Source organism: Dreissena polymorpha, chromosome 3 (genome assembly GCF_020536995.1).
Source record: "Dreissena polymorpha isolate Duluth1 chromosome 3, UMN_Dpol_1.0, whole genome shotgun sequence".
NCBI lineage: Eukaryota > Metazoa > Mollusca > Bivalvia > Myida > Dreissenidae > Dreissena > Dreissena polymorpha.
In genome coordinates this window covers 26,375,763-26,447,851 of record NC_068357.1, presented here as the reverse complement: position 1 = coordinate 26,447,851, position 72,089 = coordinate 26,375,763, and the positions used below count along the sequence as shown (strand labels likewise).

Below are 72,089 nucleotides of genomic sequence, written 5' to 3'. Positions count from 1 at the left end.
TCGTTAATCGTGACTCAACCACTGTATCATTTTGCATGTATTTGAACAGTGAATAAGGAAGTTAAAAATTCGATGTAATTAAAAATGAAAATATCATATGACACCAAATTATTCATTTTTTCCAGATTGTTTAACAATAATTCATATATTCAAGTATGCATATTGTGTTAATCTGCATTTGCATTGTTGTAAAGATCATTGGTAGCCTTAATATCAGAGATGTTTAAATGTCGTAAAATATCGTTTCCCTTAAAAGATCGGCTGTATGGAAAAAAATAACTATAGTGAAACTTCAGAAGAAAACACAATAATTAAATATTGTATACATTAATTCGCTAATTTTTAATATACTTATTAAAATTTTGGTCTTCAAACCGTTCTACCTTTTTGATCGTAAGTGCTATTTAAAGTAAAGTTGCGTCATTAACTTCATTCATTCGTTCGGGCTACAAGACGTTATCAAGCGATCCAATCACCGGAAATAATTTGATTCGTGTGCATTTTGCTGTTAATAATAGGGATTGTTATTGCTGCTTGAACGAACATTATAAGATAAATACCTTTTAATTATTCAAATCATTGATGGCGAATAGATTTCTCTCCCACTTATGTCGCTAGGGTTTCAATATTGAAAACAAGATGTTTAATGATAATTCAGTCGTAAAATTTATCGTACATCTGTATTTTATTACGCGTTTATAAAAATGGATTAGAAGGAAGAAACGAAATACGTAGTCGAAGCGTGAGGGATGTTAACATTAGTGAAATAATGTCCTCTGATGCAGCTAGATGCACAGGTTAATCTCGCAACACATTGTTGTAAATACTGTTTTGTTCCTTGCATGAAATAGAGGCCGCCTTGTTTAATTACACTGCGTTGTCGCATATATACAAACACTAACATTTGTTTCTTTAATAAAAACGTCGATGTATGTAGACAAATTAACAACTATAACGCTATTATCAATACACTTAAAAGTGCAAGTTTACTTTACAGTACTGCTTTCAAACAAACAAAAGGTCTTTGGTGAAATGCGTTGAAATGTCTTTGATAAACGTATGAAAATCCAGAAGAAAAACAATAACAATGAAAATACCGTGCTTGTAAGAACCTGGCATAAGAATAAGCAAGAGTTGGAACAGAGACTTCTTTTGGATTGGAGTTACACTCATTGTCTACAGCAGTTATGTAGCAAATGCCATTTGTATTCCTTGTTATGAGTTCAAGAATAATCGGGCGAAAAAGCATAAGCAAAATTGTTTTTATTATTAATACACGCCAACGATTAAACATACTGTACATTTCAATTAGTGTTCAGCAATTTAATGCTGTTAAAGTCAATGTTATATATATTGTATAAAAAATATTTATTAACTTTGGTGACATATGTACGTTTATAATCGGTCGCCTCTGGCACGTATTTAAAGATAACTGCGCTGTGCGAGTTTGAAAATCTAAATGTAAGATTTCTTTCGTCGGACATACTTTGTTAAGCTTAAGTTAACGCTATACGATGAATAGGTGAATACAGCGTGACTATTAGATCATGAATTTTGATGGTGAACACCTATACAAATTCAGATGGATGTCCGTAAGGTGTTCATTAAAAGTACTTTGTAAATGTATATTGTTAATTACCGTGGAATTATTTACTGTTGAATAACTGTTGTCAAACAAACCCAACACATAGTAGGGTTATGCTTATGTAACAAATAGTTTATATTTTTAAATGCAATTCGTTGTTTTAGTACAGGAGTAGAGCCGAGTAATTGAATGGCATGGAGTTACATGGTGAAAAGGAGAATCGTAATAACGACTGTTATCTAAACAAACGCGTTGTGTGCGAGTTAAACAGAGGAATTATGTTGAGAATTTTGTTTCTAAGATATTTAGCAGATGTTTATGCGCTAGGAACAAATTCCAACACTGGGTATGTTGGTAGAATACTTTTTGTTGAAAAACAGATGCATGTAGTAAAAGGCGAGTTGAAATAAACTGCACAAGTGTTGCCGTTGTGCTTTATCGTATATAGGATACTCTAGTGATTAGTTTCGTGCGTATGTGTGTGTATTTGTAGGCAAGGCAAATAATAATACTTGATTTATTCATCATTAAATGGTTTAATGCATGTTTGTTACAAGAATTTGCTTTTATTGCAAATACATATTTATTTACCGTTGTAAAGTAATTTGAATTTCAAAATGGAACGTTCATACAGATATTTCAAGCATTCATGAAAATGATTTTATGGGAAATGTGTTTTGCTTCTTAATAGAAAAATATCAAAGCAAGTAGAAATGTGTTTTTCACCTCATTAGTAAAGGTATTAATCGTATTAATCGTATGGTTTGTGTCTTAGGTTTATCTAAACTTCAATTATCTAAACATTTCGTGTAGCATTATTAATTTTGTTTTGTTAATATTTAATTCAAAATTATAGTACTTATAACTTTAACAAAATCCCATTTAAGTTTAATTTTTTCATAATCACTGGTTTAAACCCAAATACTTTTCAATGACCTTTCCAATGCGAAGATCTTAGCTTTACTACTCTTCGGATGTTAAATGTTGTATTGTACCTGTTGTATTGTAATGTATAGGCAATTGGTTGATAATTTGCCTTAAATAAAACACTAATTGACAACTACTTCTCTACTAATGATGTTTCTATGTTATAATTATTCCTATATATGTATTATCTTATATCATAAAATCGCAATTACTTTTAAGTTTACACATCCTCCATTACATATGAGTGTCTAGTTCACTCATTTCCTCCGCACAATAGGGATTACAAGGCGAGTGAGTGGGACACCGAACGTTCCGAAACCATGGAAATGTAACAGCGTTTTTTAAGCTGTAAATAATAAAGCTCAAAAGGGGACCATCGCAAGTATATAAGTGCGCAATAAGTGACAATGAGTCGAAGAGCAAGTTTATTTGCTAAGCAGAACCCAAAAGGCAAGAAGGCCAAGGGTGAACGGTTTTCTGACGAACTCGTTTTTCTGGACAATATCAAAGAGAATGACGTCAAAGCCCTGGGCCTCATGTTACGACGAGCAAGTCTACAGGTGGACATAAATTGAATAAACGACGCAGGTATGTGATTGATATTCATTGTGATTTTATCTCTTTCTAAGGCGTTTAATGAATAAAAACAAAACAAAGTTATATGCGAACCGTGCTTGCAACTTTGAAAATTAACTAGATGTTCTCATTTAATTGTTAACTTTGAATAGTCATGTAGCGGCTGATTATGCACCTGAAAAATAGAAATGTAAAATACATGTTACCATGCTGCACTTGATTTTTTTCAGTTTCAAAATTCGGCTAAATGTTCTGCATTAATTAACTGAAAGCAATTTAATATACTGTGCCAATGCACTTGCCATTTGAAAGACAAACATAGGGGCAGATCTTCGCAATATATGATCGCATTATTTATCACGCAAATATGCAAATACCGCTTTTATTGTACCAATTTAAAAAAATGAACACACATTTTATTTACTTTGCATTTGATCAAGTCCATGCAAATGACTTCTTAAATAAAGTTTTCACTTTTAAGTTATTAGTCATGCAAGAATATAAAAACTGATTATCATTTAAAAGCAAGTTAAATGCGTGGATTGTTGATGCAGATATTGACAAATGTAATATATTCACGGCTTTTAATCGTATTGTAATCTGAAAAAATGTAGTAAAGCACATCATTTCGAGATATTTATATTCATTTTTAAACGTGTCGGGTTACTATTTCTTCGTTACTTACACAATTGTTTTTTAATAACTAGTACGTCAATTCATTTCAATTATATCAGTGGTTGAAAAACACAACTGGCAAACTACAAACAGCAAACAGTTTAAACCTTAAAAGAAATTGAGTTATTGTGAAACGGTGATATAAACCTCGTTCTAGTCAAATAGGTAACGAACAATTAGTGATTATATCATGAATTGTAATCGTTACTTCAAATAAATATCAATCTGTCTATCAAGACTAAACTATGAACCGTTTACTGAACAACGAAAACGTATTACCTACAAGGTTCTAATTTATAAGTTAACAATCGTTGTTAGTATTAGGCTAATAACTCTTCCTACATTGAATGTATAATGGAATTTATTAATTTTTCTTGCTGACTGTGGTCGCAAGGAAACAGGGGCCTGATGATATTGTATCGACATTATAATGCAGTCTATATGCTTTGCTAGATAAATTTCATAACATTTAACTTTTTGAAATAATGCACTTAAATTCTCTATAGGTATTTCCATTATGCACGAGGCGGTACCTAACGGAAACGAGACAGCAGCAATCTGTTGTTGCAATAGATTTCGGGTATATAATTATACTCCCAAATAGGCTGAGATTATGATAAGTGTTCTAAACGTTTGAACAGAGTTTTATACTGCTCTATAGGTCTGACCCCTCTTCATCAGGCGGTCCTGGACGGGAACGAGGCTGCAGTGAAACTCCTGGTTACCCATGGAGCGGATATCAACAAACAGGACGACGATTCGTGGACGCCGCTACACGCTGCGTGCGCAGAGGGGCATGCAGATATTATTCAGTGAGTTTAGATATTAACGAAGTTTTATTTGCTAGTGATGTATGGCGTGTGTCAACGAGTCTATATGCTTACGTTGTTAAATTCCTCAAAATGTTCTGCAACGATTACATTCGATTTTGTATTAAGTTATTCATTATGCCCAAAGCAACGTAAATTCATATTTTACATTTCAATTGCATAGTATTTTATTTGTCCACGTCTTGTCTTATACTTTGCTATTAGAATTGTTCAGAGAGCCAATTGAGCTCCAACTACCTTATTGTCCTGTCCATATACCTCAACATCTTAGAGAACAATTTATAAGCCGAATACACGAAAAGCTTATCAGATGACATGCATATGTTTTAATTTGAAAAGTGCAAACGTGTAATGTAAATGGAGAAATTGTTTGGATGGGATGGTATAAGAACATTTACACAACTATTCAAGTTCGAAGATTATGGGTGGAAACAGTACTGTCAAGTAATATACTTACGAATATTGCAAGAGTATTTCATTTCAAACAAACATATGAGCACCAGCTTTGTACGCATTTTTCAGGTTTCTCTTAGAGAATGGTGCAGACAAAAGCATACTAACAGATGAAGGGGAACGACCTCTTGATCTCGTGGATCCGTCCGATATGGAAACTATAAGTGCAATGCTGAATAACATTCATCCATAAAGCAACAGCCAATCAGAAGATGAGTTAGAGAAGGACGTCACTGTGTCCATAACTTGATCAGTAAGCATACTCAAATGAAGTTCCATTAAGTGTTGCAGATTTCCGAAAACGCCGAAATATCATTGCGTTGGACAATAAGTGACAATAAGTAAATAGATACCAATAAACTAAATAACGTTAACAATTTAAGGTAAAAATGTTGTTCGTAGTTTATCAAATAGAGTTCGGAATCAGGTTATAGATTCATTGTAAATATCATTGAAATTTGATATAAATCGTTTCATTATATTGTTTCATTTATAACAAATGTAAGACAAGCAGTAAACACTATTTAAATATTTCAATAAAAATGTTTTGACACACGGATGTTTCAAACGACTTCATTGCAAAAACATTGTTTGTTTTGAGAATGCATATCATTTTTAATGTAATAATTTTTACAACATGGTCTATCATCTCTTATCAGAAAATACGGTTTAGTTAAAAAAATATAAATCAAGTTTTGAATATGGCAATAAATACATGCTATACATTTTGTATTTTCGTTTCTGTTTATGTGTGATTAAGTGCAAACAAACAAGTGAACGGTTACATGCCAACGAATCAACCGAAAATAGCTGTCACGTATTAACCAGAGACGTCACCTGCGATATTCACAATAAGAACAAATTGATGCAATATACTTATTGAATACTAAAGAGATTTATTATGATGTGTGTGTTTTTTTATTTAGTTATATAGTACATTTTTAGTTGCCAACATCATGTTTAATAACGCTCCGATCAATTGTTTAGGGTTCCACGGAACCTGAGATTACGGCGTTCAATAAATATTGTCCTTACATGCAATGTATATTAATACAACCCAATACATGAAGGTACCTGTGGCTTTGATGTGAACATGTTGTAATTTGGGTGAAGAAACCAATATTATAAATCGTTATCCGCGAGTCATAATTATAATGTCTTTGTGAAAAAATAATTGGCACAGTATAATCGACCTGGGTTGTACGGTTTGCTTTTCGTAGTAACAGCTACTCTTGCAAGTTTGATGTACAGTGTTTCAGTATCGCCAACGGTTTATACAAAAACAGAGAATACATTAATGAGTAATACTAGTTAACAAATACGTAATTATGTTTGCACTTTAATGACTATGAAGCAAATGCTATTATTACAGTATTGAACCTTCTAAATAGTTCTTCATATGGTTTTTATATGAATAACTAAACAGCGGTGCGCACAATTATTTGCAGACAAATGTGTCCACACAGTTTGTTAATAATAAAATATTTATTAGGCGTAAAATTCAGATAGAATCTCTAAAGCAGACAAGTATGTGACGTTTAACATGTCAGTTCGTCGATGATGTAAAGAAAACTGACTTAACGAGTAAATATGTGCTAAACGGATAGCAATCTCTTTAAATGCATATATATTGAATAAGTGTACATCAGAAACATATCAAACATTTGCGAAATCATATTTGCATATTAACATATTTTGGCTAATATACCTATTGAACAACGTTACGCCCTATAAACGCGGTTACAAACACATTTAAACTACGAGGGAAAATGTTCAAATAAACAAGATGAGTTGATAATATACCATTAAGTAAGAGTTTATGTACTTTTGTATTTTCACTTGAACGGATTCGTACAGCTCCAGTTTATAATTATGTAACCGGTTATATTTAACAATTTTCAAGAAAATGTTCATCGACTTTTAAAATTGTAGCTCTCACTGATAAAAAAGTAACTGTACACCATACATTATTATGTGCAAATCATTCTTACACGCAAACAGTATAATTATATCCCGCGGAGAACGGAATATAACTTAAAAAGCAACAAGCAGATTCTAGTGCGATAGTTAATATGTAAAACATGTGCGTAAAACGTATCTCGAAAGAACTTAAGAGAATAATGTTTGAAAGATAATAAACAGACGCCGCTGTACTGTGATCGACTTCGCTAAAAAATTGGGCCTGCTGCCAAACACATGAACCGGGAAAAACTGCAATATTATTGCTTCGGCTCCATGAAATAAACAAGATCAGTGCTTCCGCGACGGTGTGCTTACGTGCATAGGTTGGTCTATTGATTTATTGCAAAGACGTTCGTATTTTGGGGATATTATTCAAATAGTGTTTTTGAAGTTCCACGTAAACTATTTAAGCTCAAATACAAAGGAATTATTATAAAGCTGCTATTTCCGATTCATGACAAATATGCATGCATATTGTATGTTTATTTTCCGCATTGATAAACTAATTCTATATTCTGATATCCTTTACTAACTGAGCGTCAATAAATCTAAAATCTGCATTTATTTCAAAGTTCATGTTGGCGACATTTATCAGTTCAGATTCCAAGTTTCGTGTATGTGTACAGAACTATGTGAATGTAAGCCAGAAAGTGAAACCATGCACATTTGATGTACTTTCTCCCCTCAGAAAACATCTTTCATGTTACCCTCATTGCGTTTCGATAAGGGTCTTTAGACTTCAGCCTATAGTGTAAGTCTGTATATTACTTTATACAGCTACACGCAGACTTATCTGGCTGTAATCTTAATTGGGTATCAAAGTCCATTCCCCCTTTGTGCTTAAATGGACTTGTTCGCTGACTTTCGTATTTATTTACATATTTTTTTCTCATTATTTGCAATAACAAGCCATAGTCTTAATATAATAGTGTATTTCGGAAGGGTGTGTTACATTCCTTTTGATGTCACTTGAAATGACATGCACGTACCGGTAGTTTTCTAATTGCTAATTAAAACACTAATTGCTTGGTGTATATCACATCATGACTGAGCAAACACTGCGTGAGGCATTTTGTCTATAGACGCCAATCGAACAGTGTATATTTTCAAAACGGATACGATTGTTTGGATTATTTTTAAAGGTTTTTTTTTTAAAGTGCGGAAACAGTTATTACTTCTATTTAAGCATTTATTTAAGCAACACAGCGCTATATAAACTGTATAGGGCGGAAAATAAAATAGAGTCGCTGTTCAGATAAAAAGGTATTAGGATAAGAAGCAATGTTCACACACTGTATAGATTACTTTGTTAGGTTATATCAAGTGGCTTTTACAGGTTTCTCGATAAATATCGTGTTTATTGTTGAGGCATGAGTTTTAAACGTTTTTTTACAGACGCATGTGAACGTAGATTATTGTATAAAGCCTTCAATAACAACTGGATTTTAAAACTTAAATAACATTGTGTTTTTAAAATAGAACATATTTATGTTGTAAAATCTAAATTGCATATCAACTGGAATAAAAATCAAGAGCCTCTATTAGATATTTCAGGTTGGCAAATGCTTTTGAATCTGGTTCTTTGTTCGGTTGAGTAACATATTTCGGATAACTTGTATTAATTTATCGCATCATATACGAGATCGGTCCCAACGTCTGGTAGATGGTCACTACATAAAGCATGCAAAGTTTGATAATGCCTGTTAATCCAATTATATAATAAGCTTGAATTTTCCGTGAACTAAAACTCACAAAAAACTGTTCATACACAAATATTTGGTTATCTTAATTTAAGTCTGTTTGAACAGTCGCCCATCTGTAGTATATATACCAAGCATTTGATATCCTTGTTTAACATGATCATCCTAGAACGAAAGCGTTTTGTTGGTAAACGTTACTTTTCACCCGGACGAATCTCCTGCTCATTGGGCCTATACAACTCGCTATCAAATTTACGTGGAAGATTTTGCTAATCTCTGGGAATATTAAATACCCGTTCTGCAAAGGTGGCATTCTTACCAATATATCCGCATCTCGTAAACGTCTGAGCGAAATTGAAACACTATATTGCGTGAATAAAAGGAGGTGATTCTTTTGATGCGTGTGGATTTACGACTTTAAATATTTGCGTTTCACTCTTCGTTAAACTGTGGTAAGACTAATTTTGTTAACATGAAATACTGATGTGCAATTATCTTTTTTCCAAAGCATGGTGCAAATAAACTTTGCGACCGGTTTAAAAGACATATGAAAATATTCTCTTTTCTACTAATAGAGAACAGCGCTCTGTGAACTATTCTATAAACTAATTGCATAAGTTGGTTTAAACATATTTATTCAATAATGTGTTTTACAACATAATGTTCACGCATCTAAAGGGTTCCTTTCCTCAATGGTATATTTACAAAACATAGTGGCGGTATTTGCATTCTAAACACAAAACATTTGAATAATCATTCGAGTTTAAACAAGTTTATATGTATGATTGGAACCAAGATTGCTAATATATGTTGAGACAATGTTTAAGAAAAAGCATATTGCTGGTGTGATTATGATCGAAGAAATTGATTGTGAAAACAAATGTTAAAAATTAGAGAACTGATAGTTATCCCACTCTGAACCTTCCTGAGCCTTCGATGAAAATATGGACTGCATCAAATATTGCATAGTTATCTCTGATTGAAAGATTATCACCTCCGTACAGTAATGTGCGGAGTGATATATCCGTGTATTGTTCTATAGTTCTTACTAAAGTTAATATTATAGCTGCATAAAATGGACAGACCGGTAAAAAGTGAGTAGTGTCCTCTATGTTTCCGCATTGACAAAGTGGCGATGGAACCAGATTTCTATCAAATAAATGTTTATTAAGAGAACTACAATTAGTTCTTAGACGTGTGTGCAGCACTTGCTGTCTTCGCTTACCATAATAGAACAACGGATTACTACGAGATTTGTTAAGATCGATGGCCTTTTTAAAATCAGATATGTTATTAACAAGTTTTGCTTCGTCTGGAAGTGAATTCCAAGCAGCAATTGTTGAGGGCAAGAAGGAATGTTGGTACAGAGCCCTAGTCCAAGCACCATCTTAGTGGGATGAATTACGCAATGATCTTGAAGATCGCTCGCCAACTGATTGTGGGGACAGTGAGGACAAATATTCTGGACTAAGACCTTTGACCATTTTAAAGAAAAGAATGAGTTTGTGCTTGGACCTTCTTGTGCCAAGAGTTTCCCAGCCAATTTCGTTAGAAAGTAAATTTAAGGACACAAGTCGGGTACAGCCGGAAACAATGCGGGCAGCTTCAGTTTGAATTTTATCTAAATCATTTTTTTCATACATTGTACAATTATCACATACAACATCTGCATATTCTAGAATAGGTCGAATAAACGTGAAGTAAGTTATTTCAAGTGATCTTCGGTCAAGGCAAAAAACGAAGTTTTTTTAGAAGGTTGACACGTGACCAGGCCTTTAATTTAATACATTCAATGTGTTGATGCCAGCTTCCATCATTTGACAGAATAATGCCTAAATGTGTGTGACTATTCACTTCGGGAATCGGAGTATCGTACATATTGATAGGAGTATGATAGGGTTTGTCCCTCTTACGCGATATAACAAGTGATTCTGACTTCAATGGATTGAATTTTACCAACCATGTATCGGCCCATTTTGCAATTTTGTCTATATCGCGCTTTAAAACAGCGGCTGCAGAATAAGGATTGTCAACAACGACAAATAAACTAGTGTTGTCTGCAAATAAGTTTATATGAGCTTGAATGTCATTTACAATGTCATTTATATATACAAGAAATAATAGGGGACCAAGAATGGAGCCTTGTGGAACTCCAGCCTTGATTTCGGCTAGGGAAGATGAGGCCCCGGGAACCACTACCCTTTGACGCCTTTTATACAGATAGTTAGAAAACCAGTTCAAAAGTTTATCTTTGATACCGGCGCGTTTCAGTTTTAATATTTTGTCGAATGCTTTGCTTATATCGAAAAAAACCACCCTTACTTCCAATCCATCATCGAGTGCTTTACAAAACGTGTTGTAAAGGTATGTAAGCTGGTTGACAGTAGAGTCACCTGGCATAAATCCGGATTGAAATCTTGTGAAAAAATTAGTATCACGCAAAAAGTTGAATACATGTTTAAAGATAATCCGTTCTAGTACTTTTTCCATGGTATTCAGAAGTGAAATTGGGCGATAATTCGAGGGAATGGAAACGTCCCCTTTTTTGAATATTGCACAAACGTTTGACGTTTTCCAATCATATGGTACTGTTGACGACGACAAAGACATATTAAAGAGTTTACAAAGTGGTTGACTTAGTTCATGAGATGCCTCTACAAGTAATTTGTTATTAATACCATCAGGGCCACAGGCTTTACCCAAAGGCAGATTCATAAGAACGTCCTTAACTTCGCAAGCGGTTATTACTATAGACGAAATTGTCTGTTGATTTCCAATCGTTGCCAATTCCGGTAAAACGTGACCGACTCATCTAAAGATGTCTGTTGAGCGAAAAAAAATTTAGTACTTCAGCTTTTTGAAGTTCATCAAAGACCATTTCGCCAGCGATGTTGACAAGTGGGGGTAAAGTTTTACTAACGTTGACTATTAGGAAAGATTTCAGGACTTTCCACCAATCACGCGAGGAGTTATTGTTGGATTTTGGTTTGAATGCAAGAGAGTCGTAATAATTTGATTTGGCGAGGCGGACAAGAGAGACTACATCATTACGAAGTACACGAAACCTAGTCCAATTAGATGTGGAATTCGTTGTTTTAGCTTTCCTATAAGCACGTTTTCGTTTTCGTATTTTTAGTTTTATTTCCGATGAGAGCCATGGCGGTTCGGCTGGGCGAACAGTGACCTCTTTGCTTGGTATACAATCAGCTGCAGTGGCAAGTACAATGTTAGTAAGATTTTTAGTAAATGTATCGATATTGTCACTATATACGTTATTCCATTCAATATTTGATAAATCGCTTCGAAAAGAGTCGTAATCCCCTGAGTCGTACTTCCAAATTTTACGTTTATAACATAGCTATGATGGTCTTTTAAATTTAAGAATAACAAATACGGGACAGTGATATCTTATAGTTTGATCAAGGAATGGTTCACCAACACCAGAGAAGATGACAGACTCTTTGTTTTAAACAAATATGAGATCAATAATAGATGACGAAGTTTCAGTAAAGTGGGTGGGATCCTGTATACATTGGTCGAGTGCAAACTGTTGCGAGATAGAGTCAATTTTACGTTAAGCCTGATCATGTTGGGTGTCTAAATTAAAGTCGCCCAAAACTATAATATCGTTAATGCCGGTATCTATTGCCAGCCCGATTGAGTCTTCAATTTTACAGAAATAATTGTTATCTGAGTTGGGTGGTCTATAAAAAGTTCCGATTAAAATTCGTTTATTAGAATGAGGTCGAGCCTCCAACCAAATTGCCTCAAGATTAGTTATCTCTAGATCTGGTCTTCGAGTAAAATTAATACCATCTTTGACATATACAGCAACTCCGCCGTGTGCATTTTGAGTTCGGTCGCGGCGGACAGGTAGGCAAAAACCTGGTATAAATAACTGGTCGTTATTAATGGAATTTGAAAGCCACGTTTAGGAGAAAGTGATGATATAAAATGGTGTTAATTCTGCAGCTAGCAAATCCAACTTATGAAGAAGACTTTGCACATTATAGTGAACTAGCGACAAATTGTGAGAAGACTTTAGAAAATTGGACATATCTAATGATGAGTAACTGTGGGATTCAAGTGATGATGAGGAAACACTAGCTGATGGCCCGGGTTTTGGGTGGATATCACCGGATATAATCAGTAGAAGACAGTGTAGCCATAGGCAAAGAGTAGACACAAAAACTGCTGTATTCAATCGAAAAAATAACACGATATTTTGCATTACTTTGTGACTGGTCGGACTGATACGTACATGGGTCTGTATTGTCAGATGGCACTCAGACATGGAATCAATATTAACAGCCAAAGATTTTACAAACACGGGAATATTAAAGATAGCGACGAGATAAAATAATGTGATTGCTAGCGGCAAAAAGTAGTTGATGCGCAAGTTGGACATGACAGCTATTCTTGTCTGACCTTTGCTCATGATATACGAAGCAGGAGCAAAATGAACATGTAAACAGCTGTGATGCCAAAGTTGCATAAGTTAATCTACAAAGTACTATTTCTTTGCTTTATATCAAAACGTTATCACATTGATTGAATGCCCCCTTTTATAAGTACTTAACAAGTAACACACTAATTGTCAGTCAAACATTTTTATTTTATAATTTATTTTGTTCGTTTTTTTTCACTTTGCGTATACATAGTACAAGTTATTATTATTACGTAGTTTGTGTTAGCTATGTTCCTATCTATAGAATTAGATGTTGTGACATTTTAATTCAGTCATCATGTTAGATATTTTTTCATTCTTTTTTTTCAAAACAGTTAAACGACCGGAAGGCCTTGAGTATAGGTGTCAGCGGTTAGACATTATTAAGTCCTTGGCAATTATAAGAGAGTTTAATTTAGTCAATTAGTCTGACTTAATATTAGGTTAAGAGGTTTAAGCTTTTTCGAACCGCTTCACAAATCCTCTGCTTTAATGTCTCCGTCATAATTACTGTTATTGTATTATACTATGTTTAAACGTAATGATCTGTTAAAAGTAAATATTTTATTTTATTGCAATATAATAAATTTACAAAAAGTAGGTAAGCTAAATTGCAATTTTCATTCGATCTAAATCGAACCATCCGGTCCGCAGTTAGTCTATCGCTTGATCCCAAACTTTGGGTAATCGTCTTAATTGTTATTTTGTTCACCTATTGTACTTCAAATACCCACTCATTACGTCTCAGCGTCAATGGGGAATTCAGAGTTTTTAAAAGGTTGTGCCATTGAAATCAAAATTGTATAATGACACTTGATCAAAGCGCTTCGAAAATCGTGTAATTATTGAAGCCTTATCAAACAAACCACTAATAATGCGATTATCGATGTTATCTGAGCCACCCTGATTTGGAGCATAAACGTGAATTTAACTTTACGAGCAGTCAAAACAGAGGATATTGAAAAATAATGCGCATTCATCTTCGTCAAAGTGGATTTCTCGCTGTTCATTTTCTACCTACAAGTACTAATAATGACAACTCTCCGATCATTTAGTTCACACACAAATTAATCCGTACCATATTATGTGTAATGTGTCATGCGTTCGATTACATTCTACCATACAGCCTTTTCAGAGTAAGTCTATCTCGCGATAAATGTTCATAAAAAAACAAATCCCCTTTTCAAAAATTACATTTACATTGCTTCTCGGTCGATACTTGTGAGAGAATTGGCAATCGAATCGTTCGATTCCTTGATAATGACAAGAGAGTCTGTTATACTTTTGTCTCTCATATATTCTTACTTCTCTATGGAAAGGAAGTTGATAAATATAAACTTCCATCATACATCAATATTTCGCTTATACACTTTCCGACGTCTAAATCAAATATTATTGCAGCTATAAACATTCCCATCGTCTTATCAGTTTGAGCTGTCTGTTTGACTTTATCTCTCGCTCTGGACTGACTGGCTGGTCAGTTTAGTGTTGCTCATTTACCAGTCCGTGTTTGGATTGAATTCAGAGTAAAATATTGGGCAAATGACATATGGATTCTAGTGTGATAGGCAACTATACTCTATATGGATTGCATATTTGACACGGTTGTCTTGAACTCAACGTACAACTGTTTTAATAACTGAATGTTGTAAATGATATTTAATTGATTTTTTAGATTTGTAATAACTGAATGTTGTGAAAAAAATATTTTAATATTTAGGTTTATTGTTTTGTTAAATGAATTGGATAATTAAGCGATCATCATTTGCAATAAATCAAAGATTGGTGCAGGGCAACTATTGCTTCTGAAAATGTTTTGGGGTATCATATTTCTTGTATTATTTTTCAATTTATATGTGTTACTCGCGGTGCTATTAATCTAAATTCAATGTCGAATCGTGTCGCATAAATATATATTATTTTGTGAGGAAACAATTTAATACAATTAAATTTTCAGAAAAAAAAACACGCATTAATCGTCACATTGCACAGATAAACATGAAGTTTTCATTTATCACCGTTTTATCAACAATAGTAACCAAATAAAAGCTTCAAAATGTTATAAAAAAACAACAGTTATACATTAACTCCTATGCGAGGCAATTATGTCTGCTTTCAATCAGTTGTATTAAACTTAATTTCGCTCCGCTAGCTTATTTCCAAATTTGATTTAATGTTAATGAACAAGTAATTGTGTATTTGTGTATGTATTCAATTTTTGTTTCAGACAAATACGTAAGTAATCGTAACACGCTTAATAGAAAAAAGAAGTAATGTGATTTTATGCTATGGATATACATACTTAGAAAAGAAACCCTAGCATAACTATTTAACGACTGTTGTTTTTTCGATTTACCTGAACAACATTTGCACGCATACAAACCTAACAGCGAGTTTCAATTGTGTTAAACCAGTATATGTGTGCATCAACTAAATAACGACATAAGAGTACACGTATACGGGAATACCAAGTGAATAAATTCCTAACTTGGTATGAAACAACAATCTTAATATTGAGTTAGACATTTTTAAACTCTTTAACCACAAAAAAGACGACATTCATATATTTAAATCCATTCATCAAGATTTTTTTCAACACCGAATACCACATTTGACTTATAGTCTGAATAATTGTAATGTTCATCTATTATGCTTCAACACCCTGTCCGTGCGCTTCAATTTAACAATAGAATTAAGGGTTCAAACAGGTAATGTAATGGAAAATATTAACATTCAACGCGCGTGAAAGGAATGTTTTAAGATCGTGAAGCGATAATTATATCATTATCGAACTGAACTTTGCACGAAATCAAATAAAACGGGGTTTTTCAATTATTTAGGTGAACATGATTTGTAAATTTCAAAGTTAGTTTTATGATCTGCGCAATGAGCTTAGATCGATTGTTTGAAATTATTTTGATTGTTTTTCATCTCCACTCCCGGAATGCGACAACTGGTAAAACAGTTTATGCTTCTGGTATTCCAACACATGAGAAAATGCAATACATATTATGGGCGTATTGATACTTGGAATAGAATTCCATACACTTTGACTGTAAATGAAATTTAAACTTTTGTTTTTGAAGTAATTTATATAGCAACAACCGATAATACGAACTAAATGTCTTATCAACACCAATATACATTTTGTATGTTATTTAACACTTTAAAGGTGTCATTGGATCAATTGTATCAGCATTAATAATGTGTGCAAAAGTTCCGTGTGTGGAGGATAGCTACACATCGGTCTGAATAGTTTAGCTAAATTTGACATTATAAATCAACATGTTTACTTTATTTATGCTATACAAACGCCGAATACTAGCGTAAACAGTTAACATATCGATTGAAAAACAACAAATGAATTGTCTTAATAATTTTGTTAACTTAAATCTATTACGTGTATTTTCATTTCGCATTTTAAACTTTACAAATAATGCATACGGATATTGGTTGACAGGTGTGAATTAACGGTCTCGTTTTCACAGTATAGAGTTCAACTGAGCTTAGAAACTAAGGTAGCGAGACCATTTAATTGGTTTGATTAAAGATCGGAAAGCCGATATCGTACCCAGTGGTTCAGTAGAGTAGGCTCTCTTATCTAGGAATTGTGGATAAGAAGCAGATTGAACAAATAATCATATTGGAGGATATCTGCATTAATACCGATATAAGTTTAACCCCGATTGGCTATACATCAAATAACCACAGAATTGGTTATCTTTTAAAGTTCAGAAGTGGAAAACAAAAACTTTAAACTGATAAAACCTTTAAAGTATGTTTGAAGGAAACACTGAGATGCATTTCAATTAAATGCGTAGGATCACGGCAATTGCATGTTTACTAGCACTGATTTCGAGAGCATAATTAAAATGAAATCAAGCGATAAAGTATGTTTAATTAAAACTAAGACCTTTTGTTTTAAATTATGTAAGTATAGATCAAAATAGTTTGAATGCGGGGACTAAGATGAAATTTTCTGTTGTTGTTTTTTAATGTACATAGGTCGTTTCGGGGGACGCATAAAAGATATACGCGTTTTACTGTATGTGTATGTAAAAAGCTTAAACACTACAGTCTGCATTCCTTTCAATTGACGTTAGTTTGACGCAAGGCAAAATGTTAACTAGTAAAGCAACCGGAATAAAGTAATTACATCATACAATTAACGTTTAAGCGCAGTCAATACACGGAAAAAGGCTATACTAGTAACGTAATATTTACGAGTACACAAAATTTTTGTAATAAATTGAATGAAGTTTCTTAAAGATTTTGTAAAGTATTGTTTTGAATCGCAATGAATACATACGATTTGCTTCTTGGTATTGCTATATATATATATATATTAAATTTCATAATGTCCTACTCTGCAACGAAGAGTCTGGATTTCAATTATCGTAACACTAATTGATAATTAATCGGCATGGACGTATTGAAATGGAATGCTCAATGGGCAAGGATTTATTAGTTGTAATAATGTTTATGTCAGGATAGCAATATCAATAGTATTTTACATACAATTCAATTAGCCTGTAAAAAGCATATGAACAAAAAATGAACGGTTGAGTAATAACTTTCATTTTTGTTAAAGAATTCTTTGTTCTCTGCATAACGCAGCTGTAATTACATAGCTGATAATTTACCATGCATGAGTGAAAATCCAAGGCGCCGTACTAGCGTGAGCAATCATCTGAATGAAAGCCACGTGCGTCGTTCCTAAAACAATGGATTGTGTAGAAAACTTTGTGTATTTGTTAACATCTGCCGAATGAAAATGCTTTGAAATAATTTTATTGATATTAAGATATCAATATTAAACAAGATTCAACTTAATAACTCGATCTTTCCTCATTGAACAACAGGCGCATTTTATGTTAGTTAGCACTTAGTAATACGTGTCTATATATGTGTGATATATCGACAGTTGTTCAGAGAAACTTACCAAGTTTATATTTTATAAATAGTGTGCATTTTAAATTTCCAGATAAGATATTGGATATTTGTCTAAATAAAACAAAATAAAATTTAAAATTTAACGAAACACTTACCTATTTATTTATAATGTTTTATCAAATAAATATTCGGTAAGTACAGTTTACATAAAAAGTAATCTCTTTTCGGATTAACAATTCCGTTACAACACAATATGTCTGATAATATATAGTTATGATATTTAAAGTCGGTTTATACGTAAGTGTTATTTATTTGCAAGACCTGAACAATTATGAAACTGTTATACCATTACATAGTTCTGATATATACCAACAGCGTGCATGAAGGATTATGAGAGACATAGCCCAAGGCTAAACAAGTGGCGAAGTAATTATTAGTTATATAAATAAGGAAGCCGTTCGAAAAATAATGTGACAATGAGCCGAAGAGCAAGCTTGTATGCCAAACAAAACCCGGAAGCAAAAAAAGCCAAAGGTGTGCGGTTTTCGGACGAACTTGTGTTTCTGGACAATATCAAAGAGAATGACGTCAAAGCCTTGGGTCTCATGCTACGACGAGCAAGTCTACAGGTGGACATTAGTGGAATTAATGACTCAGGTATGTGTTGAATGTGTGCCTGATTTCTTTGCAGGTGTTGTTTACTCTTCCAAAAAAACGCAGACTCAGCTAGACCATGTTTTTTTGAAATACAGACGACATGTGTTGCTGACTGCAATTAACACATTTTATTTTTAATTCGTGTAAAATATTGTAACAAAAATGATTTATCGCTCACCGCTAAAGTGGGCAAATAATGTTTAGGTACATTATCTTTCAGTAATCATTTAATTATATCTTGATGTAATTTTAGTTTGTGTTCTCTATTTTATACGAGGTTTTGGGTAACACGATTATGTTATTCACTTATTTCAAAGTAAGAGTTTAAACATAGTGAAATCATCGAGTTTGAACTTTAAAAAAAAATCATTATATAACTCGATGGTTGTGTCATCCACCAGCAATCTCCTTTATTCAACGGATGACATGAAATAATCACATGCGCGATATTGTTGCAGTTTTTTAAAATCATACATTTGCTACTTTATTAGTGATTCTTTTACTATTTTGCATCTAAAATGTTTGTATAGCAATAATGATTAATTTCACTTTTTGAGGTAATATTCATTAATACTGGTATCAATTTTTTACTACATAAAACATGTGCATGTATCTAAGGTGATAGTTCTTCAGGTAGATTACAATATATTATGTAAACTCAGGTACACCTACAACACTCATTATCAGATCAGTTCTGGATAATTGCTTATCGATGGGGGATAGTTATTTATCAATGGGTATCTGACACTTCGGTATTGAATGATCAGGTCCATGATTAAGTACAATTTCAGGTACTCTTAAAGTTTAAGAATTGTTACAGAACCGAGGATTCAGGTTAACCGAGGATTCAACCTAGGATTCAGGTTTACCGAGGATTCAGGTTAACCGAGGATTCAGGTTACCTGAGAGTTCGGGTAGCGGGTTAATTATATAAACCTGAAGTTATATGGAAAAGGAAGAGGTTTTTGTTGTTTGTGGAGCTTTTAGAATGTATCTAAACTTAACATATTTCTGACGTGGTGTATATATTTTAAATGTCTAATGTTTGTCTTCTGTGGGAAATGCTGAAATAAAATGTGTGTATATTATGTAAATAAACTGTAGTGGTAGAAACAAATTACTTATTTAATTTCTACTAGCTCGGCTAGTGTACAAGTTACATGGAAATTTGTCCAAATGGACTGGTGGCAGCATCCGTAAATGAGAACACAGGTTCTTGACTAAATTGAAATTTAGTTAAGATAATTTGTGCAAGGTTTAACTTTGATTGCTACCGTCGAAGATTAAATTTTGCGACAATATGACAGTACTATTTACATACTCAGTTAATTATATTGATTTTTAGCTCGGCTGTTTTCGGAGAGGTATTGTCATAGCCAGCTCGTCGTCCGCCCTCCGCCGTGGCGCTAAAACCTTAACATTGGCTCTAAAATCAAAGTGCCTACAACATTGAAACTTCATATGTAAATTCAACTTGATGTGTTCGACACGCCACACCCATTTTTGGGTCACTAGGTCAAAGGTCAAGGTCACTGTGACCTCTAATATAAAACTTCTGACAAGCTTTCATTGATTCAAATCTGCATCCACAGCCGAGCGTTGGCACCTGCTATTCGGTGCTCTTGTTTTTTGTTTTATCATTTGAACATATTTTGAATGAATGTCCCTAGATTTGGATATTTACTTTTTGCTACAAGCCTATGCAAAACGTGACTTACTAGTAAATACGTAAGATTATTGAAGAAATTCGTTAATCGACTAATACGAAAAGTGGATAAATGTTGTATAAGTTGTCAACAACGACATAGAATACTGATTATAAGATTTATCTCCTTATGATGGAACATGATGTGCACTGATTTTGTATTAAATAATTACAATAGTGCGTTTGTTCTGAGTGGATGCAGTATGTCTTATCCATGAACTGTAGTAAATTAACTTCTTATAATGATGATAAGAAATATCTCTTAATGAAGAAACTGGATGTATACTTTGTTTATATTTAGACAATTCAAAACTTTACTTAAGCTGTCGATATTTTGAATTGTCAGAAATATTCACTATTCGACAATAAATATATGTAACTGACCTTGTATAGCCAGCCATCATATTCGAAAATACCACATATTAAGTATAAGAAAGTCAGTAACACCTCTAAATAAAAAAAATCAAACTCACTAGAATGTAACCATACTTTAAAATAGTTGATAATATATAATACACTGTGGTCTAACGAATTGATGGTCGCATGTTCCCTAAAGCGTTTCTTATTCTTCTGAACAGAATGAAGTCGTAAGCACAGATTGTGTATTCGTAGAAGCAATCTTCTGTTGAAAACGGGTGACGCAACTTCAATTATATAAATAATAAAGTTTAGAACATATTACGTCATGCTTAACGTTTTAACATGAAATGTTATACTGTCCTTTAGGTCTGACCCCTCTACACCAGGCGGTCCTTGACGGGAACGAGGCTGCAGTGAGGCTCCTGGTGACCCACGGAGCTGACATCAACAAACAAGACGAGGATTCGTGGACGCCGCTACACGCTGCCTGTGCAGAGGGACATGCGCTTATTGTTCAGTGAGTTCATGTGAATGAGGCAGCGGCAGCAGAAACCATTTCTTAATATCTCTTAAATTAAAATACTAATACGTAATTGTACGTTTGTGGTAATCTAAGGCAGAGTTCAATTGTGTCCATCTGATGTCGTTTACAAACATATCCAATATGTTGCAAGATAAACAAAATAATAATAATAACCATTTGATTGTTTCTTTAATAGATTTCTCTTGGAGAACGGTGCAGACAAAAGTATATTGGCAGATGACGGGGAGCGACCTTTAGATCTCGTAGATCCTTCCGACATGGAAACAGTACGTGTAATGCTTAGTAACATTCAACCAGATAACAACAACCAATCAGATGACGATTTGGAAAATGACGTCACAGTGCCAGTAACTGGTTAAACATGGATAAACAATTGCCGTCCCGAAACAAAACTGTGGTGAAGTTAACGCTAATAATTGAGTTAAATCAAGTTGACATTAAGCGAAGGAGTAAAGACGGTTTCACTATGTTGATACATTGTCCATCATCTATCATTCGATAAACGGGTATGCATCTGTTCATTGCTAATATCAAAGGTATTATTTTGACATTGATATTGATAATATAACGCTATTTCTTAGTCTCATTCCATAGACATGTCAGTCTATTATAGTTGGTAAAAAGATAAGTAAATCCGAACATATGAAAAAAAACGTTACAGGTTTGTGTTTTTAAATATAGCTCGGCAAATTAATTCGGCACTGACCTCAATGCAAGAGTTTATTAAAATACATATAAAATAAATATAGTGTCTTTACTGGAAGTGATTTGAATCGACCGCAACTTGCCTACCTGTTATTTTCTCAATAACCACGTGCAAAAGGTGTACGAACAAAACCGAATGCAATTATTGTAAACACGCCAAGCACATTACTTATGCTTATGTCATTCATGACTGGTAGGTTAATGTTGTAGAGCTATATTGATAATATACATTTAGTATCGTGTCTTTCTTTAACGACCAACTTTGTAAAAAAAGTCGTAGTTATCACAGTTGAAAGTAAACACACACGGTTCATTTGCGGCAAATTCCTTCCTGTTTATTATTAAAAGTGTTTTATTGCAAAAAAATGAACGGTTGGTATTATTTTTTAAACAAGCAGGTAATTTGCAAAACACGGTTTATGTTCAATACTTAATTTTAATCATGTTATATTCATTGATATATTGTATTTGTTGTTCAATGTACTGTATAGGCACTCGTTAAATGACTAGAGGTTGATAACGTTGTGTAATGTATTGAATATGCAGATGATACATCTTTAAATGGTCCAATCAATCAAATAGTGTTATCTTCATTTCAAATTACAAACAGCAAGTTAATGTTGATAGCGACAGGTTTACTCGTATTTGTTGTAGAAGCATTATTGGTGTCAAAGCGACGTATACAACAATTCTTGACGTAATGATTGGGATTTTCCATCAAAATAAATGTTTTGTATATATATATATATAATTTGTCTATTGTAGAGCAGAAAACGTATTGTAATTAACTGAAACTCGTCTTTCCTTGATTTCCTGTTATAACTCCCTATGAACTTGTATTATTATTATTGAACACAAACGTTTAATCTGTTTTGAGAAAAAAGAAATAGGAATATATATTTTCGCCTAAATATTAAAAGGACAATTTTGAAATAAAGTAACCTCACAAGGTCAGCTTTGTCAATCGCTTTTTCAAAAACCGTAAATTGATTTACTTCAAAATTTAACGGGATAGTCCTTGAATTGCCTGTTTCAGCAGGTGTTCAAAAAACGAGTTCCGCTCCGATGCATATGTACGTTAATACAGTTAAGAAAACTTCATCAATATCTGAAAACCTTAAATAGATTCTTCTACTTCTATAATTGGATAGTGATATCTTTTAGTATTCCTTTACAGATGCTAACTGACCACGCCAATAAGGCGTTTTGGTTTAAATAAAATATACACATGACTTAATCTACTGATTAAAAACATGCTAGGTCGGATAGATTTCTTCTTTACTCTATAACTTTAAGCAAAATACGGTTAAACATGTGTTCAGTGTTAACACTCAGAGTTTGGTTTATATCAAATTAAGACTTAACATCTTTGAATTGAATATGTCAAATGACATGATTTTTTCAGAACATATTTGCTTATTACATATAATATGTTGAATCGATAAGTTAACTTCAAAATTCAGTAAATGAAATTGAGTCGCCGTTCGGATAAAAAGATATTAGAATGAGGAGCAAAAAGCACACACTAGAGAGAAAGCTTTCATTGAGATTCTCGTAGGTGGCTGTTGAAGATTGTATGCAGTGTTAATTGTTTGTGGCGCAAGTCTAAAATGTTCGATTGCAACGCGTGCGTACAGTGTTTATAAGAATACCTTTCAAATACATAATTAGTAAAGGTCATGCTATACGTGATTTATAAACTAAAATGGAGTACAGGAGAAGTATAGCTAAATAGTGTCAATCGGAACACATTAATAAAATGCAATGGAATATGGATATGAAGTTAAACACACTATTCTGGACCACAATTTGAGAGTGAAAGTCAGTTTCTCGTCAACACTGTATTTAAATTTGTGCAAAACGTATCGGTTTATGAATGATTATCTAGTTCAGTGTTTAGTTAAATAGTTTTGCTGAGCATGCATATATTGGATATATTAGCCTTGCTCTAATTTATTTATCAAATACTGCATACCTCCATTCCTTTAAAGGGGCCTTTTCACAGATTTTGGCATTTTTTAAACTTATTCATTACATGCTTTATATTGATAAATGTAAACATTGGATCATAAAAGCTCCAGAAAAAAATCAAGAAAAAAAATAAAAAAAAGGAAAAGAACATTGCCCGGAGCAGGTTTCGAACCAGTGACCCCTGGAGTCCTGCCAGAGTCCTGAAGTAAAAACGCTTTAGCCTACTGAGCTATTCCGCCGAATACACATTGATGATGTATTGTATACCTTATATAAGCAACCTTCGTAGTTTTACAAAATTTAACGACAAAAACAGAACTCTCCAAATTATTCGATCGTTTCGCGTTGCAACGCTTTATAATTTTTAGGTTTTAAAATCGTCAAAAGATGCATATAATGGCTATATTAGAGCATGGTTAATGTTCAGTATTACTGTTTCCTCACAAATATCATAACTAAAACGAAAACTTACGAATCTGAAACAACTTTTTTCAATTTTGTCAATTTACCAAAGCGTGAAAAGATCCCTTTAAACAGTACCGGTATAAATTATAACGAGCAAAACATCCACAACTAAGAACATAACATTAATAAAACAAACATAGAATGCATGTATGTATATATTAACAACACATGGTCACAACAAACTGTCTTGAAATGTGATTTGCAAAGTATTGGTGTTTATTTGATCTAGCTAAAGGGCACAATAAGTAAATACGACCCCGTATATACCGTGAGAATATACGGCGTTTTGAAGGAAACTTTTTAGAAGCCCAATATTCGACGTCGCATGCAAAATATTAAGTACCAAAATCTTGTTATTTCATATGATATTTTTAAAGTTTTCATTTTAAGATGTATAATTTATTGGTTGACCTACATATGCAGCGTTCCAGACCGATTTGCGTCTGTCCGGTTAGCACAGCTGTAAACAAATATTTTGCTGTTAAAAAAACACCAAGTCCATATTGTTGTCCTAAAATGTTTCGTCACTGAAATGACGTCACACGAGTACGTCATAAATTGCGTAATTAAGTGATGAAAATAAAATACGGAAAGCTGGTTCGGTAATATATTTTTTTTAAATATTGACGACTAAGAAAATTGATGGGATAAATCGATTACTTGGTCGGTTCCGAATAAATCGAAGTTTATTTTGCTCGGCCAGAAAATCTGAACCACTCAACATATTAATGGTTGTTCATCGCTAAAATTAAATACAATTATTGAATATTAAAATTGTTCATGGTTTATATAAATTGTTTATATTTGAATAGTTTGTTCGGTATAGTATATAAATATTACATGTCTGACAGGGTGACAGTAAATATGTCAACTTTCGGAAAAATACTGTCAACCTTGGCTTCGCCTCGGTTGACAGTATTCCTCAAGTTGACAAATTTACTGTCACCCTGTCAGACATGTAATATTTATATACTATGACAACTGCCCGCCTAAAAGTATTCCTAGATGACAATAATTATTGTGTACATGTATTTTATAAACGAGTTTTTATACTCAGAATTTGAAGAGTAATTATTTTGATAGATACATTTTGTGTGCTGTTGGTTTTGGCAAATCAGAGCATACACTTAATTGATTGACGAAATCAATGGATTTTATCGCAATACGTCTTTGATTACAATGAAATCAGGTAGTGAACTTGTCAGTTAACGCAAATTAAAAATAACATGTATTGTGAATCCCTAGATAGGTCTGAATGTAAGGCTCTTACTAACAAAATTTTAGTGGCACAACGCCTCGATCCAAACTGAAATTTTGACAGATTTACATGAACAGTGTTTCTATTTTATGTAGCATTTAGATTGAACTTGATCAATCTATAATCAAATGCTTACCTAAACAAGACCTGTATGCAAGTAACCAACATTAAATCAGGTCGCCTACTCGGTGCATGTCATCCGACGATAACATTCTAGTCAAGGACTCGAAGTCCAAAAACCTTAGTAAACCACATTGGCGATCTTAAGTCATACAGATCCGACGGCTCGCAACGCTGAGCTTCCGTTTATTTGAATTCTAAAAACAAATAGCAATGTATAGACGACCTTATGTTCTTAACGGTCATCATGGTATTTTCACTAAAAAACAATTTAATATGCTATCACAGCACGTCCTTAATATGAGCATTGGTGTTATCATGTTTAAGTTTGTCCGAAAGTTTTCTTTTATAAAAAAAGTTGTATCCAACTGTTGCCACGCACTGAGGCAGTGCTGTGATGCATATAAAATTAATGTGATATAATTATCTGTCCTATTGGATCTTATCTTATCACAATGACGAGATTTAACCAATTTATAAAACGGGCTTATAAGATTGAGCTTTAATTTTACACTATCTATGTCAGTATTCAAGTGATTTGTATATACTTGTGTTTACCATGTGAATATCGTGGCCGTGTTGAGCAGTTTTACTCAAATGCATCTATAATTAATGATATGTACATTAAGCCATTAAGGATTGTCTGAATGCATTTTTACTACATGTATTTATACTTTTTTACTTGTAGGACCAACATGTTCTGTACCTGAGATGATAAATACGTTTTTGTGTTCGATAGATAACTTTATGGTATTTACAAAATGATGCCACCGTATTTTTGCAGATTTGTTTATGATACAGAACAACGAAAATGTGCTGTTTATCAAAAGCACTTAAACGTATATAACCGGGACAGAAAATAAGGCATATATTATTGGAATAACGATGCACGTGATTTGAAGAAGAAACAATGTTAACGCATCAGTTACATGTCAGTTTAAAAAATGTCAATTGAAAGGATTTATTCGAAAGTAGTTTATATAGTGGTATTTACAATGTATGTATACCCGTTTAACAAATGACATGTGATGAGCTAATAATCATTACTACTTTTCAAATGACAACACTTGGCACCATTTAATGAAAAAGTGTTGTCGTTGATAGCTGCATTTCCTCTAATCACATTGTACACTGCATTACTAACTCAAACGTCGCTATTCAGTAGTTGGTTCTGTGACGTCAGTATCTAGCTCGTCTTCTGATTGGTTGTTGCTATCTGGTTGAATGTTGCTAAACATTACACGTATTGTGTTCATGTCGGACGGGTCCACGAGATCTAAAGGTCTCTCCCCTTCTGCTGTTAGTATGCTTTTGTCTGCACCGTTTTCTATAAGAAATCTGAAACAAAACGACAATAAAAATCTTTGATGCATGTAAGTGCTGCAAATAATTACTTAAGAACCGATTGTATTTAACACGTAATCTTCGGAACAGACTTAATATCCAACTTAAATTACCATAAGAAAAATCTCTAAATGAATATTTAAAAAAAAGAAGTAGAGTATAATAAATGCTGTAATCAAATCGTTCAGTTTGTTCAAAAAGGTACCATATGATTATTTAAATGTCATATGGAACCTTTTTGCACACAGGGGATTAAATTATGCAAGTTTTCATTCGTTTGGTTAGTATATTGTTTTCTTTATTTTGTCGTCCACGAATATGATCAAATTGAATATCCAATCCAATAAATCAATTAAGACAAATTAAACCGAAAATCGTTCAGTTTGTTCAAAAAGGTACCATATGATTATTTAAATGTCATATGGAACCTTTTTGCACACAGGGGATTAAATTATGCAAGTTTTCATTCGTTTGGTTAGTATATTGTTTTCTTTATTTTTTCGTCCACGAATATGATCGAATTGAATATCCAATCCAATAAATCAATTAAGACAAATTAAACCGAAAATGGAATGATTGCAGGAAGTTATTCATTTTAACTTTATATTTAAAAGATATGTACATGCTTTGTGGATTTTTTTCATTATGTAGCAGAGAAACCCATGTAAACATAAACTCACTGAACAATATCGGCATGCCCCTCTGCGCACGCAGCGTGTAGAGGCGTCCACGAATCCTCGTCCTGTTTGTTAACGTCAGCTCCATGGGTCACCAGGAGTCTCACTGCAGCCTCGTTCCCGTCAAGAACCGCCTGATGAAGAGGGGTAAGACCTATAGGAAATTGGTGCATTGTTATAAACACAATATTAGAAATCGTATATTGAGTTCATTTTTTCACTTTCATCGCTGTCAATAGATAATTTTGCAGTATCGTGTTTATAAGAATGCGACCCGATTCAGCTAAACATAAATTGCAAAGCAACACACGTACAATGTGCAAATCGCATTGCGTTATGAACAATCAGTTAGACCAAGTGATAAATAATGAGAGAAGTTTCATACATACATAACTGTTTAAACTGCTTTGCAGAGCCAATTATGAGAAGTGTCCAATGTTGCTTCTTAAGTTCGGTGAATGTATACGTACATTGTTCGAATTAAGTATTACAATAACTCGTATATAAATTTGAATCAAACAATCATGATGTTTCGAATTACCGATAACATTTCATAGCCAACGAAATAAAACGTGTTACTGTCTCATCGTAATTAGATTTAAAAACTTGCTATTGTTATGCTTTTGAGCTTAGCTATGTTCAACCATTAAAGATATTTTTTAGGTTAACGCTTTATTGGTGGTTTATGTTACGGAGACATAGGATTATGCAGTGAGCTTGTGCATCCAATGATGCAACGGCTGATCATGAGATGATATGCTTTGTTAGATTAGAACAATTATGTTATTGTTGCATATTCTTGCAAACACAACAAGTTTAAAGGCCACAGGTCGCAAAATAATGAACCTGTTAAATGGAAAAAAAACTATAATGCAAAATTGTATGCTTGGTTCGTTTATCTGAATAGGTTTGTAATGTTCTCTTCGTATCAATGCCTCTTGGTGTAAAGGCAAACCATCACTATAATTTATTATAAGAACATTAAGAATTATTCTTTACCACATACCTGCGTCATTAATTCCACTAATGTCCACCTGAAGACTAGCTCGTCGCAACATGTGACTAAGAGCTGTGACGTCATTCTCTTTGATATTGTCCAGAAACACTAGTTCGTCAGAGAACCGCACACCTTTGGCCTTCTTTCCTTCCGGATTCTGTTTGGCATACAAGCTTGCTCGTCGACTCATTGTCAATTATTGTGCCCTCATATATTTGCAATATAAATTCTCAAGTACACATGCTTACTGATTCAAAGGAGATGTCACAAAGTCATGATGTCGGAACCTTCAATGCTGTCTTTCACTCGCTGTGCACTATGCAAAAAAAATATTTGCAATCAGTTCTCATCTGTAAATAATTGGGGATTATAAGATAAGTGCACGTTGAAAATACGGTTCTAAAATATCATGGAATGTGATAATGAAATAACACGAACCGTTCTTCAAGTACTATATACGCACAATGCGATAATACTAATGTCGAACGTAAGGTGAAGACAAACACGAGGGACAAAAGCCCTTAGAAGTCCATCTGAGACTTTAACTGCTCTACATTTCTATGATCTTACTAAAGCAATATATAATTAATTAATTATATTGAAATCTAATCCAAACTTCTGACAATTCTTTTCTGAACGGAACGACCCTATTTTCACACTAGGCCAAGATATCATTCAACAAATAAAAATATATATGGATATTTCACCCGCAGGTGGCTGTTTTTTCAAATTCGTATCAGAGATGATACATATGTTCTGAACAAGTTTCATGTTAATGTTAATAAGGCAAATAATTAATGTAACGTATATGGTGTGTTCAATATTTCGCTATTGCCATATTAGAAAACAATGTCCCATCCTCTGTCAGTCATAAATATTGCGCGAACAAGTGAGAAGAGTTTTACAAGGTTTCAATACAGACAGGAAAACTAAATCGCCCATTCGCGACCATGTTTTGGACGAAACCGAACACCTGGGATACACGGACGAGATATCTTAACACAAACGTTTGTTATAATTGAACAAAATGTGTCTTCTGTAGTGTGTAAAAGTTTTCTATATAGCAGTACAAAAATACTGCGTCCACTGGCGGCACATTTTCAACGAACCAGATCCATTTTTTCACGTGTATGATATTTTATTACCACAAATGTTTTGGGCAAGCCATAAAACATACTGCGTCAACTGGCGGCACATTTTCAACGGACCAGATCCATTTTTTCACGTGTATGATATTTTATTACCACAAATGTTTTGGGCAAGTTTAATCATGCTTTGGCAAGGCAAAAATATTACTTCTATAGTTTTCAAAGAGTTTGCTTTACGTTGGATTACTGACCTAGTGTTTGACCCCACATGACCTTATGTTTAAAACGTATGTTTAGATAGTATTGGGGCACATGTTCTGAATAGTAGGACGATTCGGTAATATCTCAGGATGTTCACATGGTAAATGTCGACGACGATGACGGAATAAGGTCACCAAAATAAGTTGATCTAAAACAAATGAATGAATGGTCAGTAAAAATAGTTTCAAAAATAATGCAATGGTGGGGAATGCATGCTAATTAATGAACCATATAATATTGTTATTACAAATGTTTGTTTCCATATGAGATAACATATCTTATTGCTATTATGCATTTATACGTTTCGTGCATCGACCATTGTCTTATTATTACTGAAATAAACTTAAACATGTAGTCTACTAGGATGCAATTGATTTTATGAATACTATCAAAATCCGCGACTTCTTTGTATACGAATCATCTAGCTATCTAAGCTATGTTAATGTGGCCTTTTCAAGTTTTGGTAAATTGACAAAATAAAAAAAAATGTTTCAGATTCGCAAATTTTCGTTGTATTTATATTTATGAGGAAACAGTAATACTGAACATTTACCATGCTCTAAAATATCCATTGTATGCATCTTTTGACGATTTAAAAACTTAAAAATTATAAAGCGTTGCAAAGCGAAACGATTGAATACTTTGAAGAATTCTGTTGTTGTCGTTATATTTTGTGACACAACGAGGATTGCCTATATAAAGTATAAAATCCATTGTTCATTGTATGAGCACGGTTTGCCGAGTGATCTAAGCGTTAGACATTTACTCAAGGGGTCAGTGTTTCGAGCCCAGTTGAGGTTACTTTTTTTCTTTCTTTAATTTTATTTTTGTTTTTACTGGAGCTATTGAGATGCAATATTTACATTTATCAATATAAATAATTTAATGACAAACTTCAATACATGCCAAAATCTGTGATAAGGTCCCTTTGACAAGCATAACATACATGTTATGTAAAACATATCATCTATTATTATCCAGCATACATTCAAATATACGCACTCGTCAATAAAATAGTCAGTAATTCATCCAATATCCAAGCTTACACGTGTGTACGTTATTCGAATTCGCCTTATCAGAATTGAGGCCGTTATACAACAAAAGATATTCAAGCAATATACCCAATTTTCCTCCAGCCTGCACCCAATTGTATAAACGCTTGTTAAAGTTACCGCTCGCTCGGTAACTTTCAAACCTTGGTAGGTTTGCGGTTATTCAGGTTTAGTAACCATCAAGGTAACTCGATTGTATAAACACGATATACCGCAAAGTAACCTAACCGCGCATAGTGGAATTTAACCACCGGTTACTTTAACCAAAACATTCCCACAATGCATTTTCTAATGACGTTATTTTCGCGCGAAGTGTCACGCTTCGATTTCGTTAACAAACAAAATAAACAGCGACATGTAGTTTGATTTTATCAAATTCATTTAAAAATGAATTCACAATAAAATAAAGTGTACATTTTAACTATGAGTTCATCAAAATGACCAGGCACAAATTGATAATGATGTCGAGATTTGCATCATTTAGCGGAATCCGTGGTGCTTCCAAACTGCAAGAGAGTGCTTGCAAAGACGTCTATTCTTCTAGATGTTTTAAGTGATGTAACATATACATGGTCGTCGTAACATGCTAGCCTATTCTTCTAATTTGGCTTATAGTCCGTTTTCATGACTGCGTTATAAAATAATATCTTTAGCCAAATAACGATTTTTACATATTCAAAGCACAAAGCTGAGTTTATCATTAACTTAAAATTACTTCAGAAAAGCACACTGTCTGTTGTCCAATATTGCATATTGCAGTTGAGAAAAGTGCGAGTCTTTTTGAAAATTGGTTATAAACGCGATTTATTTCACATGTAAATGTACTGTATAATGACATATTTGAATTGTCAATTTATCACATTTTCCTTATTTCGTTCAACGTGCTTTGCTTATAATCCGTGCATATACTTTGACATTTTAGAATGTGCAACAAGCCATACAAATATCGCACAATTAATAAATATTCTGCAATATTTGCTTTCCGATTTAATTCACGATAGGCATAGAGATGAAGTATAAGATGGTAAAAATAGCACCACACTGGAATGTCCCATTTTGTACACGGGTATAATGCACTCGTTTATCTGTTGTGTAATGGGATGTTTTCCATTCTTTGTTTATTAATATATTAAATTATTTTTTTCTTATACAATAAGGGAATTTACCATAGACAAATAAAACATTGTTCTACTTTAAACATATCTTTGTATGCAGAAATCTGCAAATGTAATTGAGTTCACGTGTGACGAAGAAGAAAGTTTATCGAGTTCATAAATTCATTTGAATATAGTGATAGGATGGCATAAGGGTCTTTATTTAACTCTGCTAAAATAATTATTAAAGACCCTAAATGCAAAATCGTCAATTATTGAGTTAAATGGATTATTTATGGATTTTAAAGGGTTATTAAAGGGAAGATACTAGTTCGAACGTGTTTTTGGTTTTTGTTTGTACTTTTTTCGTTCCCTGTCAGGGCTCAACATTAACCTCAAAACCAACTTGCCCTGCCGGGCAAGTACTTAAAAATCTACTTGCCCTGAACGTAAAGCCACTTGACCAAAGATGAAGTATCAAATTAACTGTAAACCTCATATTTTGTAATAAAGATCAAAATGATACACCACAAAACCTTTTTTTATTTTTGCACATTTAACAAAATGATTACAGCAATTCAAGTCTAATTAGTCTTAATGTTGATTTGTCCCAAAATTCGATCATTAATGAAATAATTAGTCATTCAGATTCTCTTCCACATCTTCGTCATCAAACACAGGTCTACGTTGCCTCTGTCCTCCGGTGTACCAGAAGTTAACTGCTCTGGGCCAGTTATACTCCCCTATAGTACTGCTAGTCCGGAGATGGAGATCGCCATCAAGCAGTTGAGCATATCCGGCTGAAGAGATGCTCTCCAGTCAGACTTGATTCTGGCCATGGCTGAGAATCCTCTCTCACAAATAGCACTGGAAGTAGGGACAACCAGAATAATTTCTACAAGCATAAGAATATTCTTAAACCTGATTTTTAAGTTTTGATCAGTTAACAGTTGTTTGAACATCACATCAGTAGAACGTGTTCTATTTCTGAACATGTGGGCTTTCAGAGCTGGCCATTCTGTACTTGTTATATGCTCCAACTGACAACCCATACGTTTCAAGTCAACCTTGAAATGTTCACACAATGTTTTGACCTGGTCTTCCCCATATGTAGCAAGGTCCACTCAGTGTCAGGAAGGTTAACCATGAAGAAAACTTGCATTGCTTTTAGTACAGGAGAGGTGTCTAGGTCATTCATACTACTGGAGATATGATCAATGAGAATGTCCACAAGACCGTTTTTTTTGCATTAAGTTGTTCATCAGATGATGTAGATGGTGTTAGCTGAATACCCTGGAAGGTAAGCTGGTCACTGGTTGCATCAATGAATCCCTGTAGATTTTTACCTAGTCTAAGTTCCAATGCCACCAGGCAGAGGCAAGCTGTCTCCAACGCATCTAAAGCATCTGGTATACAAAATGTGTAACAAATACAAGATTGGTTTAAGGCTTCAACAGAATTGCCAGCGATCTGCTAAGGTGGGGCATCCAGCGTGTACCCTCCAAGTTGGCAGGTCTTAACATTTTCACATCCATGGCTTCTTCCAAGCTTTTTAGTTCCCGTAAGGCTTTAGCAGAATAGTGGTAGTGTTTGTGGAGATGAAGAAGAACTGATTTTATGTCTTCAAGAACTGATCCATCTTTTTGTCTAAGAGCATCCAACGCAGCTAACTCCAATCTATGATTCACACAGTGCATTGAAATGAGCTGGGGCTTATCTCTCTTAAGAAGAGCCGTAACACTGTGACTTTTACCCAGATTGACACTGGCGCCATCACACCCAGTAGCTATCAGTTTCTCCTTCCTTCCATCAATATTGGGCATGGCCTCTTCGATAGTCCCCAGTATACCTTCCGCATGTGCATGCTCCACCGCCTTCATGCTAACGTATAGACACATAGGAACCCCTTCTATTACCTATGACGAAAAGAAAAAAATGTTAAAGGATCAATCATGAAATCACCTGAAAGGTATTATTTGCCATTAATGAATAAATTGCAGTGGAAAAACAGTCATGCAGATTAACCATCAATCTTCAAGATTCCGTAACAATCTAAACGTTATAAGTATATGACATTAATTTTTTTATTCAAAATCAAAACTGAGTCTGATGTAAAAAAAAACAATATTCTAAGTTATTTGTAGTAAGTTGGTGAAGACTTTCTACAAAGACTAGTAAGAGGGAAGTTTAAGAAACGTTTTATTAAACCTTAATTTAATAGAATAAAATAATAGAACAAAAAATAATACATTCGTTTATAAAGGTTTTCTATCAGCTTACCACTCTTGCATACACCAGTTCATGTTCGCAAACTGACACATCTGTGGCGCCATCGAACATGATAGCTAACACCCTCGACTGCTTTAGAAGATCATCGGTGACACTCTGAAGATCTTTGTAGATGAAGGTCATGAACCTGAAAAATAAAAATAAATAACATATTTAACATTTACAAATTCAACTTGCTGGAATAGCATGTAACAATCATGTTGTTTGAAATGTCAACTTAGTCCATTGCCATATGCAGGTCAGATATTTATGCAGAATTAATAGCTTGCATATGTGCATTTTAGGACCTATCAGTATACTCTGTACATGACCATGGGGTGTTAAAACAAGATTAAGTTAACTTACAAATATTTAAAAGAACAATAATTTAATTGTAACGTTTATTGTTCATTTACTTTCACTTGACTTAAATGCATGGTGGATGATGGGAGTGCAATACTGCTGGGGCAGATGGAGGTTCACTTTTTTATATTTGTACACTATAAAATGAAATATGTTTGCAGGCTTTGTTTCATTTAATTACGTATTATGTATCACAAAAATACCTTCTGCATGCCATGTCTGTCTTGTAACTCAATACCAGCTCAACACCATTGATTTTCTGTAAATCAAGCACGGATGGATACAGGGTGAAGGGCAGTTCGTTGTTGGCTATCCAATATGCTGAATTGAAACAGACAGTAAGTTTTTGTAAATCGTCTTTGTTCAATTTTCTGATGCTTAAACCCATGGCATCAACTACATTTGAGCACCCCGGAATGTCAATGAGAGTTTGCGAATTCGCCGAACTGTCAATGTCTCCGGTGTACGAGCAGACGATAGTTTGCTTATTTTCTTTCATGAGCAAAATCGTTTCCTTTTTATAAGCAAGCTCATGAGATGAACTTTTTTCATGCGTTTTTATAGACTCAAGGCGAAAAGTAGTGCACCCAGAAATGAATGATGAGCTCTTGTCATCACTGTACTGTTCACAGGGTTTGCAAAACATTGCCTCTAACGTTTCATCGTATCTCAACCATTCAAATTCACTTTTTTATTTTGGTAAAAAGTTGCGTTTTCGCTTCGCTTCGTACTGTTTGGCACTTTCGGATGATTTTTCTTTGCAAGTTTCATTTGATTTGGCAGACTTAGAATTACTGGTAAAGCCGAAGGTAAATAAACTCGACATTTCTCATACAACACGTGAACCGTAAAAAATGTCAATTGACGTAAAGCAAAAGAATGTTGAAAATGTATGTCGCAAAATATGAAATATATAAAGTATGTATATATATATATTATATATATATATATATATATATATATATATATATATATATATATATATAATCAATATATATATACCGAAGCTACTTGTTCTTGTGTTTATAGTTATATAATTTTAGTACTTTTCTTTTTGACTGAAAACACCAACGATGTTATTGGTAACTGAATAATAATGAAAAACATAATCTCATTTGAAAGCCGATGTTTGGAATCCCAACTTACCCAAGCCATTTACGGCGTTTCTAAAAATAAGTTTGGAAATTCAAGCGCAGCATGCGTAGTTAGTTCGGACTTCCGCAAACAATAATCGCCGAGGTAAATTGGTGCATTATGCAAATCGTTCATGATTATTTGTACTACACTGTAACTCCAATATAACGCGGATGACGGGGTCCAAGCCACGCAACAGCGTTATAAACGGACAGCGTTATAAGTTTTGAGCTTATTTAATTAAGAGGGCTATAAAAACATGTAAAGTATAGCCTATAATATAGGTCCTGTGTTATGTCATGCTGTGTTGTCATCCGCAAATACATGCATATAAACCGAATCGAACGATAACAGTATACATACCGCTTTTTTAATGTGTACATTTATCCGATAATCCAATATAATTACAACATCACTTACGAAAAAATAATGTTAAACATTTATGACAAGAAATATGTTTACGAATTTTGTAAACAAATTCATATGCCTACGCCATTTTTCAGAAAAATTAGTACAGTGCATTATGGGACACAGCTTTCATTGGACGAGCGAATTTAAAATTAGATTGAATGCAATACGATACATATACAAAAAAACATTTTATTGCGTCATATGCAGCATGTGAAAAACGTGCTTTCCGTGGACTTTCAGATAACGGGCACAAATTTAAGTGCATCTCACACACAGATATTTTTATTTATCAAGCATGTGTAGCATATAATAAACGATAACACACTTACACAGCCATAGTTTATACAATGAAATACCATACACGATAAATACAAAACATAAACAGGTAATCGTTTTAAATAACTTTAATTTGATAATTATTCCGCTTGCACTTGCCGTATTGAAATTAGCGCACTGAACCGCTCTGATAGGGAATACATGTAATAAACACAGACTCGCGAGTTTTCACACCTTTTTTGACATTACACAACAGATTAACACCAATTAACTGTCGAGTGTCGTTCAACCTCTAATCGATTAAAATCAGTTAAAATCAGTTAAGCGGACGGATCAATCAAGCTGTGATCGACGGCTTCTTTGAATTTTCTGAAAATACATGAAGTTGCATAACATGGATTTGAATCAGAAATGGAAGGTTGGAGAAAAAACGGGATCCAAGGACCCCCCGCGTTATATTGGACACAGCGTTATAACGGACCGCACTATATTGGAGTTACAGTGTATTTAACCACTGAAACACACGTTTTTCTTTGTTCTTTCTTTGCACTTGCCCGATCGGACAACTAGATTATAAAATAACTTGCCAGGACCCAACTTTTACTTGCCAGGGGCAATCGGACAACCGTTAATGTTGAGCCCTGCCTGTTCTCGGAGAAATGATTTTAACATGGGCGCCATTGCGTATTGCCCTGTAAATTAAGTCAAATAAAGTGTCAGTGGCTGCAATTGTCTGAGTTTAAATGTTAACTGTTGACTGTAAAGTAACGAAGACGTGCATGGAGGCTGACATTTTATTATTCTATCCACCGGAAGTCATAAAACGTAACACGCAGGTAAAAATAAACTAAGTATATGACATCTCCCTTTTTCTGAAAGTTTACACAACAGTCAATGAGTTGAGTTGAATGGCTTTGTTTACACTTACAAGTGAACTTAATAACTAAATTAAACAAGAACCCATGAAAGTAAATTTTTTAACTTTTGTCAGGCTCATATCCAATATAGTCTTCTAAGTATTTTCCAGTCCTATGAACATTCACAAATAAATCTTAACATGCCTCATATATTTTTATAATGAACACAACTTCGAACAATACATGTTAAATGAGTAATACATATCAAACTAACTTTAGTCACTAACCCACATCATAGTCTCTTACACTACAAAAGTTCATAAACATCTTGAAAGGCTCTTATAAGTCATGTAGAATACAGGCTATCTAATATTTTCACTTTAAAATTAAGGCCACTCCAAATTGATTTGTTGGTCTACCGGTTTTTTTGAAAAAAAATTGAAGAGGCGAGCGAAAAAAAAAAACTTTTTTTTTTGAAAACAGGACAATTTTCGAGCGAGCGAAGAGCGAAGAAGAAAAAAAATCACATTTTGATAGAAAAATACTGCATTAACAAGAGGTTTAAACAGCTATAGTTTACATTCAAATCAATTCTTATACAAAGTAAAGAATCTTTGTACAAACCTGCAATAATATATTTACGAGTTACATACTTTTCAAATAAAAATGCACTAAAATTAGGTTTCAGCACTTTAACTTTAAAATGTAGAACACAAGTCTAAAGCTAGTGTTTTCATTTTAGGAATAGCATTACTTGTAAGTTTTAATTAAACATCTTCTAATGCAATTAGTAAAATAATGTTTATATTTTTATATTGAATAACTCTTCCATGAAGATTCTGCGCTGTTATATGAACTTGCAACCGTTAAAGGTTCCGATATGATTTCAGGTCGGAACGATACTACAACAAATTGACGTTAAATGATATGAGGTCGATGTATATCGACCTCATATTTATAGGAGTAAGTTGCATATGACCTTTGACCACGAAATATAACCATATCATAGAAGGACACATGTCTTCCTATTGCTGCTTATATTTGTTCGAGGTTTGCAATAGTGACAGCTGTGAAAAGGTATACCATGTTGCAAGCAGTGAAAAGGTATACTATGTTCCAATAGCACTTGAAGAGGGACAATCATCAAAATGATAATGACAGACAGTCGGACAAAGGCCATGCATATAAGTTAATAAACCAGTGTCGATACCTTATTTTAAAAGGGGCATATCGATGGCTAGTACGGTATTATATTTTTCTGAAATAAATTATACACATTACAAAAAAACTGTTTTTATGTTTCTTAAATTAACCGACCTAGCTCTAAGCTGTAAAGCGTGTTCCGACAACCATGTATTTTTATACTTCTAAACATTGTCCCTGTGACTTTTTTAGAACCAGCCTTTAATGATTGTATGTTTATTTTTCGTTCACTTAAAATTGTGTTATAGGAAAAATACGACTACACATATTGAGATACCGTCCATATGCCCATTTAATGAAGAAAATGCATACAACACTTACGTCATTTTTCCCTATGTTGTTAAATTGAGCATGCTTCAAAGGTATCTGCTGATAGTTGCATGTTCGAACGTGAACAAACACATTCAAATAAGTCACAGAACGAAACAGATATGTTTATATTTATAAGGGTTCGCTACAGCAACTTTTCACCGCAATTTGTTAAAACGGTCACGCAGGAAGCCATTTTTCTGGTCGTCTCGATCGAATTTTCGAGCGACTACAGTTCTCGATTAAAAAGGTTACGAAACACTATATTCGGCATTCATATTCAGCGTCAAAATCGTTTCTGCGAGATTGCTTTTTTTCTTTTTTTCACAAATTAAAAAAAACACATGCGCTATGGTTACAGAACGACACAAAAATGAGTGCGAGCGGTAAATTTTTTTTATTTTTTTTCCATTTTGAAAAAATAGGTGCGGCAAATCCGACGACCATCACATCAATTTGGAGTGGCATAAGCAACAAATTTAATTAATGATCATGAGATATAATAACAAATGATACACATATATTACAAACCAATGTCTAATAATATCTTATGTGAAATTAATCTTACGAATTGTTCAGTATTGATCTTCATGGCTGATAAATTCACTTTTAAACACACGTAAACTGTTATCTAAATGATACTGATATTGAAACTTCACAATTTTTCACAAGATATTTAGAACAACATTTCTTTTCTGATTTCACACATACACTTAGTGGATTACACACATATTCATTATATTTGCTTGGCATTTGCACATTTCTTCCAGATTTTGTGGTTTTCGTACCATTCAGATCTGCATTTTCACTATCACATACAACTTCTGGCACAAAATCATCTGCTGAAATTTCTACATTAGCACTTTGTTTTGATCTGTTTTCACTGTTTTCCTGTTCCTTTGAATCTTGATGAGTCACAGAGCTGCATGGGTCTTGTGGATCATCTTGAAACTCTGCAGATGTTGGTCTCAGGTGTCGTCTGTTCCTGCGTAGGATTCTACCCTCCTTTGTTTCCACTACATACAATCGCGGCGCATTATGTCTTCTTACCACTGTTCCTGGAATTATTTTCCCATCATGTCTGATTGTAACAGTCTGTCCTTGTAGAAGTGGTTTCAATGTAGTACCACTATTTTGGTTGTAGTAATGCTCCTGATTTGCTTGACGCTGCTTGTACCTCTGGAGTACTTTCTTTGGACTGGTGTATTTCGGTGTCAGGAGTTATGTTCTCGTAGGCAGCGAAGATTTCAAACGTCGTCCGATATGTAATTGGGCTGGTGATAGGTTTATCCCTTCCAAGGGTGTGTTTCGGTAGTCGAGTAACGCTTTTGATGGGTCGTCACTTTTCTGAATCAACTTTTTGGCCGTCTGTACATATCTTTCAGTTTGACCATTCGCCTGACTATAGTGAGGACTAGTGGTTGTATGTTTGAAATTAGCCTCTTCTGCAAATCTTTGAAATTCACGGCTACTAAACTGTGGACCATTGTCACTCACTATCTCATCCACAAACCCGTATCTGGCAAACTGTTTTCTTAAGTATGCAATCACATTTCCTGAGCTTAGATTGTCCAATTTCTCTACTTCATGCCACTTAGAATAATAATCGACTGTTAGTAGGTAGTGATGCCCTTTCAGCTCAAACAAGTCAACTCCCATCTTGGCTGATGGTCTATCTGGAATGTTATTGTGCTCTTTGTTTCCTAGTTTTGTGTTGTTTAAAGCACATATTGCACATTTCCGTACCGTTTGCTCAATTTGTGTCATCATGCCTGGCCAGTACATAAATTCTCTGTCTCTAGCTTTACATTTGACAATGCCCAAGTGTGTTACATGTACTTGTGTCAACATCATTTTCCTCTGTCCATGAGGAATTATCACCTTGTATCCTTTATATAATACACCATCTACACATGTGATTTCATCTTTCATTGCCCAGTACTTTTTAATAGTCTCAGGTACTTGTGCTTTTTTCTTTGGCCAACCGTTTTGTACCATCTCCCTTAGTAAGCACATTTCTTCATCTTTTGCAGTTTCTTCTTGCAAATCTTTGTACTTCTTCTCTGACATTGGTAAATGAGCATTCAATTGTACTTCATGTACTGAGAGATCTGGAACTATATTTTCATCCGTTTCTCTCAAATACAATGTTGACAGTGCGTCTGATATCAACATCGATTTCCCTGGTTTATGCTTCACATCAAAGTCATATTTCTGTAGCGCAAGAGTAATCTCTGTACTCGCGGTGGCGCTTCTGTAATTGACTTCTTAAATATGCTCTCTAAAGGTTTGTGATCAGACTCCACAACAAAGTGTCTACCATATAACTGGTCTTGGAACTTTTGACAACCGAGTACAATGGCTAAATTCTCTTTTTCTATTTGCGCATGGTTTTTTTGTGTGCTGGTTAACGCTCTAGATGCATATGCTATCGGTTTGTTGTTCTGCAGGAGTACTGCTCCCAGGCCACATGAACTTCCATCTTCCTTCAACACTATGTCTTCATCCTTATTGTAGAATGCCAATACTGGTGCATCTGATGCCAACATTTTCAACTTTTCAAAACTTTCATTTTGTTCTTTCTCCCAATGCCAATTAGTATCTTTGTGTAACACATGTCGCAATGGTGCACTTACTTCAGACATGTTTGGCAGAAATTTCTGAAGATATGTGACAAAGCCTAAGAAAGTCTGCAGTTTTTTAAAATTCACTGGTGGTTTCATATCACGCACAGTACGAACTTTCTCTGGGTCTGGTTTCAGACCATCTTTTGTGATCTTGTGACCAACGAATTCTACCTCGTCCTTTCTGAAGTTACATGTCTTCTTACTAAGTTTCAGGTTCTATTCTTGTGCTCTGTCCATCACTGCTTTTAGTCTTTCATCATGTTCTTTTTCAGTTTTTCCCCATACCAATAAGTCATCTACAATCACTTGTACACCTTCCAGTCCTTCCATCATTTCTGTCATTGTTCTTTGATAGATTTCAGGTATTGACTTTATCCCAAACGGAGCTTGTATGAATCTGTATCTCCCAAAGGGTGTATTGAAGGTTGTCAATTTTGAACTTTCATAGTCCAATTTCAGCTGCCAGAATCCAGACGTTGCATCTATGGTGCTGAATACTTTCGCTTCAGGCATTTCAGCAACTACTTCCTCTATTGTTTTCATGGGAGAGTGCTCTCTTTGTATTGCTTTATTCAAGTCTTTTGGATCAATGCAAATTCTGACTGACTTATCTGGTTTTACTACTGTTACCATGCTATTCACCCATGGTGTAGGTTGTTTTTGCCTAACTATCACTCCTAGCTTTTCCACTCTTTCAAGTTCTGCTTTGACCTTATCTTTCAGCATGACAGGTACCCTTCTTGATGCATATACACCTGGTACTGCATCTTTATTTACCTTTATCTGAACTTCCCTGGGTAGGCATCCCAATCCTTCAAACAAATCGCTAAATTCATCTTCAATCTGGTAGATACGTTTTAGCAAGCCTACTTTTTCTGCCGTATCACCACTTATGATTGATTCCGATTTCGTGTCAACTACATAGAATTCAAGAGAATGAATTTCATCCTTCCACTGGTGGTCAAGTGTTATAAGTCATTCCGGCACAACTCTGTGTCCTAAAAATGATCTCAAAGCTACCACTGCCTTTCTTAGTGGGCCGTTCAAATTCAGTTTTTTGAAATCAGTTTTTGATAACACGTTACATTTCGCTCCAGTGTCCAGTTGGAAGTTCAAGCTTACTCCATAAATAAGTAGATTTTCATTAAAAGTCTCATTTGTCTTTCTTGCCTTTCTTCCTGTAGATTTCAGCATACCTACAAATAAGGCATCATAGTCATACTCTTCTCCTTCTAATTCATGTACTTTTTTGTCAGGTCGAGTTTTACAAACTCTAGCAAAGTGATCTTTCTTGCCACATTTCTTGCACGTTTTACCAACAGCTGGGCAGTTCTGACTGTTTAAGTGTTTATAACCACATCTGCCACATGTTTATGACTGGTACACTAGGGGGTTTGTGTTGATTTATGTACTTGTGTGGTTGTCGACTAGGCCAGTTGAATGTTTGCGACTGCTGAGTTTTAGGTTTGTGCGGTTTCAATTAGTGGACATTTGGATCTTCTCCACTGTTCATGGATTTCGACTGTTTTTGTGATATTTCATACGACCTGGAAATGTCAATTGCCTTTTCTAGTGTTAAGTCAGAACCTTCTTGAATCAGTTTTTCTCTTATCTTTTGACTCTTGATTCCGAATACCACACGGTCACGAATAAGGAAATCTTTCTGTTCTCTATAATTGCATTCCTTAGCCAAAACTTTCAAGTCAGTAATATATTCATCTACTGACTCAGAGTCAATTTATATTCTACAGTGAAATTTGTAGCGGTTATAGACTGATTTAGTCTTGGGTCTAACATCTTCGAACCTCTTTTAAAGTTCAGCAGGCTTTTTTTCTATCATCATCGAACAGGTCTGACCATGTTCCTAAACCTCTCTACCTCTCAGTCCAACTCAAATCATTAGATATGCCGACTTTTCCTCATCACATTTCTCTTTTAAGGGGCCTTTAAACATGAATTCAACATGAGTATAAAAGTCTTTCCATGCCGTTACGAGATCCGGACTTTGCCAATTCATCGTCGGTGCATTACCGTGTAAACCTTCCATATTGGGCTCTTACCGACTTTAATCAATAGGCCAGGGACTAGTTTTTTATTTGGCTTTTACTATTTTGCGTATTTCTTAACGTGTAGACAGGATTCGTCAAATTCTGACACCATGTAAAGTAACGAAGACGTGCATGGAGGCTGACATATTATTATTCTATCAACCGGAAGTCATAAAACGTAACACGCAATTTCAATAAACTAAGTATATGACATTGACAGTAATCACAGAGTCTTAAGCATGTAACGTTGATAAGTTCTTGCTTTTATTAAACATACCGAACATAGTTTTTAAAACGGTCTCCCTTCTCAAAGCCAAGAAACCAACAACAAACCATGATCTTTTGTCGTTTTTGTTTGGTAAAACTATGTCGAAAACGTTCCGTTTGTGTTTTTGCTAAACAAGCACACACACCAAATGGCGACAGTACTATGATAACGAATGAACAGCAACTCTAGTGGTATTGATAGTGTGTCTATAAACAATGCGTTGGTTAGTTTTGATTGTTACATTTTGGAAAACCTTACACAAGTCCTTTGTTATAATATCGACGATGCGAGTAATGTTATGCTAATATATGTATACGTGAGAGTATACGCATAATAAATAAGTCATATATTTACATCAATAAAAGTTAAATTGTGAACGTACACTGGTAACATTTTACTCAATATACATTATATAGCAGTAGTGTTCATTCGATTTAACATCGACCCATTAAGTGCGACGTGTTGTTTTTCTTAAGTGATGCAACATTTGTGATTAAGTCTGCAGGTTCGTTAGTTTCGTTTATCGTGACTCAACCACCGTATCATTTTGCATGTATTAGAACAGTGAATAAGGAGTTTAAAAAGTCCATGTAATTAAAAATGAAAATATCATATGACACCAAATTATTCATTTTTTCCAGATTGTTTAACAATAATTCATATATTCAAGTATGCAAATTGTGTAAATCTGCATTTGCATTGTTGTAAAGATCATTGGTAGCCTTCGATATAAGAGATGTTTTAATGTCGTAAAATATCGTTTCTCTAAAAAGATCGGCTATATGGAAAAAAGTAAATATAGTGAAACTTCAGAAGAAAACACAATAATGAAATATTGTATACATTAATTCGCTAATTTTTAATATACTTACTAAAGTTTTTGTCTTGAGTTGTTATAAGAAATAACCCCAAACCGTTTTACCTTTTTGATCGTAAGTGCTATTTAAAGTAAAGTTGCGTCATTAACTTCATTCATTCGTTCGGGCTACAAGACGTTATCAAGCGAACCAATCACCGGAAATAATTTAATACGTGTGCATTTTGCTGTTAATAATAGGGATTGTTTTTGCTGCTTGAACGAACATTATAAGATAAATACCTTTTAATTATTCAAATCATTGATGGCAAATAGATTTCTCTCCCACTTATGTCGCTAGGGTTTCAATATTGAAAACAAGATGTTTAATGATAATCCAGTCGTAAAATGTATCGTACATCTGTATTTTATAACGCGTTTATAAAAGTGGATAAGAAGGAGGAAACAAACTACGTTGTCGAAGCGTGAGGGATGTTTACATTAGTGAAATATTGTCCTCTGATGCAGCTAGATGCACAGGTTTATCTCGCAACACATTGTTGTAAATACTGTTTTGTTCCTTGTATGAAATGGAGGCCGCCTTGTTTAATTACACTGCGTAGTCGCGTATATACAAACACTAAAATGTGTTTCTTTAATAAAAACATCGATGTATGTAGACAAATTAACAACTATGACGCTATTATCAATACACTTAAAAGTGCAAGTTTACTTTACAGTACTGCTTTCAAACAAACAAAAGGTCTTTGGTGAAATGCGTTGGAATGTCTTTGATTAACGTATGAAAATCCAAAAGAAAAACAATAACAATGAAAATACCGTGCTTGTAAGAACCTGGCATAAGAATAAGCAATATAATCCAATCTTTTGGATTGGAGTTACATTCATTGTCTACAGCAGTTATGAAGCAAATGCCATTTGTATTCCTTGTTATGAATTCAAGAATAATCGGGCGAAAAAGCATAAGCAAAATTGTTTTTATTATTAATACACGCCAACGATTAAACATACTGTACGTTTCAATTAGTGTTAAGCAATTTAATGCTGTTAAAGTTAATGTTAGTCTTTGTTTATATATATATATATATATATATATATATATATATATATATATATATATATATATATATATATATATATATATATATATATATATATATATATACATATATTGTATAAAAAATATTTATTAACTTTGTCGACATATGTACGTTTATAATCGGTCGCCTCTGGCACGTTTTTAAAGATAACTGCGCTGTGTGAGTTTGACAATCTAAATGTAAATTTCTTTCGTCTGACATACTTTGTAAAGCATAAGTTAACGCTAAACGATGAATAGGTGAATACAGCGTGACTATTAGATCATGAATTTTGACGGTGAACAGCTATACAAATTAAGATAGATGTCCGTAAGGTGTTCATTAAAAGTACTTTGTAAATGTATATTGTTAATGACCGTGGAATTTTTTATGTTGTCAAACAAACCCAACACATAGTAGGGTTATGTTTATGCAACAAATAGTTTATATTTTAAATGCAATTCGTTATTTCAGTACAGGAGTAGAGCCGAGTAATTGAATGGCATGGAGTTAAATAAAATGGTGAAAAGGAGAATCGTAATAACGACTGTTATCATCTAAACAAACGCGTTGTGTGCGAGTTAAACAGAGGAATTATGTTGGGAATTTTGTTTCTAAGATATTTAGCAGATGTTTATGCGCTAGGAACAAATTCCAACACTGGGTCTGTTGGTAGAATACTTTCTGTTGAAAAACAGATGCATGTAGTAAAAGGCGAGTTGAAATAAACTGCACAAGTGTTGCCGTTGTGCTTTATCGTATATCGGATACCCTAGTGATTAGTTTCGTGCGTATGTGTGTGTATTTGTTGGCAAGGCAAATAAAAATACTTGCTTTATTCTCCATTAAATGGTTTAATGCATGTTTGTTACAAGATCTTGCTTTTATTGCAAATACAAATTTATTTACCGTTGTAAAGTAATTTGCATTTCAAAATGGAACGCTCATACAGATATTTCAAGCATTCATGAAAATGATTTTGTAGGAAATGTGTTTTGCTTCTTAATAGAAAAATATCAAAGCAAGTAGAAATGTGTTATTTCACATCATGAAAGGTATTAAGCGTATGGTTTGTGTCTTAGGTTTATTTAAACTTCAATTATCTAAACATTTCGTGCAGCATTATTAATTTTGTTTTGTTAATATTTAATTCAAAACTATAGTACTTATAACTTTTACAAAATCCCATTTAAGTTTTATTTTTTCATAATCACTGGTTTAAACCCAAATACTTTTCAATAACCTTTCCAATGCGAAGATCTTAGCTTTACTACTGTTCTGATGTTAAATGTTGTATTGTACATATTGTATTGTAATGTTTAGGCAATTGGTTGATCATTTGCCTAACAAAAAACACTAATTGACAACTTCTCCCTTACTTAAGATGTTTCTATGTTATAATTATTCCTATATATGTATTATCTTATATCATAAAATCACAATTACTTTTAAGTTTACACATCCTTCATTACATATGAGTGTCTAGTTCACTCATTTCCTCCGCACAAAAAGGATTACAAAGGCGAGTGATTGGGTCACCGAACGTTCCGAAACAATGGAAATGTACCAGCGTTTTTTTAGGTGTAAATAATAAAGCTCAAAAGGGGACCATCGCAAGTATATAAGTGCGCAATAAGTGACAATGAGTCGAAGAGCAAGTTTATTTGCTAAGCAGAACCCGGAAGGCAAGAAGGCCAAGGGTGTACGGTTTTCTGACGAACTCGTTTTTTCTGGACACTATCAAAGAGAATGACGTCAAAGCCCTGGGCCTCATGTTACGACGAGCAAGTCTACAGGTGGACATTAATGGAATAAACGACGCAGGTATGTGATTAATATTCATTGTGTTTTATCTCTTTCTATAGCGTTTAATGAATCAAAACAAAACAAAGTTTTATGCGAATCGTGCTTGCAACTTTGAAAATTAGCTAGATGTTCTCATTTAATTGTTCACTTGAAATTGTCATGTAGCGGCTGATTATGCACCTGAAAAATAGAAATGTAAAATACGTGTTACCATGCTGCACTTTATTTTTTTCAGTTTCAAAATTCGGCTAAATTTTCTGCATAAATTAACTGAAAGCAATTTAATATATTGTGCCAATGCAATTGCCATTTGAAAGACAAAAATAGGGGCAGATCTTCACAATATATGATCGCATTATTTATCACGCAAATATGCAAAAACCGCTTTTATTGTACCAATTTAACCAAATGAACACAATTTTTATTTACTTTGCATTCGATCAAGTCCATGCAAATGACTTCATAAATAAAGTTGTCACTTTTAAGTTATTAGTCATGCAAGAGTATAAAAACTGATTATCATTTAAAAGCAAGTTAAATGCGTGGATTGTTGATGCCGATATTATATTCACGGCTTTTAATCGTATTGTAATCTAATAAAATGTAGTTAAACACATCATTTCCAGATATTTATATTCATTTTTAAAAGAGTTGGTTTACTATTTCTTCGTTACTTACACACTTATTTTTTAATAACTAGTACGTCAATTCATTTTAATTATATCAGTGGTTGAAAAACACAACTGGCACACTACAAACAGCAAACAGTCTAAACCTAAAAAGAAATTGAGTTATTGTGAAACGGTGATATAAACATCGTTCTAGTCAAATAGGTAACGAACAATTAGTGATTATATCATGAATTGTAACAATTGCTTCATATCAAATATCAATCTGTCTATCAAGACTTAACTATGAACCGTTTACTGAACAACGAAAACGTATTACCTACAAGGTTCTAATTTATAATTTAACAATCGTTGTTAGTATTAGGCGATTAACTCTTCCTACATTGAATTTATAATGGAATTCATTAAATTTTCTTCCTGACTGTGGTCGCAAAGAAAGCATGGGCCTGATGATATTGTATCGACATAATGCAGTCTATATTTGTAGCAATGTAAGAGAATTTAAATGCTATATAGATTTCATAACACTTTACTTGTTAAACATGTATATAATAATGCACTTAAATTCTCTATAGGTATTTCCATTATGCACGAGGCGGTACCTAACGGAAACGAGACAGCAGCAATTTGTTGTTGCAACAGATTTCGGGTATATAATTATACTCCCAAATAGGCTGAGCACATGATGAGTGTAACGTTTGAACAGCGTTTTATACTGTCCTATAGGTCTGACCCCTCTTCATCATGCGGTCCTGGACGGGAACGAGGCTGCAGTGAAACTCCTGGTGACCCATGGAGCGGATATCAACAAACAGGACGACGATTCATGGACGCCGCTACACGCTGCGTGCGCAGAGGGGCATGCAGATATTATTCAGTGAGTTTAGATATTAACGAAGTTTTATTTGCTAGTGAGGTATGGCGTGTGTCAACGAGTCTATATGCTTACGTTGTTAAATTCCTCAAAATGTTCTGCAACGATTACATTCGATTTTGTATTAAGTTATGCCCAAAGGAACGTAAGTTCATATTTTACATTTCAATTGCATAGTATTTTATTTTTCCACGTCTTGTCTTACACTTTGCTATTAGAATTGTTCAGAGTGCCAATTGAGCTCAAACTACCTTATTGTCCTATCCATATACCTCAACATCTTAGAGAACAATTTATAAGTTTATAAGCCGAATACATGAAAAGCTTATCAGATGACATGCATATGTTTTAAATTAAAACGAAATTGTTTGGTTGGGATGGTATAAGAACATTTACACAATTATTCAAGTTCGAAGATTATGGGTGGAAACTGTACTGCCAAGTAATATACTTACGAATATTGCAAGAGTATTTCATTTCAAACATACGAACACCAGCTATGTACGCATTTTTCAGGTTTCTCTTAGAGAATGGTGCAGACAAAAGCATACTAACAGATGAAGGGGAACGACCTCTTGATCTCGTGGATCCGTCCGATATGGAAACTATAAGTGTAATGCTGAGTAACATTCATCCAGATAGCAACAGCCAATCAGAAGATGAGTTAGAGAAGGACGTCACTGTGTCTATAACTTGATCAATATGCATACTCAAATGAAGTTCCATTAAGTGTTGCAGATTCTCGAAAACGCCGAAATATCATTGCGTTGGACAATAAGTGACAATAAGTTAATAGATACCAATAAACTGAATAACGTTAACAATTAAAGGTAAAAATGTTGTTCGTAGTTCATCAAATAGAGTTCGGAATCAGGGTATAGATTCATTGTAAATACCATTGAAATTTGATATCAATCGTTTCATTATATTGTTCCATTTATAATAAATGTAAGACAAGCAGTAAACACTCTTTAAATATTTCAATAAAAATGTTTTGACACACGGATGTTTCAAACTACTTCATTACAAAAACATTGTGTGTTTTGAGGATGCATATCATTTTTTATGTAATAATTTTTACAACATCGTCTATCATCTCTTATCAGAAAATACGGTTTAGTTTTAAAAAAAATAAATCAAGTTTTGAATAGGGCAATAAATACATGCTATACATTTTGTATTTTCGTTCCTGTTTATGTGTGATTAAGTGTTTTAGCAATCAAACACGTGAACGGTTACATGCCAACGATTCAACCGAAAATACTCTATATTGTAATTTGCTGTCACTTATTTATCAGAGACGTCACCTGCGATATGCACAATAAGAATAAATTGATGTAATATAATTATTGAATACTAAAGAGATGTATGTTTGTTTTTTTATTTAGTTATATAGTACATTTTTAGTTGCCAACATCATGTTTAATAACGCTCCGATCAATTGCTTAGGGTTTCACGGAACCTGAGATTACGGCGTTCAATAAATATTGTCCTCACATGCAATTTATATTAATACAACCCAATACATGAAGGTACCTGTGGCTTTGATGTGAACATGTTGTAATTTGCTTGAAGAAACCAATATTGGTTTTAAGTTATAAACCGTTATCCGCGGGTTATAATTATAATGTCTTTGTGAAAAAAAATTGGCACAGTATAATCGACCTGGGTTGTACGGTTTGCTTTCCGTAGTAACAACTACACTTGCAAGTTTGATGTACAGTGTTTCAGTATCGCCTACGGTTTATACAAAAACAGAGAATATATTAATGAGTAATACTAGTTAACAAATACGTAATTATGTTTTCACTTATCAAACATTTGCGAAATCATATTTGCATATTAACATATTTTGGCTAATATTCCTTTTGAACAACGTTACGCCCTATAACCGCGGGTTACAAACACATTTAAACTACGAGGGAAAATGTTCATATAAACAAGATGAGTTGATAATATACCATTACGTAAGAGGTAATGTATTATTGTATTTTCACTTGAACGGATTCGAAGAGCTCCAGTTTATATGTAACCGGTTATATTTAACTATTTTCAAGAAAATGTTCATCGACTTTATAAAATTGTAGTTTTAACTGATAAAAAAGCAACTGTACACAATACATTATTATGTGCAAATCATTCTTACACGCAAACAGTATAATTATATCCCGCGGAGAACGGAATATAACTTAAAATGCAACAAGCAGATTCTTGTGCGATAGTTAATATGTAAAACATGTGCGTAATACGTATCTCGAAAGAACTTAAGAGAATAATGTTTGAAAGATAATAAACAGACGCCGCTGTACTGTGATCGACTTCGCTTAAAAAATTGGGCCTGCTGCCAAACACATGGACCGGGAAAAACTGCAATAGTATTGCTTCGGCTACATGAAATAAACAAGATCAGTGCTTCCGCGACGGTGTGCGTACGTGCATAGGTTGGTCTATTGATTTATTGCAAAGGCGTTCGTATTTTGGGGATATTATTCAAATAGTGTTTTTGAAGGTCCACGTAAACTATTTAAGCTCAAATACAAAGGAATTATTATACGTTTTATCAAGCTGGTATTTCCGATTCATCACACATATGCATGCATATTGTATGTTCATTTTCCGCATTGATAAATTAATTCTATATTCTGATATCCTTTACTAACTGAGCGGCAATATATCTAAAATTGGCAGTTATTTCAAAAATCATGTTGGCGACATTTACCAGTTCATATTCCAATTTTCGTGTATGTAAAGGTAAGCCAGAATGTTAAACCCTGTACAATTGATGTACTTTCTCTCCTCATAAAACGCCTTTCATGTTACCCTCATTGCGTTTCGAGTAGGGTATGTAGACTTCAGCGTATAGTGTAAGTCTGTATATTACTTAATACAGCTACACGCAGACTTATCTGGATGCAATCTTTATTGGTTATCAAAGCCCATTCAACATTAGTGCTTTAAGAGGCTTTTTCGCTGAATTACGGATTTATATATATATTTTTTATCTCATTATTTACAACAACAAATCATAGTCTAAATATAAATATAATTTATAGTCTGATGTTGTGCAGTCTAAACTAAGTACAATAGCAAGACAGAGGATTATGTTTTAAATTTAGCTTTCGTCGGGATACAAACGCGGGAACTATGTTAGCAAAAGCCAGTGCGCTACCATTCAGTAACGCATGCCTTAATTATTAATTAGAAACGGAAAAGTAGTAATACACGTATTGTCGAATTTGTCAATGTAAAGCATTCGAATGATGAATATCTTTTAATGAACTAATAATTGTTAAACATATGTTTTGTCGGGAATGTTATTTCGCTTGTTTAAACATTATGAAAACATGCTTTCTTAAATCTATGACTATAATAATGAAAATCGTATTTTAACGAATTGTGAACTAGTCCCTTATAAGCTTTAGGTGCATTTTAACATCAGTTTTAAAAGTATCTATGCATGACTGTTACAACTACAGCCATAATATACAAACGTGGTAATGTCACAAGTGAATAAATAATGTATTGAACGTATGTATGGCAACTGGATTTATTATTAGACGACAACTCGGCTATTGATGCAAAAAACGCTCCTTTACTGTAATTACTGTCTGACGGTCAATAGATAAAGTTGCGCGTATTATTGCACAGCTGCCTTATTCATATGTTTTGTTATAGTGTATTTCGGCATGTTGTGTTACATTCCTTTTGATGTCACTTGAAATAACACGTACCGGTAGTGTAGTTCGCTAATGCTAATTAACACTAAAACACTAATTGCTTGGTGTATATCACATCATGACTGAGCAAACACTGCGTGAGGCATTTTGTCTATAGGCGCTAATTGATAAGTGTATATTGTTCCAAACGGATACGATTTTTCACATTTTTTTATATTTTCAAATTTTTTAATGGCGGAAACAGTTATAACTTTTATTTAAGAATTTATTTAAGGAACAAAACGCTTTATAAACTGTATAATGCGGAAGATGAAATGGAGTCGCTGTTCAAATGAAAAGGTATTAGGATAAGAAGCAATTTTCACACACTTGAGAGATTACTTTATTAGGTTTATCTCAAGTGGCTTTTACAGGTTTCCCGATAAATATAAAGTGTTTATTGGTTGAGGCGTGAGTTTTAAACGTTCTTTTACAGACGCATGTGAACGTACATTATTGTATAAAGCCTTCAATAACAACTGGATTATTAAACTTCAATAACAGTGTGTTTATAAAAAAGAACATATTTATATTGTAAAATATAAGTTGCATATGAACTGGAATAAAAATCAACAGCCTCTATTCGATATTTCAGGTAGGTAAATGCTTTTGAATCTGGTTCTTTGTTCGGTTGAGTAACATAATTCGGATAACTTTTATTAATTGATCGCATCTTACACGAGATCGGTCCCAACGTCTGGTAGATGGTCACTACATAAAGCATGCAAAGTTTGATATTTGCCCGTTAAACCAATTATATAATAAGCTTTAATTTCCCTTGAATCAAAACTCACAAAACTGTTGATACACAAATATGGTGTTATCTTTTTTAAGTCAGTTTGAACAGTCGTCCATCTGTAGTATATATACCAAGCATTTGATATCCTTGTTTACCATGATTATCCTTGAACGATAGCTTTTTGTTGGTAAACGTTACGTTTCAACCGGACGGATTCCTTTATTATGGGGCCTTTACAACTCGTTATCAATTTGACATGGAAGATTTAGCTTATCTCTCGGGATATTAAATACCCGTTCTGCAAAGGTGTCATTCTTAAGGTAGCGCACCTCTAATGGGCACATATCCAAATATAATCTAAGTAATTATTTTCTTAATCAGCATCATTTCACTGAACTACATGCAAATTTGTAGGTAGGCTTTCCATGCTTTTAAAAAAAATATACCGATTTTTTCAAAACCACCCCCACGCTCGGCTTTTGTCCAGTTTATTATCACCCCTGGGGTATATAAAAGTTCCATAATTCATTCAAATTTCCAAATATGGGCATGCAGTTGGTGTGTACAGATGCTGTAAAGGTGTTTAAAGTTTATCAAGATGAAATAAGTATTCTTTTACAGACATTTATTTTTTACAAATTTTTATCTATGGAAGAGCGCCATGAAATGTAAGTGATTTCAGCCAAGTAAAAATTGGGTCGGTTAAAAACAAAGTGTCATAAAATTCAAAATAGTATCATTTAAGTCATATTTTAAACTTAGTTTTTATAGAAACACTATATACAGCAAAAATACCAAGAAATAGACAGATTTACCGTTTACTTTTTTAAATAAAAATAAAAATGCAACATGCATGGTTCGTATTTTCAACAGTAAATCACCCAATTTCGCCATAACGTTGTTTTAATTTTAATAATTGAAGAATGTGACTAAAAATTGCAACATATTTAACAATAAATATAGCTTATATGCCATATTAAATCAAATTACGTTAGAAAATAAATAAAACGCGTCGCAAAAAAGTACACGTCGTCGGCAGGATTCGAACCTTCGCGGGAATATTCCAAAAGATTTCTAGTCTATCGCCTTAACCACTAGGCTACGGAACCTAATAGTAGGCTTTTCAACCTTCGAAGAAATCGCGGGAAATCATTAGAGGTGCGCTGCCTTAACAATATATCCGCATCTCGTAAACTTCTGAGCGAAATTGAAACACTATATTGCGAGAATAATACGCGTTGATTCTTTTGATCCTTGTGGATTTACGACTTTGAATGTTTGCTTTCCAGTCTTCGTTGAACTGTGATAAGACTCATTCAAATTTGTTAACATGAAATACTGGTATGCAATTATCCGATTTCAAACGTAACCTTGCGTCCGGTTTAACAGACAAGTGAAAATATTTTCTTTTCTACTAATGGAGAACATCGCTTTTTGAAATATTATATAAAACATAAAATTGCATCAGTTAAACAACAAAGTTCTATTTATTTGCTTTATATCAAAACTTGTAATCACATTGATTGAATGTATCGTTTATACGTACTAAACAAGTAACACAATAATTGTTAGTCAAACATTTTTGTCTTATAATTTGGTTTATTCAGTCTTATTTCGCTTCCCTTATAAATAGTCCAAGTTATTATTACTACGTAGTTTGTGTTAGCTATGTTTCTTTGTAAAGATTAAGATGTCGTGGCATTTTGTATCAATCATCAAGTAAGCTTTTTTTATTCTTTATTTTGCAAAACAGTTAAATGAACGGAATGCCTTGAATATAGGTGTCAGCGGTTAGATATTGTTAAGTCCTTCGCAATTAAAAGCGAGTTTAATTTAGTCAATTAAACTAACTTATATTAAGTGGAGAGGTTTAAGCTTTTTCGAACAGAAACACAAATCTTCTGTTTAAATGTCTCTGACATAAGTACTGTTATTGTGTGTAAATATGTTTACACGTAGAAATCTGTTCATCGTTAATATTTTATTCAATTGAAATTTAAGAATTTCACAACGGAGAAAGTAATATAAATTGCAATTTTCTTCCGAACTAAATCGACGCATCCAGTCCGCAGTTAGTGTATCGCTTGCTCACAAACTTTGGGTAATCGTCTGAATTGTTATTTTGTTCACCCACGGTACTTCAAATACCCACTCATTACGTGTCAGTGTCAACGGGGAATTAAGAGATTTAAAAAAGTTGTGCAATTAAAAACAAAATTATATAATGACACTTGTTCAAAGCGCTCCGAAGGTCGGGTCATTGTTGAAGCCTAATCAAACAAACCACTTGCAATTCGATTATCAATGTTATCTGGGCCGTCTTGATTTTGAGCATAAACGTGAACTAAACTTTACGAAGAGTTAACGGATATGTCTTACTCAATTTGGTGAGCAAAATATTATTCTTATTATTATGGTATGTTAGAAGCATTATCTTTACTTTTATTAGTAGCGTATCGGATATTTAACAAATATTGTAAAAGAATGTTAAAAATTAAAGATAACTGTACGATAAGAAAAATGACCTGACCAACAAAATGATGCACGTTTCACTGTTGAATACGTATATTGCATTGTGAACCAACACATCTAAAATGTAAAACAGATTTTTCAAAGCTAAAGGGGTCAATCATGTCAAGATAGAGGATATTAGAGAAAAAAGAAAAATGCGCATTCATCACCGTTATAGTGGATTTCTCGAGTTTCGTGTTCTACCTGTAAGTATGACGACTTACCGATCGTTAAATTTACACACAAATTAATCTGTACATGTGTAATGTGTTTGGTTACATTCTATCATAAAGCCTTTTCTGATTAAGTCTATTTCGAGATAAATGTTTATAAAAATGCAATCCGCTTTTCAGAAATATCATTTCAATTGCTTCTCGGTCGATACTTGCGAGAGAATTGGCAATTGAATCGTTCGATTAATTAATAGTTACAAGAGAGTCTGTCATAGTGATGTCTCTCATGTCTTCTTACTTCTCTATGGAAAAGAATTTGATACATATAAACTGCCATTATACATCAATAATATTTTATTTCGCTTATAAACAACTTTTCATGGGGAATTAAAATATAGTGACGTTGTCTTAGGTCAGCATGTGCCGTAATTTTAAGGAAGTTGTTAAAGGTGTGACACTGCTTCATGCAAATGTTTATCTTTAAACATTCGTTGACAAATATGTGTTTGTTCCTTTTGTTAAACCCAGGTGCACATTCAGCCTTTCATAGTTATACTGCATTGTCACACATACAGGGACGTTATTATGTTGTTATTGAATCGTTACTGATTACAAACGCCAATATAACAAACACAAAGCAAACACGTGATACTATGCATCTTTACACGTATGTGTGTTAGTTCAGTAAACATGCATGTTTATGCTTATCACCTGTCGCATTTGGATATTTTCTAACAATATGTCATTTAATGCAGTAGATGTTTGCATTTACGGATGTTTTACCGAAGTATCAAAGTGAAGTGATAAATACAAATTTGCTTCTATACAATGATTGTACTGAAATAGGCTTTTTGATTTACATACAGAAATCCACTGATTAACATAAACGAATCAACTGATTTACATGTAGGACTTCATGGAATTTCATAAAGGTCTCAACTATCAAAACACGTGCAAAGAAGTTCGTGTAGGTGCCGGGAATAGAATAACAAAAAACTTGGAAAGAGCCTGCTTGTTATCGGGATGATTTTTATTGGATTTCCAAAGTTGTTCCTTAGTAAATACTGTAGTATTCCTGATAAAAGTGTTAAAAGTTGGTAAACATCGCAAGTTTATGTGTGTGAAGTGTAAAGAGTAACAAATAAGTATACTTACGAATTATTATACTTAAATTTAAAAATCGTAGGTGTACTATACACCAAAATTCAAAAGCAAAGGGTTTATCAACAAATCTTGGACATTATGATACACAAAATCTTGTTGAAAACGTAGTACACGGAAAGGTAAGTGTGTTTAAAATCACTCGTTAAACTTATTTCTCATTTTAGGAAATATATGTTTATTAATTAATATCGGACGCTTTCTGCATGTACGCCTTAGGAAAGGTACGAATATTAAAAAGTACAACATTGCAGTCGTATCGTATAAAGATTTACCACAGTAAGTTAGGTAAGTGTAAGTTATGTTTAAGTACACATGTTGACTTAAAGATACGATAAGCCATTGGTCGATATAAACGGCTATAAAAGTTATATCAGTTGTGTGTGCATTTGAAGTTCATGTCACCGTGTGGTTGGTTTTGGATCGTTGGAAAATGATTGGTAATTATAAAGACCACGAATAACTTAAAAGGGAACCTTGTTATCGACTGTTATTATCGAGAAGAAAACCACTTGTGGTGTATGTAGAAAAGATAAAACTTGTGGGGAATTTTTATTAATGAGGGATTTTACAGATGCAATCGCTACAGCACCCGATTGTATAAACAGTTAAACCGGCGGTTAGCCACATACCGGCGGTTAAAAGTCGGTAACTTGTTGGTTACTGGTCGGTAAGCGTTTGTATAAAATTTGGTAAGTTATACCGATCGGTTAAAACCCAGTTAAAACATACCCTGCTTATCTAGGTGGGTAAGTACAAGTAACCGCGAGGTAACTTACACAAAATGGCAGAGTGGCGCGACATTAGAAAAGCTTACCATCGACGAACTTAACAATTTCGACAAGTAAACAGACAATTGCAGCCACTGACACTTTATTTGACTTAATTTACAGGGCAATACGCAATGGCGCCCATGTTAAAATCATTTCTCCGAGAACAGGCAGGGCTCAACATTAACGGTTGTCCGATTGCCCCTGGCAAGTAAAAGTTGGGTCCTGGCAAGTTATTTTATAATCTAGTTGTCCGATCGGGCAAGTGCAAAGAAAGAACAAAGAAAAACGTGTGTTTCAGTGGTTAAATAGTACAAATAATCATGAACGATTTGCATAATGCACCAATTTACCTCGGCGATTATTGTTTGCGGAAGTCCGAACTAACTACGCATGCTGCGCTTGAATTTCCAAACTTATTTTTAGAAACGCCGTAAATGGCTTGGGTAAGTTGGGATTCCAAACATCGGCTTTCAAATGAGATTATGTTTTTCATTATTATTCAGTTACCAATAACATCGTTGGTGTTTTCAGTCAAAAAGAAAAGTACTAAAAATATATAACTATAAACACAAGAACAAGTAGCTTCGATATATATATATATATATATATATATATATATATATATATATATATATATATATATATATATATATATACATACTTTATATATTTCATATTTTGCGACATACATTTTCAACATTCTTTTGCTTTACGTCAATTGACATTTTTTACGGTTCACGTGTTGTACGAGAAATGTCGAGTTTATTTACCTTCGGCTTTACCAGTAATTCTAAGTCTGCCAAATCAAATGAAACTTGCAAAGAAAAATCATCCGAAAGTGCCAAACAGTACGAAGCGAAGCGAAAACGCAACTTTTTACCAAAATAAAAAAGTGAATTTGAATGGTTGAGATACGATGAAACGTTAGAGGCAATGTTTTGCAAACCCTGTGAACAGTACAGTGATGACAAGAGCTCATCGTTCATTTCTGGGTGCACTACTTTTCGCCTTGAGTCTATAAAAACGCATGAAAAAAGTTCATCTCATGAGCTTGCTTATAAAAAGGAAACGATTTTGCTCATGAAAGAAAATAAGCAAACTATCGTCTGCTCGTACACCGGAGACATTGACAGTTCGGCGAATTCGCAAACTCTCATTGACATTCCGGGGTGCTCAAATGTAGTTTATGCCATGGGTTTAAGCATCAGAAAATTGAACAAAGACGATTTACAAAAACTTACTGTCTGTTTCAATTCAGCATATTGGATAGCCAACAACGAACTGCCCTTCACCCTGTATCCATCCGTGCTTGATTTACAGAAAATCAATGGTGTTGAGCTGGTATTGAGTTACAAGACAGACATGGCATGCAGAAGGTATTTTTGTGATACATAATACGTAATTAAATGAAACAAAGCCTGCAAACATATTTCATTTTATAGTGTACAAATATAAAAAAGTGAACCTCCATCTGCCCAAGCAGTATTGCACTCCCATCATCCACCATGCATTTAAGTCAAGTGAAAGTAAATGAACAATAAACGTTACAATTAAATTATTGTTCTTTTAAATATTTGTAAGTTAACTTAATCTTGTTTTAACACCCCATGGTCATGTACAGAGTATACTGATAGGTCCTAAAATGCACATATGCAAGCTATTAATTCTGCATAAATATCTGTCCTGCATATGGCAATGGACTAAGTTGACATTTCAAACAACATGATTGTTACATGCTATTCCAGCAAGTTGAATTTATAAATGTTAAATATGTTAGTTATTTTTATTTTTCAGGTTCATGACCTTCATCTACAAAGATCTTCAGAGTGTCACCGATGATCTTCTAAAGCAGTCGGAGGGTGTTAGCTATCATGTTCGATGGCGCCACAGATGTGTCAGTTTGCGAACATGAACTGGTGTATGCAAGAGTGGTAAGCTGATAGAAAACCTTTATAAACGAATGTATTATTTTTTGTTCTATTATTTTATTCTATAAAATTAAGGTTTAATAAAACGTTTCTTAAACTTCCCTCTTACTAGTCTTTGTAGAAAGTCTTCACCAACTTACTACAAATAACTTAGAATATTGTTTTTTTTTATATCAGACTCAGTTTTGATTTTGAATAAAAAAATTAATGTCATATACTTATAAAGTTTAGATTGTTACGGAATCTTGAAGATTGATGGTTAATCTGCATGACTGTTTTTCCACTGCAATTTATTATTAATGGCAAATAATACCTTTCAGGTGATTTCATGATTGATCCTTTAACATTTTTTTTCTTTTCGTCATAGGTAATAGAAGGGGTTCCTATGTGTCTATACGTTAGCATGAAGGCGGTGGAGCATGCACATGCGGAAGGTATACTGGGGGCTATCGAAGAGGCCATGTCCAATATTGATGGAAGGAAGGAGAAACTGATAGCTACTGGGTGTGATGGCGCCAGCGTCAATCTGGGTAAAAGACACAGTGTTACGGCTCTTCTTAAGAGAGATAAGCCCCAGCTCATTTCAATGCACTGTGTGAATCATAGATTGGAGTTAGCTGCGTTGGATGCTCTTAGACAAAAAGATGGATCAGTTCTTGAAGACATAAAATCAGTTCTTCTTCATCTCCACAAACACTACCACTATTCTGCTAAAGCCTTACGGGAACTGAAAAGCTTGGAAGAAGCCATGGATGTGAAAATGTTAAGACCTGCCAACTTGGAGGGTACACGCTGGATGCCCCACCTTAGCAGATCGCTGGCAATTCTGTTGAAGCCTGAAACCAATCTTGTATTTGTTACACATTTTGAGGATATTGTGCAGGGTGGCAAGGGCAGTGCTGATGTTCAAGGCCGAGCAAAAAAAATTGTTAAACATTTGAAGTGCCAAAGCTTCTACATTACATGCATTCAATTAGGATGTATTAGAAATTCTAAGTGATCTGTCTCTGCAGTTTCAGCGTGATACATGTTCTATACCAGATGCTTTAGATGCGTTGGAGACAGCTTGCCTCTGCCTGGTGGCATTGAAACTTAGACTAGGTAAAAATCTACAGGGATTCATTGATGCAACCAGTGACCAGCTTACCTTCCAGGGTATTCAGCTAACACCATCTACATCATCTGATGAACAACTTAATGCAAAAAAAACGGTCTTGTGGACATTCTCATTGATCATATCTCCAGTAGTATGAATGACCTAGACACCTCTCCTGTACTAAAAGCAATGCAAGTTTTCTTCATGGTTAACCTTCCTGACACTGAGGTGGACCTTGCTACATATGGGGAAGACCAGGTCAAAACATTGTGTGAACATTTCAAGGTTGACTTGAAACGTATGGGTTGTCAGTTGAAGCATATAACAAGTACAGAATGGCCAGCTCTGAAAGCCCACATGTTCAGAAATAGAACACGTTCTACTGATGTGATGTTCAAACAACTGTTAACTGATCAAAACTTAAAAATCAGGTTTAAGAATATTCTTATGCTAGTAGAAATTATTCTGGTTGTCCCTACTTCCAGTGCTATTTGTGAGAGAGGATTCTCAGCCATGGCCAGAATCAAGTCTGACTGGAGAGCATCTCTTCAGCCGGATATGCTCAACTGCTTGATGGCGATCTCCATCTCCGGACTAGCAGTACTATAGGGGAGTATAACTGGCCCAGAGCAGTTAACTTCTGGTACACCGGAGGACAGAGGCAACGTAGACCTGTGTTTGATGACGAAGATGTGGAAGAGAATCTGAATGACTAATTATTTCATTAATGATCGAACATTGGGACAAATCAACATTAAGACTAATTAGACTTGAATTGCTGTAATCATTTTGTTAAATGTGCAAAAATAAAAAAAGGTTTTGGGGTGTATCATTTTGATCTTTATTAATACAAAATATGAGGTTTACAGTTAATTTGATACTTCATCTTTGGGCAAGTGGCTTTACGTTCAGGGCAAGTAGATTTTTAAGTACTTGCCCGGCAGGGCAAGTTGGTTTTTAGGTTAATGTTGAGCCCTGACAGGGAACGAAAAAAGTACAAACAAAAACCAAAAACACGTTCGAACTAGTATCTTCCCTTTAATAACCCTTTAGAATCCATAAATAATCCATTTAACTCAATAATTGACGATTTTGCATTTAGGGTCTTTAATAATTATTTTAGCATAGTTAAATAAAGACCCTTATGTCATCCTATCACTATATTCAAATGAATTTATGAACTCGATAAACTTTCTTCTTCGTCACACGCTACGTCATGTACTCTACATTACTGCTGTTCAAATGAACCGGAACAGTTTATCAAAAAATAGCCGTTGGTGAACTCAATTACATTTGCAGATTTCTGCATACAAAGATATGTTTAAAGTAGAACAATGTTTTATTTGTCTATGGTAAATTCCCTTATTGTATAAGAAAAAAAATTAATATATTAATAAACAAAGAATGGAAAACATCCCATTACACAACAGATAAACGAGTGCATTATACCCGTGTACAAAATGGGACATTCCGAATTCCAGTGTGGTGCTATTTTTACCATCTTATACTTCATCTCTATGCCTAACGTGAATTAAATCGGAAAGCAAATATTGCATAATAATTATTAATTGTGCGATATTTGTATGGCTTGTTGCACATTCTAAAATGTCAAAGTATATGCACGGATTATAAGCAATGCACATTGAACGAAATAAGGAAAATGTGATAAATTGACAATTCAACTATGTCATTATACAGTACATTTACATGTGAAATAAATCGCGTTTATAATCAATTGTCAAAAAGACTCGCACTTTTCTCAACTGCAATATGCAATATTGGACAACAGACAGTGTGATTTTCTGAAGTAATTTTAAGTTAATGATAAACTCAGCTTTGCGCTTTGAATATGTAAAAATCGTTATTTGGCGAAAGATATTATTTTATAACGCAGTCATGAAAACGGACTATAAGCCAAATTAGAAGAATAGGCTAGCATGTTACGACGACCATGTATATGTTACATCACTTAAAACATCTAGAAGAATAGACGTCTTTGCAAGCACTATCTTGCAGTTTGGAAGCACCACGGATTCCGCTAAATGATGCAAATCTCGACATCATTATCAATTTGTGCCTGGTCATTTTGATGAACTCATAGTTAAAATGTACACTTTATTTTATTGTGAATACATTTTTAAATGAATTTGATAAAAAAAAACTACATGTCGCTGTTTATTTTGTTTGTTAACGAAATGGAAGCGTGACACTTCGCGCGAAAATTACGTCATTAGAAAATGCATTGTGGGAATGTTTTGGTTAAAGTAACCGGTGGTTAAATTCCACTATGCGCGGTTAGGTTACTTTGCGGTATATCGTGTTTATACAATCGAGTTACCTTGAAGGTTACTAAACCTGAATAACCGCAAACCTACCAAGGTTTGAAAGTTACCGAGCGAGCGGTAACTTTAACAAGCGTTTATACAATTGGGTGCAGGCTGGAGGAAAATTGGGTATATTGCTTGAATATCTTTTGTTGTATAACGGCCTCAATTCTGATAAGGCGAATTCGAAAAACGTACACACGTGTAAGCTCGGATATTGGATGAATTACTGACTATTTTATTGACGAGTGCGTATATTTGAATGTATGCTGGATAATAATAGATAATATGTTTTACATAACATGTATGTTATGCTTGTCAAAGGGACCTTATCACAGATTTTGGCATGTATTGAAGTTTGTCATTAAATTATTTATATTGATAAATGTAAATATTGCATCTCAATAGCTCCAGTTAAAAACAATAATAAAATTAAAGAAAGAAAAAAAGTAACCTCAACTGGGCTCGAAACACTGACCCCTTGAGTAAATGTCTAACGCTTAGATCACTCGGCAAACCGTGCTCATACAATGAACAATGGATTTTATACTTTATATATGCAATCCTCGTTGTGTCACAAAATATAACGACAACAACAGAATTCTTCAAATTATTCAATCGTTTCGCGTTGCAACGCTTTATAATTTTTAAGTTTTTAAATCGTCAAAAGATGCATACAATGGATATTTTTAGAGCATGGTAAATGTTCAGTATTACTGTTTCCTCACAAATATAACTACAACGAAAATTTGCGAATCTGAAACATTTTTTTTATTTTGTCAATTTACCAAAACATAAAAAGGCCCCATTAACATAGCTTAGATAGCTAGATGATTCGTATACAAGGAAGTCGCGGATTTTGATAGTATTCATAAAATCAATTGCATCCTAGAAGACTACATTTTTAAGTTTATTTCAGTAATAATAAGACAATGGTCGATGCACGAACCGTATAAATGCATAATAGCAATAAGATATGTTATCTCATATGGAAACAAACATTTGTAATAACAAAATTATATGGTTCATTAATTAGCATGCATTCCCCACCATTGCATTATTTTTGAAACTATTTTTACTGACCATTCATTCATTTGTTTTAGATCAACTTATTTTGGTGACCTTATTCCGTCATAGTCGTCGACATTTACCATGTGAACATCCTGAGATATTACCGAATCGTCCTACTATTCAGAACATGTGCCCCAATACTATCTAAACATACGTTTTAAACATAAGGTCATGTGGGGTCAAACACTAGGTCAGTAATCCAACGTAAAGCAAACTCTTTGAAAACTATAGAAGTAATATTTTTGCCTTGCCAAAGCATGATTAAACTTGCCCAAAACATTTGTGGTAATAAAATATCATACACGTGAAAAAATGGATCTGGTCCGTTGAAAATGTGCCGCCAGTTGACGCAGTATGTTTTATGGCTTGCCCAAAACATTTGTGGTAATAAAATATCATACACGTGAAAAAATGGATCTGGTCCGTTGAAAATGTGCCGCCAGTGGACGCAGTATTTTTGTACTGCTATATAGAAAACTTTTACACACTACAGAAGACACATTTTGTTCAATTATAACAAACGTTTGTGTTAAGATATCTCGTCCGTGTATCCCAGGTGTTCGGTTTCGTCCAAAACATGGTCGCGAATGGGCAATTTGGTTTTCCTGTCTGTATTGAAACCTTGTAAAACTCTTCTCACTTGTTCGCGCAATATTTATGACTGACAGAGGATGGGACATTGTTTTCTAATATGGCAATAGCGAAATATTGAACACACCATATACGTTACATTAATTATTTGCCTTATTAACATTAACATGAAACTTGTTCAGAACATATGTATCATCTCTGATACGAATTTGAAAAAACAGCCACCTGCGGGTGAAATATCCATATATATTTTTATTTGTTGAATGATATCTTGGCCTAGTGTGAAAATAGGGTCGTTCCGTTCAGAAAAGAATTGTCAGAAGTTTGGATTAGATTTCAATATAATTAATTAATTATATATTGCTTTAGTAAGATCATAGAAATGTAGAGCAGTTAAAGTCTCAGATGGACTTCTAAGGGCTTTTGTCCCTCGTGTTTGTCTTCACCTTACGTTCGACATTAGTATTATCGCATTGTGCGTATATAGTACTTGAAGAACGGTTCGTGTTATTTCATTATCACATTCCATGATATTTTAGAACCGTATTTTCAACGTGCACTTATCTCATAATCCCCAATTATTTACAGATGAGAACTGATTGCAAATATTTTTTTTGCATAGTGCACAGCGAGTGAAAGACAGCATTGAAGGTTCCGACATCATGACTTTGTGACATCTCCTTTGAATCAGTAAGCATGTGTACTTGAGAATTTATATTGCAAATATATGAGGGCACAATAATTGACAATGAGTCGACGAGCAAGCTTGTATGCCAAACAGAATCCGGAAGGAAAGAAGGCCAAAGGTGTGCGGTTCTCTGACGAACTAGTGTTTCTGGACAATATCAAAGAGAATGACGTCACAGCTCTTAGTCACATGTTGCGACGAGCTAGTCTTCAGGTGGACATTAGTGGAATTAATGACGCAGGTATGTGGTAAAGAATAATTCTTAATGTTCTTATAATAAATTATAGTGATGGTTTGCCTTTACACCAAGAGGCATTGATACGAAGAGAACATTACAAACCTATTCAGATAAACGAACCAAGCATACAATTTTGCATTATAGTTTTTTTTTTCCATTTAACAGGTTCATTATTTTGCGACCTGTGGCCTTTAAACTTGTTGTGTTTGCAAGAATATGCAACAATAACATAATTGTTCTAATCTAACAAAGCATATCATCTCATGATCAGCCGTTGCATCATTGGATGCACAAGCTCACTGCATAATCCTATGTCTCCGTAACATAAACCACCAATAAAGCGTTAACCTAAAAAATATCTTTAATGGTTGAAAATAGCTAAGCTCAAAAGCATAACAATAGCAAGTTTTTAAATCTAATTACGATGAGACAGTAACACGTTTTATTTCGTTGGATATGAAATGTTATCGGTAATTCGAAACATCATGATTGTTTGATTCAAATTTATATACGAGTTATTGTAATACTTAATTTGAACAATGTACGTATACATTCACCGAACTTAAGAAGCAACATTGGACACTTCTCATAATTGGCTCTGCAAAGCAGTTTAAACAGTTATGTATGTATGAAACTTCTCTCATTATTTATCACTTGGTCTAACTGATTGTTCATAACGCAATGCGATTTGCACATTGTACGTGTGTTGCTTTGCAATTTATGTTTAGCTGAATCGGGTCGCATTCTTATAAACACGATACTGCAAAATTATCTATTGACAGCGATGAAAGTGAAAAAATGAACTCAATATACGATTTCTAATATTGTGTTTATAACAATGCACCAATTTCCTATAGGTCTTACCCCTCTTCATCAGGCGGTTCTTGACGGGAACGAGGCTGCAGTGAGACTCCTGGTGACCCATGGAGCTGACGTTAACAAACAGGACGAGGATTCGTGGACGCCTCTACACGCTGCGTGCGCAGAGGGGCATGCCGATATTGTTCAGTGAGTTGATGTTTACATGGGTTTCTCTGCTACATAATGAAAAAAATCCACAAAGCATGTACATATCTTTTAAATATAAAGTTAAAATGAATAACTTCCTGCAATCATTCCATTTTCGGTTTAATTTGTCTTAATTGATTTATTGGATTGGATATTCAATTCGATCATATTCGTGGACGAAAAAATAAAGAAAACAATATACTAACCAAACGAATGAAAACTTGCATAATCTAATCCCCTGTGTGCAAAAAGGTTCCATATGACATTTAAATAATCATATGGTACCTTTTTGAACAAACTGAACGATTTTCGGTTTAATTTGTCTTAATTGATTTATTGGATTGGATACTCAATTTGATCATATTCGTGGACGAAAAAATAAAGAAAACAATATACTAACCAAACGAATGAAAACTTGCATAATTTAATCCCCTGTGTGCAAAAAGGTTCCATATGACATTTAAATAATCATATGGTACCTTTTTGAACAAACTGAACGATTTGATTACAGCATTTATTATACTCTACTTCTTTTTTTAAAATATTCATTTAGAGATTTTTCTTATGGTAATTTAAGTTGGATATTAAGTCTGTTCCGAAGATTACGTGTTAAATACAATCGGTTCTTAAGTAATTATTTGCAGCACTTACATGCATCAAAGATTTTTATTGTCGTTTTGTTTCAGATTTCTTATAGAAAACGGTGCAGACAAAAGCATACTAACAGCAGAAGGGGAGAGACCTTTAGATCTCGTGGACCCGTCCGACATGAACACAATACGTGTAATGTTTAGCAACATTCAACCAGATAGCAACAACCAATCAGAAGACGAGCTAGATACTGACGTCACAGAACCAACTACTGAATAGCGACGTTTGAGTTAGTAATGCAGTGTACAATGTGATTAGAGGAAATGCAGCTATCAACGACAACACTTTTTCATTAAATGGTGCCAAGTGTTGTCATTTGAAAAGTAGTAATGATTATTAGCTCATCACATGTCATTTGTTAAACGGGTATACATACATTGTAAATATCACTATATAAACTACTTTCGAATAAATCCTTTCAATTGACATTTTTTAAACTGACATGTAACTGATGCGTTAACATTGTTTCTTCTTCAAATCACGTGCATCGTTATTCCAATAATATATGCCTTATTTTCTGTCCCGGTTATATACGTTTAAGTGCTTTTGATAAACAGCACATTTTCGTTGTTCTGTATCATAAACAAATCTGCAAAAATACGGTGACATCATTTTGTAAATACCATAAAGTTATCTATCGAACACAAAAACGTATTTATCATCTCAGGTACAGAACATGTTGGTCCTACAAGTAAAAAAGTATAAATACATGTAGTAAAAATGCATTCAGACAATCATTAACGGCTTAATGTACATATCATTAATTATAGATGCATTTGAGTAAAACTGCTCAACACGGCCACGATAGTTTGGATCGAGGCGTTGTGCCACTAAAATTTTGTTAGTAAGAGCCTTACATTCAGACCTATCTAGGGATTCACAATACATGTTATTTTTAATTTGCGTTAACTGACAAGTTCACTACCTGATTTCATTGTAATCAAAGACGTAACCTACGATGTATTTATTAAATACTGAGTTGATTTATTATGATTTGTGTGTTTTTATATTTAGTTATGTCGTACATTATTAGATGGTAACATCATGTGTAATAATGCTCCGATCAAATTTTAGGGTTTAACGGAACTCGGGATTACGGACCTCGAGATTACGGCGTTTAATAAATATAGTCCTTACACTAAATATTAATACAACCCCATACTTGAAGCTGTAACTTTGAAGTGAACATGTTGTCATTTGCGTGTATAAACTAATATTGAATTTTAGTTATAAACCTATATCCGCGGGTCATAATTATAATGTCTTTTTGAAAGAATAATGGGCACAGTATAATCGATCTGTGTTGTACGGTTTGCTTTTTGTAGTAACAGCCACACTTGCAAGTTGTGATATATAGTGTTTCAGTGTCGCCTACACTTATACACAAACGGAGACTATATTAATAAGTAATAATAGTTAACATATACGTAATTATGTTTACACTGAAATGAGTTTGAAGCAAATGCTATTAATTCAGTATTGAAACTCCTAAATGTGTCTTCATATGGTTTTGTAAGTATATTTGAATGACTGAGCCAGTGGTTAACACAATTATTTGAAAAAAAGTGAATACACAGTTTGTTTATTGTAAAATATTTATAAGGCGTGCAATTCAGATAGAATCCCCAAAAGCAGACATTTATGTGACGTTTGACTTGTCAGTTCGTCGATGATGTTAAGAAAATTGATTTAACGAGTGAATATGTTATAAACGGATAGCAATCTCTTAAAATTAAGGTATATTGAATAAGTGTACATCAGATACATATCAAACATTTGCGAACTGATATTTGCATATTAACATATTTTGGATAATATACCTATTGAACAACGTTACGCCCTATAACCGCGGGTTGCAGACACATTTTAACTGCGAGGGAAAATGTTCATATAAACAAGGTAAGTTGATAATATACCATTACGTAAGAGGTTATGTATTATTGTATTTTCACTTGAACGGATTCGTACAGCTCCAGGTTATATGTAACCGGTTACTTTAACAATTTTCATGAAAATGTGCATCGACTTTTTCAAATTGTAGCTTTTACTGATAAAAAAGTAACTGTACACCATAGATTATTATGTACAAATCATTCTTACACGCAAACATTATAATTATATCCCGCGGATAACGGTATATGACTTAAAATACAACAAGCATCTATTGGGATACTAAATATGTAAATCATGTACGTTACACGTATCTCGAAAGTACTCCAGAGAATACTGTTTGAAAGATAATAAACAGACGTGGCTGTACTGTGATCGACTTCGCTTAAGAAATTGGGCATGCTGCCAAACACACGGGCTTGGAAAAACTGCAATTGCTGCGGCGCCATGAAATAAATAAGATCAGTTCTTCCGCGACGATGTTCTAACGTGCATAGGTTGGTCTGCTGATTTATTGCGAAGACGTTTGTATTTTTGGGATATTATTCAAATAGTGTTTTCGCAGGCCCACGTAAATGATTTAACCTATAATACAAAGGAATTACTGTAAGTTGTATCAAGCTGGTATTTCCATTACATGAAAAAAATACCTGCATAGTGTATGTTTAATTTCCGTATTGATAAATTAAAGGGGCCTTTTCAAGTTTTGGTAAATTGACAAAATTATTAAAAAATGTTTCAGATTCGCAAAGCTTCGTTGGTATGATATTTGTTGGGAAACAGTAATACTGAACATTTACCATGGTCTAAAATATTTATTATATGCATCTTTTGACGATTTAAATACCTGAAAATTATAAAGCGTTGCAACGCGAATCGATTGAATAAATTGGAGAATTTTGTTGTTGTCATTGTTTTTACGAGGATTGCTTATATAAAGTATAAAATACATTACTCATTGTATAAGTCTGGGTGGCCGAGTGGTCCAAGCGTTAGACTTTTACTGCAGGGGTCATTGGATCAAGTTCAGTTTAGGGTTCCTTTTTCCTTTCTTTCTTCAATTTCATTCATGTGTTTTTAACGGAGCTTTCTAAATAAAATGTTTACATCTATCAATATAAAACATTTAATGACTAACTTCAATACTTGCCAAAATCTGTGAAAAGGACCCTTTAATTCTATATTATGCTATCCTTTACTTACTGAGCGTCTAGACATCTAAAATCGGCAGTATTTCAAAAATCATTTTGGCGACATTTACCAGTTCAGATTCCAATGTTCGTGTATGTGTCCCATAAATAGGGAACTGAATAAGCACCAGTTTCCTCATGCATGCAGAGATAAAGGAAATGAATATTTCAATCCACATTTCACATTCTACCATCTGCACTCTCTGGACAACAGTTTTATTTATTGGAAACGTCAATGAAGTTAAGGTTATTTACTCAACACTTTCAAAAGACTATGCTGTAAATGTAAGTGTTTATGTACCTTCAACGTTCCTGCTTTATGCTTGAAATACTTCAGTGACAATATGTTGGCAGTATTAATTTTTAGAAAATTTAGTTGGAACGAAATTAGATAGACCTGTACCAAACATCTATGAAAACAATGACTTATTCTGACGATATATTTATCCGTCACGACCGGTAAATTCCAAAATAATTCCTCATTTCTTACTTTGCGCGGCTGCATTTCAACTTTGCATTAATTAACTGTTTAAACACATTTTAAATCGAAAACTGCCTATCCAAAGGTAAAGCCTCGTCATTTCGGATGATGACCGAGTGAGGCATATATAAAACACAACATTGAACTGTATAACGTCATATGAAATAATAGAATTATTTTGTCGATGTCGAATGAACAAGAAATGTTGTTTTCAATGTTATTCTTATTTATTTTGGAATGTGTGATTTGCTTATGCATTAATAGCGAAAGTACACATTTTCTCGGACATGATCATCTGCGGGCGCTCTGAAAATCCGTTTCTGCCCCCGTGCGCACTCTGGCAGGAACGGATTTTTCGAGCGCCCGCAGATGATCATGCCCTCGAAAACGTGTATTATCCCTATAATTTTAAAACATTTTTCTCGGTCGGGAATGTTATTTCGCTTGTTTAAACATAATGTTAACATGTTTTCTTAAATCTATGACAATACTTGTGAAAATCGTATTTTAAGAATGGTGAACAAGTCCCTTTAAGCCTTTGGTGC

At 33.9% G+C, this 72,089-nt stretch overlaps 3 protein-coding genes and 2 pseudogenes across 9 annotated transcripts; 4 read left to right on the top strand and 1 right to left on the bottom strand.

The window, feature by feature from the left end:
• Positions 1-2,606: 2,606 nt before the first annotated feature.
• LOC127873376 (protein phosphatase 1 regulatory subunit 27-like) lies at positions 2,607-5,865 on the top strand (annotated as a pseudogene).
• A 12,574-nt stretch (positions 5,866-18,439) lies between these two features.
• LOC127873373 (protein phosphatase 1 regulatory subunit 27-like) lies at positions 18,440-22,164 on the top strand. The gene is made up of 3 exons (XM_052417232.1): positions 18,440-18,705; positions 21,137-21,287; positions 21,490-22,164. Exons 1-3 carry the CDS (start codon positions 18,525-18,527, stop codon positions 21,671-21,673), a joined length of 516 nt encoding a protein of 171 aa, XP_052273192.1. The 5' UTR covers positions 18,440-18,524; the 3' UTR covers positions 21,674-22,164.
• Positions 22,165-26,765: 4,601 nt separating this feature from the next.
• On the bottom strand, positions 26,766-39,385 carry LOC127873369 (protein phosphatase 1 regulatory subunit 27-like). Of its 3 annotated transcripts, none has more exons than XM_052417227.1 (4): positions 39,180-39,385; positions 28,861-29,201; positions 27,858-28,008; positions 26,766-27,171 (listed from the first exon to the last, which is right to left on the bottom strand). In XM_052417227.1, exons 2-4 carry the CDS (start codon positions 29,039-29,041, stop codon positions 26,988-26,990), a joined length of 516 nt encoding a protein of 171 aa, XP_052273187.1. In that variant the 5' UTR covers positions 29,042-29,201; positions 39,180-39,385; the 3' UTR covers positions 26,766-26,987. The 3 variants fall into 3 exon arrangements, with proteins under 3 accessions (XP_052273187.1, XP_052273186.1, XP_052273185.1); XM_052417226.1 differs by having other exon boundaries at positions 28,861-29,167; XM_052417225.1 differs by lacking the exons at positions 26,766-27,171; positions 27,858-28,008; positions 28,861-29,201 and adding exons at positions 32,872-34,262; positions 34,627-34,762; positions 35,181-35,298.
• A 6,843-nt stretch (positions 39,386-46,228) lies between these two features.
• Positions 46,229-50,676, top strand: LOC127873374 (protein phosphatase 1 regulatory subunit 27-like; annotated as a pseudogene).
• Positions 50,677-53,436: 2,760 nt separating this feature from the next.
• Positions 53,437-68,362, top strand: LOC127873364 (protein phosphatase 1 regulatory subunit 27-like). 5 transcript variants are annotated; one of them, XM_052417215.1, is made up of 4 exons: positions 53,437-53,626; positions 66,021-66,327; positions 67,182-67,332; positions 68,019-68,362. In XM_052417215.1, the coding sequence occupies exons 2-4, from the start codon at positions 66,147-66,149 to the stop codon at positions 68,200-68,202; spliced, it is 516 nt and encodes a 171-aa protein (XP_052273175.1). In that variant the 5' UTR covers positions 53,437-53,626; positions 66,021-66,146; the 3' UTR covers positions 68,203-68,362. The 5 variants fall into 5 exon arrangements, with proteins under 5 accessions (XP_052273175.1, XP_052273178.1, XP_052273174.1 ...); XM_052417218.1 differs by lacking the exon at positions 53,437-53,626 and adding an exon at positions 56,140-56,157; XM_052417214.1 differs by lacking the exon at positions 53,437-53,626 and adding an exon at positions 57,123-57,737.
• The last annotated feature ends 3,727 nt before the right edge of the window (positions 68,363-72,089 follow it).

Excerpts from the sequence above, each read along its gene's own strand:
- LOC127873364 (XM_052417215.1), top strand. The coding sequence starts at position 66,147 with ATGAGTCGACGAGCAAGCTTGTATGCCAAACAGAATCCGGAAGGAAAG. Across the intron at positions 66,328-67,181 it reads TAGTGGAATTAATGACGCAG|GTCTTACCCCTCTTCATCAG; the intron begins GTATGTGGTAAA and ends AATTTCCTATAG. Across the intron at positions 67,333-68,018 it reads GGGCATGCCGATATTGTTCA|ATTTCTTATAGAAAACGGTG; the intron begins GTGAGTTGATGT and ends GTTTTGTTTCAG.
- LOC127873373 (XM_052417232.1), top strand. The coding sequence starts at position 18,525 with ATGAGCCGAAGAGCAAGCTTGTATGCCAAACAAAACCCGGAAGCAAAA. Across the intron at positions 18,706-21,136 it reads TAGTGGAATTAATGACTCAG|GTCTGACCCCTCTACACCAG; the intron begins GTATGTGTTGAA and ends ACTGTCCTTTAG. Across the intron at positions 21,288-21,489 it reads GGACATGCGCTTATTGTTCA|ATTTCTCTTGGAGAACGGTG; the intron begins GTGAGTTCATGT and ends TTTCTTTAATAG.
- LOC127873369 (XM_052417225.1), bottom strand. Across the intron at positions 34,263-34,626 it reads AACTGGTGTATGCAAGAGTG|GTAATAGAAGGGGTTCCTAT; the intron begins GTAAGCTGATAG and ends TTTTCGTCATAG.